This window comes from Xenopus laevis, chromosome 5L (genome assembly GCF_017654675.1).
Source record: "Xenopus laevis strain J_2021 chromosome 5L, Xenopus_laevis_v10.1, whole genome shotgun sequence".
Lineage (NCBI taxonomy): Eukaryota > Metazoa > Chordata > Amphibia > Anura > Pipidae > Xenopus > Xenopus laevis.
In genome coordinates this window covers 60,851,707-60,923,795 of record NC_054379.1, presented here as the reverse complement: position 1 = coordinate 60,923,795, position 72,089 = coordinate 60,851,707, and the positions used below count along the sequence as shown (strand labels likewise).

The following is a 72,089-nucleotide window of genomic DNA, read 5'->3' as shown; positions in this document are numbered from 1 at the left end:
TATACCAAAGTAGTAATAGAAGAGGTATGTGTTGCAACACTAGATTGATGCACCCCGGGGTGTGTAAAGTGAAGATCTCACCAACTCCCAGTGATAATGAAAGAATAAAGATCCTGTGAGGCAGAGCAGATACAGGGAAGCAGTCTGGCAGCTTTAATCCACACTGTGCTTGGAATGCTGGTGTAGGGAAAGGCTTCCTAAATTCCTGAGGACCCACTGCACGTGTCACGGAGGCTGATGGGAAATCCACAGTCCAGATCCGGTGTACACGCTGGCAACTCACTACAGGGCTGAAGTCCTATCTATCCTACAGGGATTACTCCCCTAGCAATAGCTCAGGCAGCTGCACTAGTTCCAGTCACTATGATGGCTGACTGGAAAGGGTTAACTAACTCCCTGTGCTCTGACTATGGGATTCCCTATATGGGTAAATATTCTATAGGTGAAATCCCTAGCTTCCTACTCAGATAAATCAGCAGGAACACTCACAAGAGAGAAGGAGAGATTGCAGGCTGCTCTCAGTGTATTAGTCCATGCTTTCCTCTTCTCTTCTTCCTGGTTAACCTAAGCCTCACTTTCATTTTGGCTCCAAACTTCTTTCAGAGAGGTCACAAGGTCAGAAGCAAATCCTTCTTGCTGATTGGACAGGCTGTGGCTGAAAACTATCTCACTGCAGTGCAAGCAGCAGCCATGCTTTTGGTGGATCCAGATTTAAAGTCACAGGGTTATGCAGTTAGGGAAAGGGCAAATAACACTTCCCTACATTCTCCCCCTGGAAAATCCCTTCTGGCCCAGCAAGGGTACAAACATTGTAAACAAGCAATATGCAATGTGTTATAAACAGTAATAACATCCACTTCTAATAGTCTCTCCTGAGATCTATCAAGTCACAATGGTCGCTGTAAGAGAAATTAAATTAGTAGTATGCAACAGACATCATAGAAGATAATCTACTCATCATTTGGTGCATTTCTCTTAGCAAAGATTGAACATCAGTAACACAGGGCACATTCAAAACATTTTGATAAGGTAAAGCATATCCAACAAAAGGTTGAGAAGTATAGCTAGGTACTCCTAGAGAATCATAGGTGAGGGCACTAGGAGGCCTCCTTATCCTTCCTCCCCTCCGCACATCCCTAGCAGGCAGTCCTGAGGCTGGGTTAACTGAATTTTGAGTTTGATTCAGTACAGACTGGGCAGCAGGAACAAAGTCTGGGGTGTCTGGGCTCAAAGTCCTTGCAGATGGAGGTTGGTCATCATGTGAGTTAGTAGGTGCAACTGTTGGCTGTTCATCATCATCGGCATGAATTGCTGCAGGTGAATCTACTGAAACATCAAAGTCATTTTGTGAATTTTCAGCATCAGAGGGATCATCACTAACAGTAGAGTCTGTTTGATTTTCAGTCTCTGAGTCAGATACCTGAGGTATGGGTAAGAGATGATTTCTGTGCCAGGCCTTTAGATACCCCCTTGGACCTTTGATGCGGTAGACAGGGATACCAGGCAGTTTATCAACTACAACATAAAAGTCTGTACGCCAACGATCAGCTAGTTTATGCTGAGCCTGGTTTCCTAGGTTTCTCAGTAACACTCTATCTCCAGGAACAAGTTCATTGTGGCGTACTTTGGCATCATATCTTCTCTTGTTGCCTTGATTCGTTTTGGAAGCATTATCCTCAGCAAGGCGATAGGCTCTAGACAAGTCTTCCTTTAATTTTGCAACATACTGAGAGTGATTGATACTGTCCATACCATCTACTGACACTCCAAAGTAAAGATCTATTGGTAGTCGTGCTTCTCTGCCAAACATGAGGAAGTAGGGAGAATATCCAGTAGTCTCATGACGAGTGCAGTTGTAAGCATGAACCATGGTACTAACATGGCGACTCCAGAATTTTTTTTCTTTAACAGGAAGTGTACCAAGCATATTTAGCAAGGTGCGATTGAATCTTTCTGGTTGTGCATCTCCTTGAGGATGATATGGTGTAGTTCTGCTTTTGCTAATATTGAGTAGCTGCAGAAGCTCTTTGATCAATTTACTCTCAAAATCACGTCCTTGATCTGAGTGCAGACGGACAGGAAATCCATAGTGGATAAAGAACTTTTCCCAAAGGACTTTAGCAACAGTGGCAGCTTTCTGATCCTTGGTAGGAAATGCTTGAGCATAGCGGGTATAATGATCAGTGACTACCAGGATGTTTCCAACACCTTTAGTATCAGGATCAATGCAGAGAAAGTCCATGCAGACAAGGTCTAAGGGCCCTGAACTTTTCAGGTGCTCCAGAGGTGCAGCTTTTATGGGCAATGTCTTTCTTTGCAAACATCTCAGACATCTTCTGCAATAATCAGTAACAGTGTCTCTCATTTTACGCCAGTAGAACCTATCTTGAATCAAACCATAGGTTTTGTCGATACCTAAATGGCCATGTTTGACATGCAGGTTTCTGAGCACAAACTGCCTATACCTCTTGGGAAGAACTAATTGACGTCGATCAGGATGATCATGGTATAGTAGTACCCTATACAGGAGTCCATTGTCTATCTGAAACTTCTCCCATTCTCTCAAAAGGATAGTGCTATCAGAAGGCAGAGACTTCTTAAGGTACTCCTGGTCTTTTTGCAGGACAGCTTTCCTCAGGGGTCCAATGATAGGATCAGCTTGCTGGGCTCTGATCAAATCCTTTTTCTTCAAAGGGTGCAACTGATCAATCCCTAGCATTGCAGGGCAGCTGAAAGCATCTGGAATACAATTGGGTCTGGCACCCAGTGAATCCACTAATCTTAAGTCTGAGAAGTTGAGTTTCCTTCTGTTTACAGCAGAAGCTAGGCAAAAGGCATTTACTCCTGAGGTTGTAATTTCTTTCCACTCTTCATTATCAGAAGTAGCAGGTAGGCCAGGTCTTCTAGATAGGGCATCGGCTCCTACATTCTTGGGACCTGGTTTATACTTAAGTGTGAACTGATAGTTGGATAAGGCTGCTAACCATCTGTGGCCTGTAGCATCTAGTTTGGCTGTGGTGTGAACATATGTTAGAGGGTTGTTATCAGTTCTTACTTCAAATGGTACTCCATACAGGTATCCATGAAGTTTGTCAACAATGGCCCACTTAAGTGCCAGAAACTCTAACTTGTGCACTGGATAGTTTTTCTCACTTGGAGTCAAACTTCGACTGATATATGCCACTGGACGCAATCCTCCGGGGTACTCTTGATGAAGTACTCCTCCCAAGCCATCATAGCTGGCATCCACATGGAGGATATAGGGCTTTGTAGGATCTGCATAAGCCAACACAGGAGCTTCTGTGAGATATTTCTTCAAAGCAGCAAAGGCTTCAGTACAGGCATCAGTCCACTTATCCCCAAAGGGTAATTTGGAACTTTTGGCAGCCTTTTCATCAGTTGAGGTGAGGGTCAGTAAGGCATGTAAGGGTTTTACCAATTTAGAATATCCCTCCACAAATCTTCTGTAATAGCCACAGAACCCTAGGAATGACCTAAGCTCTGTAATGTTGTTTGGTTGTGGCCAATTCACCACTGCTTCTATTTTAGCAGGATCAGTGGATACGCCTTCAGCAGACACAATATGTCCCACATAGTGTACTGAGGTGCGGCCAAATTTGCATTTGTCAATAGACAGCTTTAGACCTTCTTCTTGAAGTCGGTCAATCACACGAATGAGTCTTTCATGGTGTTCTTCTAGAGTACTTCCGAACACAATGATGTCATCAAGGTATACAAAACTAGGGGAGATTGTGGATGCACACCTAAGGCCAATTTCAAAAAGTTTAAAGCCCTGTCTAAATGATTCAAGTAAATATGCAAGTGCATGTAATTTTGAAACAGGGTTTTTTTGTTACAAAGTTATGATCATAATATTGATAAGCCACCATACCACGTCAAGGTAAAACCCCACATGGTGGTCCCTAACTTATTTATCTTTAGTCATAGTAAAAAAGGAACATTACCTCTCTGTAGTAAAAATTCTTTATGTAAACATCTCCTGTGCTTTGGTTTCAAACTCTGTGCTAAATCTTCCCCCGCCAACTGCTAAGCGGCTTTTAAGTGGGAGAGACTGCCTTAACCAACGCCCATTTTAGAAAAGTAGAAGTCAGGTGTTGTAATTAAAGACAAAGTAGAGTGATATGTGCAGTTGCACAATAGTGTGTTTACATGTGTAAGTGAAATGTGAAGGTGTGTATGGTAGTGGTAAGGGAAAGTGTATGTGTATTTGGGAGTATGTATGAAAGTAAGCATAGAATGAAAGGGTGTAAAAGAGAAATAAATGAAGGACACAATAAGTGTGTGTACATAGAGAAGTGTCTAATGGGACGTTGGTTTTTTCACGGCTAGATCCTCCCATGCCGCTAGCATCTATGGCTTTTAAGGGAGACAGATTGCACAAACCAAGGCACAACAAGTGAGGGGGACCACCAAAAGTAAAAAGGGGTGGGTATGAGGGTGCAATAACCACATGAGCTTAGCCAAAGCTCCTGGCAAATACAAAACTAGGGGAGATTGTGGATGCACACCTTAGGCCAATTTCAAAAAGTTTAAAGCCCTGTCTAAATGATTCAAGTAAATATGCAAGTGCATGTAATTTTGAAACAGGGTTTTTTTGTTACAAAGTTATGATCATAATATTGATAAGCCACCATACCACATCAAGGTAAAACCCCACATGGTGGTCCCTAACTTATTTATCTTTAGTCATAGTAAAAAAGGAACATTACCTCTCTGTAGTAACAATTCTTTATGTAAACATCTCCTGTGCTTTGGTTTCAAACTCTGTGCTAAATCTTCCCCCGCCAACTGCTAAGCGGCTTTTAAGTCCGAGAGACTGCCTTAACCAACGCCCATTTTAGAAAAGTAGAAGTCAGGTGTTGTAATTAAAGACAAAGTAGAGTGATATGTGCAGTTGCACAATAGTGTGTATACATGTGTAAGTGAAATGTGAAGGTGTGTATGGTAGTGGTAAGGGAAAGTGTATGTGTATTTGGGAGTATGTATGAAAGTAAGCATAGAATGAAAGGGTGTAAAAGAGAAATAAATGAAGGACACAATAAGTGTGTGTACATAGAGAAGTGTCTAATGGGACGTTGGTTTTTTCACGGCTAGATCCTCCCATGCCGCTAGCATCTATGGCTTTTAAGGGAGACAGATTGCACAAACCAAGGCACAACAAGTGAGGGGGACCACCAAAAGTAGAAAGGGGTGGGTATGAGGGTGCAATAACCACATGAGCTTAGCCAAAGCAGAGAGAGCACAGAGTTTGAAACCAAAGCACAGGAGATGTTTACATAAAGAATTGTTACTACAGAGAGGTAATATTCCTTTTTTACTATGACTAAAGATAAATAAGTTAGGGACCACCATGTGGGGTTTTACCTTGACGTGGTATGGTGGCTTATCAATATTATGATCATAACTTTGTAACAAAAAACCCTGTTTCAAAATTACATGCACTGGCATATTTACTTGAATTACTTAGACAGGGCTTTATACTTTTTGAAATTGGCCTCAGGTGTGCATCCACAACCCCCTCCATAATCAAGGTATACAAGACACTCTCGGGGGCATAGATCTCCCAATACTTTTTCCATAAGTCTCTGGAATGTGGCGGGGGCCCCGCAAATACCTTGAGGCATTCGTGTAAATTGGTAAAATCCCAGAGGACAAATAAAGGCAGTTTTCTCTTGATCCTCAGGGGACATGGGTACTTGATAGTATCCAGATCTAAGATCCATCACTGTAAACCACTTACTGCCACTTAAAGCTTCCAAGGAATCTTCAATCCTGGGCAAAGTGTATTGGTCAGGTATGGTTCTCCGGTTTAATGTACGGTAGTCCACACACAGACGAACAGATCCATCCTTTTTCCGAACCACCACAATAGGGGAAGCATAAGGACTTCTGGAATCTGTGATTATATTCTGATCTTTCATCTTTTTCAGACATGTACGCACATCTTCAATGTCTCGGGGTGGCAGCTTCCTAGATCTCTCCCTGAAAGGTTTAGAATCTGCTAAGCGAATGGTATGACACTCTTGGCACATCCGACATCCATGTCATCAGTGGAGAACACATCTTTTCTGAAGTTCAGCTCCTTAATTAACAGTTCTTTGGCTTCTTTCGGCATGGGAGAGTCCCCAAAATCAAAATTAAGAGGTGCATCGTTTGGTTCAATATGTGCAGAACATACTTCTGATTCAGATGTAACTTCCTGAACCGAGTAACACACTCCAACTTCATCAAATTCGTTTACTGTAATAGGCAAGGGTTGTGATTTTGCAGAACAACCCAATCAAACTCGGGCATCCCCTCTCGCCAATCTTTTCTTTTTGGAATTAGTTCCCAACCATGCTTTGCCACTTGTTCAGGTGGAGTTTCCAGAAGAAAATAGCTTTGGGTGTCACATTCCATAGGCAGAGATCTGGTAACCTTTATCAGTCGTGCTTGCCCAGCTGGAATTTCCATAGCAGGCCCATTTAGTCTGTACACAGGGCCCTGACAGAATTCGGGTACAAAGGTTTGACACAGTCTCTTTACTGCTGCTGACACAGGGAAGGAAGAAACATCAGTGGTGCCTTGTAATTGCAGAAACTTTAGAAAAGCATCTTCAACTGCTTTCACATTAGATCCCACGATGAGTGGTGCAGATGTCCTATGAGCAGCAGGAGGACAAATATAAGCAACCACTTTGAGAGGTGGTTCATCTTCAGAAGTTATCCCAGGAATTCGGAGATCAACTTCCACTTTTCCATCCATACAAGCAGATTTGGCACCCACACCTACTACCTCTATGTCATCAGCTGGAGTCAAGGGTAGGTGGGATAAATGTTTCTGGTAGAAAGGACGACCAATGATGGTTATCTGTGATCCAGTGTCAAATAATGCAGTAGTCGGAACATCATTCACAGTCAGATGGAAGATGCACTTCCGCCCTACCCCAACAAGTGGTTTTGGGTGGTTAGGCGTCCGTTTCTTATGTCTGATTGAGTTACATTCTCCAGCTTGACTTTGCACAGGAGTAGCTTGTACCTTACGAGGGCATTTAGTGATGTCATGGCCTTGTTTTCAACAATACTCGCAGAAAAATTTCTGGGATTTAGGAAATAATGGTGCTCCAGCTGGCTGGCTCTTTGCAAGCTGTGGAACAGTCTGGGATGGAGCTTTTGAAGGGTTCTCTTTCTGATTTAAATCTGAAGCTTGGGTAGAAGATGCATAATAGAAGTCTATTCTGGCTTCTTCCTCCTCTGCAGTTCTTAAGAGATCCCCTGTTACAGCATCTGGGTTGTATCTCATGTAATCTTGCACAGCAAGATTGACAGGGTGATGGGGGTCTGATCCCCACTTTACTTGCCTGTGATGTTGAGACACTTCCTGAGTTGCAGGAATTATCTTTTTGAATATGAGGTAGTTCAGTTCGTTAGACACTCTGCTAATGAAGACAGATGCTCTCTCACCTTTAAGTTGTCGCATAGCTTGAAACTTAGCAAGACGTTGTTGAAGATCCTCATATTTCTCATAGCGAGTTATCAAAGCTTGTAATAAATCTTTAACAGTACAATCAGGTTGTTTAGTCTTATGGGCTTGTAAGAAAATCAAAGCAGGGGGTCTTACTAGCTCCATTAGTCTGCGTTGCTTCATTTTATCAGTTCCCTCCCATTCCTCTAACAATGGGCGGATGTACTCTATCCAGTCAGTAAACACTTCTTCCCCTTTGGGTACTGGTTCAGTACCAGAAAAATACTTCTTTACACTCCAGACAGTCTCTTGCCATAACCGTAGACTAGCTTCAGTCACTTTCTGTATGCTTTCAGCAAATATAGGTGCAATTGTGTCTAGGCTAGTGAATGGGTGAGGTGCTGGAGGAGGTGATATGTATGAAGTGTCATTTTCAATAAGTATGCTGCAGGAGTCTGGCTGCACAGACATGGGACTGGAAGAGCATTGTGGTTGCATAGCAGGAACAGTAGGAGGATATATAACAGGCCATCCCCTTGGAGAAATACCATTTGGATAGATAATTGCATGTATACTGTCTCTGTTAAGCTCAGACTGAGCTACACACAGCACTTGTTTCAATCCTTGTAAAGGTGAAAGTGATGATGTGACTATAGCAGAACCAGCCAGGCCTGGGTAAGATGACAGTGTCTGTTCCAGCATATTATTTGGTAACTGTAGGGGAATATGATCAAGTGCAAAGGCACAGGGCAAATTAAGTCCTTCCTGCAGAGCCCACATTTTAACTCCTTCTGGGGTAATAGCAGACATTGTGACTGAAATTCTACAAATCGTAATCTCAGCAGTGCCTCCAAAATGTAACCCTTTCTTGGCAGGAATATCCAGGGCCACACTGTGGCGCTAACAGTATAGATCCCAAGCCTCCGCTAAGTGGGAGATTTGCGGGGTTTGGATAAGTTAAGTGCCTCCACCCAGGGCTAAAACCAGATATTGGTGGCATACAACTCCCTGGTAACTGCAATAGCAGTGATTTCGGTACCAATTGTAGCAGACAATAAACCACACAATAGGCAGATATGCAGTAATATGTAATATTAGGAATGCAATATATGCAATGCAATAAGAACAGTAAAATAACAATAATACAATGAATATTAGACAATATAAGTATCACCCTTTTGTATGAAAATGTCTACTGTCACTTTAAGAATGGTGAGTGTGCACACTAGAGGTCTGAGGGTATATACCAAAGTAGTAATAGAAGAGGTATGTGTTGCAACACTAGATTGATGCACCCCGGGGTGTGTAAAGTGAAGATCTCACCAACTCCCAGTGATAATGAAAGAATAAAGATCCTGTGAGGCAGAGCAGATACAGGGAAGCAGTCTGGCAGCTTTAATCCACACTGTGCTTGGAATGCTGGTGTAGGGAAAGGCTTCCTAAATTCCTGAGGACCCACTGCACGTGTCACGGAGGCTGATGGGAAATCCACAGTCCAGATCCGGTGTACACGCTGGCAACTCACTACAGGGCTGAAGTCCTATCTATCCTACAGGGATTACTCCCCTAGCAATAGCTCAGGCAGCTGCACTAGTTCCAGTCACTATGATGGCTGACTGGAAAGGGTTAACTAACTCCCTGTGCTCTGACTATGGGATTCCCTATATGGGTAAATATTCTATAGGTGAAATCCCTAGCTTCCTACTCAGATAAATCAGCAGGAACACTCACAAGAGAGAAGGAGAGATTGCAGGCTGCTCTCAGTGTATTAGTCCATGCTTTCCTCTTCTCTTCTTCCTGGTTAACCTAAGCCTCACTTTCATTTTGGCTCCAAACTTCTTTCAGAGAGGTCACAAGGTCAGAAGCAAATCCTTCTTGCTGATTGGACAGGCTGTGGCTGAAAACTATCTCACTGCAGTGCAAGCAGCAGCCATGCTTTTGGTGGATCCAGATTTAAAGTCACAGGGTTATGCAGTTAGGGAAAGGGCAAATAACACTTCCCTACATGTGTCTGAGAGTGTGACACAAATCTGTGGCCAAGAAGAACACCCTAGACTAGAGTGTGCATAATTTTGACAAAGATGCTGAGGAATGGGTGCCTGACATTGCTGACAAAAGTCTTGCCGGGTTTGACAAAGCGCATGTGAATGAATTTTGTGTGACCACTCTCATAAAGGCACATGTGTTCGATCCCTTTGGTATAGGCAATATGTTTGTCTTAACAGGTTCTTCTAAAAGTGACATGCCTTCTTTAATTGAGGGTAGTCTGGTGAAAAATAAGCCTTGCTATGCAGTTTCAGCCTTAGTGGTAGAATGTGTGGCTGCAGGAAATAAAAGTGATTACCATAATTCAGGTGTGATAACCTTGCCAAGTGAAGTAAAGCACGACTATGAAAGAATGTTGTTAATGCCAGAGAGGGATTCAGGTTTACAGAAAAGCATGTGTGCAAACTCTCAGATCCTGAGAAAAGGATTCTCATTGTGTGGCAAAAGTGGTCCATCCCGCAGATTGAAATAGAGGGGGGATGATATGTGACAGTGTGTTTAGCAAACCCATCTTTATTGCCTGGAAATGTACAAAAAAGCATGCATTTAAGCTATATGATATGGGCTGAAGGGGGATGCCTACTCCAAATATGGTTAATATTCCCTTCCAATCAAGTAATTAGGTGGGAGCTGAAAGCAGAGCTGCTTCTGCAGGTAAAAGGGGTGTGCTTCCATAAGGGCTCTTCCCCGAATGTCACAGTCCTTGGTGTTCCTGGTGTGGGAACAAAAGCCTGAGAGAGGACCAAAGGGCCCGGGGAGCCAGAGACACAGAGAGTGCCTGAGCTTGAGAGAAAGGAATGGTGACTGTGCCTGAAGCAAGGTTGAATGTGTTGATGAAAGTGCAGCAGTGAAGCTGACTTGGAACTGTGAGTAACAGGGTGCTGACCTTGTAGTGGACCAGAGTCTGGGAGAGGCCCTAAGGTAGTAAGAAAGACTACACTTATATATGTCATATGTGAGACTGCTATATTAGCTTACAGATTTTTACAGACCGTGCGTTCAGTTGCATCACCACCAAGTCCTCTAGTGTCTATAGGATCAACCCCATGTCCATGTAGCATTGGTTCACCCTTTGACACGCCACAAGTAACTCAGAGAGGGGGCCCCCAACTCCCAGACGCAGCAATGCACCTCAACAGCCGTTTCGCCACTGATCTTGGCTTTGTCAAGAGACCGGAGATATGGAAATTACTTAGTTTTAAAGAGAGCGTCACATGACTCTGGTGTGAACTCCTATAGTGATGTCTAGTCCAATCAGAATTGTTACAAATGTATGCGTTTCACACTGACCTACTTGATCCCTCCTCCTAATTGAAGTCATTTGTTGTCAATGTCGCCACCCCTTATGTCCCCATGGAGACAATTAATACCTTGAAAGTACGATCCTGCATATTTTCCATTGTGTATGCAGAAAATGTGTTTGGCAATGCTAGACAAGAGATTGCAATTTCTTATATCTAGCATATGTTCATATATACGCCTTTTAAATGGCCTTTTCATTTTGCCAACATACATACTGCCACAATGGCAAGTGAACAAATAAATTACATATGTAGTAATGCAACAGTAATGATACATGTCAAAACCCATGCCATCTTTCCCACAGGTATTGGACATTTTTATATGGTGACATTGTTCTCAAGCACCACATCTGAAACTTACTGGTGTTTTGAAAGTCGTCCTTGAGTTTTTTTGAAAATGACTTTGGGTCAGCAAATCCACAATACTGGTGTTTCTAAGTGAACAATGGCTGGGGAGTAACAAGTTGACTTAAGGTGGGGTCCTTAGATAAAATGTCCCAATATTTATTAATTATGGACCGAACATCTTTGTCATTTTCATTGAAGGTCAAAATGAGTCTGGTCTGGCCCTGATTATTGATTTTTCCCTTCCAGATCTTAGATTTATTAGGTTTGTACAGTAGATCCTCTCTACTTTGGGCCAGAGCACATTGATTTGCCTTGTGAAGGCACCATGTTTTGTAGCCCCGTGTTGTAGGCCTCCTGTTTGAAATTCTCATCCGAAGAGCAAATTCTCCTCAGTCTCAAGTAGTGGCCTTTGGGAATGCCCTCAATACATTTAGGGGGGTGCATGGATCTAGCAAGAAGAAGGCTGTAACTCGCTGTCTTTTTCCGAAATAGATTAGTGGACAATAGGCCCTTGTGGTGCTTTTTGATCTCTTTATCCAAAAATTCCAATCTGAAACTATAATAATTTAACGTAAATATTAAATTGAATGCATTGGTGTTAAGTTTTGTCACAAATTACTTCAATAAATGTTCTGGGCCTGCCAAATTAACATGTCATCGTAGGACATGGCACAGGTACATGTCCTCATCTGCGGAGAAAATGTAGTGTTTCCATTCTCCTAGATATAAATTGGCATAACTGGTGGCACATTTAGTGCCCATGGCCACACCCTGATGATGTAAATAATAAATGCCAATGAACAGAAAAACATTGTGGCGTAAAACAAAATGTAAAGCTTGCAAAATAAAGGTATGTTGTTCAGTGATAGGTTTATGAATATGCTCAAAAGCCAACTTTATGGCTTCTAATTAGTGATGGGCGAATTTATTCGCCAGGCGCGAATTTGCGGCGAATTTGCGCGATTCGCCGCCAGCGAATAAATTCGCGAAACGCCTGCGAAAATTCGCGTAAAAAATTCGCCGGCGTCAAAAAATTTTTTTCCGAAAAAACGGACGACGGCGTCAAAAACGGGCGCCGGCGTCAAAAACTAGACGCCGGCGCCGTTTCGCGAATTTCGCGCCGAAACGGCGCAAATTCGCCCATCACTACTTCTAATCCCAAATAATGTGGTATACTCATGTACAGCGCTTCCACATCTAAACCCACTAATATACAATCTGAGTACAAAGTTAGTCCATTAATTTCCCTCAATAGATGAGATGTGTCTTGTACAAAAGAATCCAGTTGTGTAACTAAAGGTTGTAAAACCATATCAATGAATTCAGTGATAGGTTTAGTGAGTGATCCACAACTGGAAACAATGGGTCTCCCCGGTGGTTCACTGATGCATTTGTGAACCTTCTGAAGAGCATAAAATGTTGGAATTCTTGGGCTTTTGACCTTAAGGAAGTCGTTTGTACTCTGATCAATAACACCAGCCTGGTAGGCATGATCAATTATTTTTTCTGTAGTAAATTCCGAAAGTAATCTCTGTGCACCTCAAAGAAGTTGTTGAGGGGGAAGAAAACAGAAGAAAAATAAAAATAATATAGTGTAGTATTTTTTGGTTAGTATGTCCCACCAAAGCAAAAAAGTGCACCCCACAGATAATTTTTTAAACTGCGATAAGAGGTGAAATAAGCACATCAATCGTGTAGTTTAGGTGATGTAGTAGGATGGGGTATATTAAATACCCACACTATGATCTGTGGTATTCCCGGTGTTCTATTACACTCACAGACAGCAATGGGTTAAGGCACATCTCAAGATATAGGTGTTCTGTTCCTAGTCTCGACTTTCCAAATCCCCTTCGTGGGCAAAAAAAGCACCATGTGCAGAAGCGGAAAATACCCTTTAATAAATAAATAAAATTGCACTCACAAACATGTGGCTTTGAGTCGCATTAAAATCTGGCTAAAAGTAGCAGCTTTGTAGTGGTTCAGTGTCCCTTTTGCGTCTCTCCAGCGTTCATCAGAGTTCACTGCGCATGTCCCTGCTTTGCAAAGGGCACGCCTCCACACTTCCTCGTCACCACTGACCCGTTTCGACGTTCAGGCTTCCTCCAAGAGCGGTCCCTTTTTTCTGTGCCTCATTAGAATTATGTCTATTCAAAATAGATGCAACTGCACTTCATAGCAAATTGGGCACAGTTGAGGTGAATAGTTTCCAAGTCTGCCTGGTGTCTGTTTTGCTGTTCGCTGTGAAAGTGTAATCTTTGCCATTTAGTTTATGTTCAAGTGCACTGCACCTGTTGACGCTGAGCACAAAGGAAACCCTGGAGCTAAGGGCTAGTCAGGAGGTGGAGGGAGCTCCAGGGTTCCTACCACATCAATAGGCACAGCAGCGCCTGATTTGGAATGGAAGGACTTAGCGGTTTTAAGTACAATTATATGGAAATGTGAAGATCACATAGTGATGCATGTACTTTGGTTTTAGGCGAAACTCACTGTGGGGAAAAGTGAGGTAATTTAGATACTTTAAAAGTTTCACTGCTTTTAAAGTCACTTGAAAGTATTTTTTAAGCTAAATCTTGTTTCTATAGGCATATTAGCGCTTTAAAATGCATTTCACTCCATACTGCAAGTCATTAGAAAAACAGGCAGCAAAAAAGATTAATTAGGGCAGCAATGGTGCAACTCATGAAATTGTAGTATAATAATATTGCACTATAATGATGTCTGTTGTATTTTTTCAGATGTATTTTATTTCCGCATACTTTTCAAGATGCTCATCTTTCATTAAAACAAAATGGTCCTTGTGAAAAGTATTGGGATGGGCATATCTTTCTTTGCAGCTGGCAACAGATGTGAAGTATCCTTGCCAGTTGTTCTCTCCTTCACAGATGGCTTTTTGTTCCTTTTTTGTACAGCCACAATTTCCTTTACATGATTAACCGTTTATGATATAGTTTATTATGCCTTTAAGTGTTGTGTAGATCTTGGGGAACATTTTTTACAACTAGGAAAGTTATGTTAGCATAGAAAGAGTGCATTAAATAATTTTATATTTAATTTGAAACTTAATTTGAAATACATTTTCAAATGTATTTATCTTGAAATACATAAAAAATGTAAAAGCAAAATGATTTTCTTTTAGTTCATAAGAACTGTAGGCAGTATGCTTCTGTTGTTTCCTGGGTTTGTGACTTTAATTTAAAAGTGTGCTTTTGGATCTGCATTGCTTAATACTATAATGCACAATAGTCTCAGAATGATATTCTCTAATAAAGTATAACATATAGTACAATTAAGCAAATACACTAAGGGGTATTTATTAAAACTCGAGTTTACCTCTGTTTTTTCCCATCCAAAAACAGAACTAATTTATCAATAATTCTTCTCTAAGAGTTGGTGCTTAAAAAACAGCATAATTCGAATTGTGTGATTGATGTTCTGAAACCTGGACTTTATGGAATTGTCGCCACAAACTTTATTGGATTATCTAGCATGGATCAAGAAACATCTTCAGGGACATCTGCCTTTGACTTCTACATGACCTCTAGAGCTTTTAGCTAGAGTATTTTCAGAATTTGGATTTTTAGCAGTTTTGAGGTATAATATTTTTTTTTTTCTTCTAAAAATTTGAGTTTTTAATAAATGGGCCCCTAAACTTAACAGTAATACAGCACTAAACATTTATAAAAAAAATGCTAAAAAATACATTGTTATAATAAAACTGAATCCATTTAACACTTTATAAAGTCATATATCGTCATATATAACATATTAAGGGGCCTATTTATTGAACCTCAATTTTTTTTTCTGGTTGTGTTTTTAAATGGGAAAACTTGAATTTTTAGAGGAAAAAAAACCCCCAACATTTTTAGAGATTTCGAATTCTAATAGATTTTCTAATTTCTAATACTCTAGCTAAAACCTGTAGGTCAATGGCAGATGACCCTGAAGATGTTTCTTGTGATCTGTGCTGGTTTTCATTCGATAATCCGATAAATTAGAGTTGTTGCTGCGACAATTCCATAAAGTTGCACAATACGAATTGACAATTTTGTTGTAACTTATTTTCGCACCAACTTTTTATAGAATTATTGATATATTAAGCTGATTAGGGTTCGTGAGTTTGGTCAAATGTATTTTTTATTAGAGTGATAAAAAGTCAAGCTTTAGTAAAAAAAAAAAACCTAAATCTCAAATTTTTTGAGATTTTTTTCCTAAAAAAAAAATTAGGTTTAATAAATATGCCCCTACATGTCTAAGGGGGGTATTTACTAAAACTCAAATTTAAGTAAACTTTTTCAAGTCAGAATACAGACAGGGGTTCCTTGCTCTCTATTTCATGAAAAAAGAATTTTGTTTTTCTAAAGAATCTAATAACATTAAGTTGAATGCCCTTTAAAGGGGTTGTTCACCTTTAAAGGAGAAGGAAAGGTTAAAACGAAGTAAGCCTTATCAGAAAGGTCCATCTAAATATACCAGTAAACCCCCAAAGTAGTGCTGCTCTGAGTCCCCTGTCAAAAGAAACACTGCATTTCTTTCCTTCTATTGTGTACACATGGGCTTCTGTATCAGACTTCCTGCCTTCGGCTTAAACCTCATTGCCCTGGGCAAGAGCATGCTCAGTTTGCGCCTCTTCCCCACCCCCCTCCCTTCTCTACTGTAATCTGAGCCCAGAGCAGGGAGAGACTCAGGCAGGAAGTGATGTCACACCATGTTAATACTGCAGCTCCTATCCTAAACAAACAGAGAGCTTCTAGAGCTGTTTACTCAGGTATGGTAAAATGTTCTACAGAATAAATATAGCATTCTAGCTTGCACTATTGCAGCTAATCTATTGGCAATAAAATGCCTCTGTAACTTTCCTTCTCCTTTAAATTTACTTTCAGTATGATGAAGATACAATTTTTAGTTGGTCTTAATTTTTTATTATTTGTAGTTTTTGGGTTATTTAGCTTTTTATTCATCAACTCTCCAGTTTGCAATTTCAGCAATCTAGTTAAAAGGGTCCAAATTGAGTGACCCCCATTTGAAAACTGGAACGAGTCTGAAGAGGAAGGCAAATAATTCAAACACTATACAAAAGAAAAAATAAAGGCCTATTGAAATGCTGCTTAGAATTTTCCATTCTCTAACATACTAAAAGTTAATATACAGGTGAACCACCCATTTAAGATTCAGCATCAATCCATTTCTTCCAGGTACACAAAGCATTATCAGAGACATGCTAAGGTTAGCTAATGTTCAGAACTTCTGTTTCTGGAATAAATTATCCAGGTCCAAACCTGTTTTAGCTGTTCTTTTTCTGCTAATATTCTTTGTATAAGTAGGTTGATATGGAAATGCCTGTAAGATCTGTCAAGTGCTCAATGCTTTACATGTCTGAATTGTTCACTAGATACAGCATCATAAATTGCAATCCTGAGAGCCTCCATGAAATACGAATGAAAAAGCAATAATATACCTGTGGTAAACAAACTCCTCCTTCAAAATCCAAAACTGTAAGTGACAATTACATTGGCGATAAATACCTATAAAGTAATATTGTCATACAGAACTACTATACCCTATACGTTCTTCCTCCTTAAATATTCCACATCACTTAACCACAAAGAAACGGTGTTGCAAATACTGTATACTGTAGATGGTATTTGAGCAATTTGACTCTAGAAAGACTGCATGCTTGCCACCACACCATTCCAAATATATGCTGGGGATGTGGAGAATGTGGCACACCTCTTCCCGTTTGGTGGGACTGTACTTCAGAATCAACAAACCCAGAACCCCATAAAATTTACTTTTTTTTATGTCCCTCTGACTTTTATTTTTTACACATACTTCATATTTGCGTATTTAATGACTACAAAAAAGGTCTTGTTTTCATTGGAAATAAATATTTTGGAATAAAAAACTATAGTACATGTAGGGGATCCGTTATCTGGAAACCCGTTATCGAGAATGCTCCAAATTATGGTAGGTCCATCTCCCCTAGACTATTTTCATCAAATAATCAAAAAAAATTAAAAAAAATTTTTCCTTTTTTTTCTCTGTAATAAAACAATACCTTGCTCTTTATCCCAACTAAGATATAATTAATCTTTATCAAAACAATACTATTAGGTTTATTTAATATTTAAGTGGTTTTTTTTTTTAGCAGAATTAAGGTATGGAGATCCAAATTGAGAAAACACACCTTATCCGCAAAACCTTTTAATCTATAGTTCAGAAACAACCAGCTTTCAAGGAAGTTTGTGTGATTGGGATTGAAGATCTGGCATTTAACAACTACAGTACATACCGAGCTTGTGTATACCTATTACTGATAAAAACGGGTCAAAAGACATTCTTGGCTTTCTCCCTTTAATGGACTAGAACAGTGCTGTTCAACTTCTGTGGTACAGAGGGCCGATACTGGAAGCGAGTGTTAAGCCACTCCCTGTTTTTAAACCACACTTACTTTAAACCACACCCATGCTACCACAAGACCATTTCCACATTAATTGTGGTAGCACACCAAAAAACCAAATGGTTGGTGCTCACTGCGGGGTATCACAGTTGTCATATTAAGACATACTCTTAAATACATATGCCTTCTCCTCCCCTGTGGATAACACAGCACCCCCAGCACATGATTAAACACCTAAGAGGCCCCTAACAATAATTTTCAAATAGCAAAAAATCTTGCACCTTGCGCAATTACAACTGGTTGCGCAACACCAAAGAAAGGGATACCAAGTCCCAAAGAGGAAATATAATTAGGTGTGTGCTTCCTTTTAAAAGACAGTCAAATCACTCCGGTTTCCTTCTCTCTCCCACCAGCTTAAAATTCTCTTTATGCGTTATATCTCTAAAGGGCGATCCACCTTCCAATACTCCTCTATGTCCCTCCAAGAGATATAGAGAAAGAAGAGAGATTTGTGCAGAACCGTAAATCAAGCTGATAAAGCCTTGCTAATGGTTGTACTCACAGGGTCCTCCGGTTAGGCATGTGACTGTTTAAGATATAACTGTCAGGCACTCACGCACGTGGTTCCCTGCCTACTGTTCCACTCGTCTCCCTCAGTTGCGCTCGCTTCCTGGTTGCCTTGTGTAACTACGGGTCCTCCAGAGGGTCACACTGCGCAAAGTTCTGTGGGTTGGAAATTGTTCCAGGTAGACACAAGAAGGAAAAGCTCAGAGGATTCAGTTTGTCTTTTATTAACGATCATATATACCCAGACTTACACTTAAAAAAGGAATATGCAACCTTCTTCAACCTAACGCGTTTCATGAGTCTCTTACAATCTCTGAAGTGAGAGACTCATGAAACGCGTTAGGTTGCGCAAGGTTGAACATTGCTTCCAGCGTCCAGTCCTCTTCTTCCGCTTGCCTACAAGGATTTCGCTGAGGTTTTTGAAAATAAGAACTCTGACCACATCGTTCCTCGATTGTCCAATTTACCTGATTCCTGGTTCCATTCCTCCTAGGGGAAGAACTTGCCCTTTATCTGTACTCCATGCATGAGTATATTTCTGAGAATCTGTTGAAGGGTTTCATCAGAAAGTCTACGTCGCCAGCCGGAGCTGGTTTATTTTTTGTTCAAAAGAAAGATGGTACTCTTAGACCCTGTATTGACCTTGTATTGACTATCATGCTTTGAACAAATTAACGATTAAGAATCGTTATCCTTTGCCTCTAATACCCAAATTGTTTGATACATCAATGATGTAATATGTGCAGACTTGTGTTATAGTTTAACTGTACAATATTTTGGTGTACTCCTCCTCAATGTCTGAGCATATCTCTCTAGTGAAACAAGTTTTAACTAAGTTGAAGGAGAATTCTCTTTATGCCAAGCTTGAAAAATGTGAGTTTCACAAATCCACAATTTCATTTTTGGGGTACATCATTTCTTCTTCCCGTGAAGGTCTCAGCTGTCATAGACTGGCCAATTCATATTGGCTTGAAGGCCATTCAACATTTCTTAGGTTTTGCCAATTTTTATCGGAAATTTAAAAATAACTTTTCCCAGACTGTGGCTCCTATTACGGCACTCACAAAAGAAAGCCTTTTAAGAATTCCTGGACTCCTCAAGCACAGGAGGCTTTTTCAACCCTCAAAAAATTATTTAGCTCAGCTCCCATTCTTCGCCATCTAGATCCTGCCAGGCCATTTATTCTCGAGGTTGAAGCTTCCGAGGTAGGGGTTAGTGCCATTCTGTCTCAACAAACAGGGTTTCAAGGGTCTCTTCATCCTTGTGCCTATTTTTTCTCATAGACTGTCCCCTGCTGAGAGAAACAGTGATGTGGGGAATCGTGAACTGCTGGTCATTAAGCTTGCTTTGGAGGAGTGGCGCCATCTGCTTGAGGGGGCTAAAGAACCGATTACCATTCTTACGGACCACAAGAACCTTGAATATATTTCTTCGGCCAGGAGGCTTAATCCTCATCAGGCCTTCTGGGCTTTGTTCTTTTCCCAATTTAACTTTCTAATTTACTTTTGGCCTGGTTTTAAAAATACGAAGGCGGATGCCTTATACAGATCTAAGAAGTGCTGGGAGATCTGCTCCCTCCCTTACCTCCCGGCGCGTCTCTCTGCAGTTTAGGGTGTGCAGGCACAGACTTCCGAGCTTGGCTTCCCTTGATGCCGGCGTTCGACACCAATCGTCTTCACGCTGAGCACCATGATGTCATCATGGAACGCTAGTTTTGAATCTCTGGTGCCAAATCTTCTTTAAAAGGCTCCTCCACCATTTTGAATATGCCCAAGCTGGTTCCAGTTCTACTGTTCCTGCCTAAGCGTTTGATCTAAATTCCTTTTTGACTCCCACCTGACTTTTGACTCCGATTATTGCCGCCCACCTTGAACCTCTTGTCTGATTCTCGACTATGTCTCTTCTTCATCCTTGCTGGTACCTCGTTTATGGACTTGTTGTGGTCATGCACTCTTTCTTGTGTTTTCCGCCCCAAAAGGGCATCGGTAAACACCGGAATCCGCAGGATTACCCTGTGCATTGAGTGTGTACCCACCACCAAGCAAGGTTTCCGATAACGAGATTGTTACAGTATGGCACACACACAGGCAGAGTGTCATGTCTCCAGCATAAGCTGTCATCATGCTGCTACATTTCATTATTAATCTTTGACAAACTCCCTTGTTGTAATTACACAAGGCCATTTCCTGTATTTATTCTGCACCTCCATAAGGCTTATGGCAGAATTGCATTTGAACTTATTAGGGTACCGTACTTCCACAATGTGACCTAGTGCAATGCCTTGTGGGAGCCAATACTCCATTTTACAACTCATGGTGTGGAAGAAGCACACAGTTTCCATTCCCTCCTCATGGTAGCTTCGCTGGTAAGCAAATAGACTCAAAGTTGCACCAAATCACCTCCACAGCTGCCAGCACTACCAGGGACATTTGTGCCAATATATGTGCTGTACATTGCAGTCTGTACTCATTTATGTTTATATTGCATTGTTCATTGCAATCCATTTATTCTATTTTCTGTTATTTCTTACAGTTTCACTTATTCCCTTTGCCATCCAGTAAAATCTACAGACTTCATTTCTCAGTCTCTTTATTGGAGTGTGGGGAGGTTTAGCTGCATGTCGAACTACACACTGCCCCAGGTTAAAACGTAGGGAGGACAGAACAGTGAAACATTGGCTGCCACATGGGTGGATCAAACTGTAGCTTCACAGCAAGAGCAATAAATAGGCTCAGCAAAGGCAACTACACAAATGTAGGGAAACACCTGCCATTTGCCAGTGCAGTAACCTGCATACAACTGTACAGCCTGTTTCTGCAAGTCAATTACCCAGCAAAGCATAATGTCCCAATGTCACAGACATTAGGGGACATTAGTCATTAGTGACCAGATCCCAAGTTTCGGGCTCCTCTCAATGTTCATCTGTTATTAATGCTGCTGCCATCGCCGATGCAAAAGCTGAAGCAGCATAGACCCGTGCTGCATTTGCAGAAAGGAAAATGGAGACAAAACAGAGAGAGCATGCTTAGAAGTAGAGAGAGCATGTCTAGAAGCATCCCTAGAAAGGCTGGCAATAGAGAGGGAAGCTGCAGCAACCATAGCAGAAGCTGAAGCTCTTTAGAGACAGTCATATACCCTGACAGTGAAAGACAGAGCAAGGCACCAGATCTGGAGATTGAGGCCCAAGACCCACTGCAGCCCGCCTCAGAGTATGTTCACCAACACTCCAAGCAGGGTACAGACTCATCTCTAACACAAGAACTAAACCAAGTTTTGACTAGCAGGCTGAACCAAGGATGCTCTACACTTCTATAAACCAGCAGCAAGTCACAACTGCATCAAAGAGACTATGCTGATCAAAGTGATGTTGCTTACAGCACCTACACCAGCCAAGTGCCCAAGCCCAAGACCAGAGACTGGTCTTAACGAGTGCTATGGCTCAGCAGAGGCAGTAGAAAATGCACTTTTCAAAAGAATTGAAGACTTCCCTAAAATATCTAATAAAGGTTACCAAAAACTTAGGGAACTAAGTGACCTGTTAATGGAACTACAGGTAGCCAAAGCTGAACCGGGACTTGCAACCCTTGACAAAGCAAGGGGTGTTAACCCCATAGTGCAAAAATTACCCTACAACTTACAAGAGCGGTGGATGGCACATGGGTCAAAATTCAAAGAGGTGCACAATGTTACATTTCCTCCCTTCAGTGTATTCATGGACTTTGTATACCAGCAAGCTAAGATGAGAAATGACCCCAGTTTTGATTTCACTCCATCATATGCCAACCCTATCAGTACTTAATACTCGCAAAGCAGCAGTACACAAAAATAATGCATTCTTTATAGATTCCTTTCACAGATCTGCAGAATCCACTCTCGAGGAGACAAGGAACAAAGAGCCTGGTAAGCAGTGTCCCTTACACCGAAAGTCTCACCCTCTTCTGAAATGCAGAGCCTTCAGAGAGAAGTCCATAGAAGACCAAAAAGCCTACCTAGGAAAGCAACATCTGCTACAAGTGCTGCTCATTTAGGACTGTAAGGTCAGTGTAAAAGGCACAGAATATGACAGCACATTCACAACATAGCTTTACACCCTGGGGAAGCCCCATGGATTGTATCTTACACCAAGGGTGTTAGCGAGCATGGCGGGGAGGAAAGTGACACTGCTACAAACATACTAGAGGTCACTTCCCAATGCACAAAAGTCTGCAAAGGAAGCATGGATGGCAGATCCTGCTCCAAAATTTGCCTGGTCAGAGTGTATCGACAGGCCAAACAGATAAAGGCATTAAGCGCTATGCAATCCTGGATGACCAGAGCAACAGATCTTTAGCCTGCCCAGCATTCAAGGGCCCAAGCACTCCTTATTCTCTAAAAACGTGCAGGAGTTGTCGAGACAGCAGGTAGAAGGGCATCCGGCTACCGAGTAGAGTCCATAGATAGAAAGGTATGCCTACCCGTGCCAACTATAATTGAATGCAACCAGATCCCCGATAATAGATATGAAATCCCTACACCGGACATAGCTATGTACACTTGAAACGCATAATCCACTCAATCACAGAACTTGACCCTAAGGCTCAGATAATGCTTTTCCTTGGGAGGGATATCCTACAGGTCCACAAAGTGAGAGGCCAGATAAATGGCCCTCACAATGCACCTTATGCACAAAAGTTAGACCTCGGAAGGGTCAGTAATAGGAGTTGTTTGCCTGGGAAGTGTACACCATGTCACAACCAGTTCCTTATAAAGGAAAAATCTTACAGCACCAGCTTGGCACACACACCCTTAAACACTTCTGATGACAACCACACTTGTGCCAGTGACCAAGATCATCTAGGGTGCACAGTGTTCCAGAGAACAAGAGAGGATAACCATGTAGCAATGTCTATTGAGGATAGACTCTTCTTAGAAATAATGGAACAAGGACTAGTTAAGAATGATACAAACAGTTGGGTCGCACCTCTGCTCTTCAGGCCCCAGAGGCAACTCCTGCCTAACAACAGAGAGGAAGCCCTTAAACGTTTCTCTTCTCTCAGACATAACTTCCAATAGAAAACCTGAAATGAAAGAACACTTCTCCTTCATGGGAAATATATTTGAAAATAGTCATGCAGAGGTTGCTCCCACCCATCCTGACACAGAGGAATGCTGGTACTTAACAATATTCTGAGTATACCACCCAAAGAAACTAGGGCAGAGTAGAGTTGTTCAAGGTGTTGTAACATACCATGGTGGTCTAGTGGAAGGAGGTCTGCAGGGAAGCCTGCAGCCTCCTCGGTTCCTCCAAGCCACAAGCACTCCCTTAGGCGCGTGCAGCACGCTTCTTCCTGGTTTTACTGGTGCATGCGCGCTGGCGTGATGACGTCAGCGCGCAGTGGCGCGAAATTTAAAGGTATTTAAAGCCACAGAATCTATTTTCATATTGCCCATTATAGGAGTTTGTTCCTGGAGCTGTTAGCATTGTGCTATTCTGTATATCTTATCTTGCTCCTGTTTTGACACCTGCCTGGTTATTCGACGATCCTGACCTCTGTAATCCGACCCTTGCCTGTTGTCTGACTCCGATCCTGCTAAATCCCTTCTGATTGATCACCCAGTTTTAACCTTGCCTGTCTGACTACGTTTGCTCTCTGCCTGCCCCGACCCGGCTTGATTTGACTACGATCCTGTCCTAAGTCATGTACTATGACCTTCTGCCCAAAGACTTTGCAAACCGTTGTGCCCCTTGGTCAGAACCCTTTGCCTTGCATTTCTTGTTTTAAGACCTGGCGGCATCTGAGTAGCTGAGGGCTCCTCCCGAAGCCAAAGGACGAGACCAGGGTGCTTGGCATCGGTTCTGACTTTAAGGTGCCAACTGTTACATTATAACGGGCCATGGACGAAGAAGGTCAAGCTGCCGCTGCTCCTTCCACCACAGAAGCGCTACTTACCACTCTACTGCAGCGCCTGGAAGAACATGAGCAGAGGCAAGATTACCTTATGCAAGGTTTTCACAATGTGACCCACCATCTGGATTCTTCTGTACAGTCTTCAGTTCCTGTGGCCGCTCCTGTGGCTTCTCCTTCCATGCTGGGTAATGTACCTAAAACCCATGAACCTAAAATTGTCTTCCCCGAGAAGTTTAATGGGGATAGAACCCAATTTTTTGTGTTTAAAGATGCATGCAAACTCTACCTCAGCTTCTTCCCTCAATCTTTCACCACTGGCGAGTAAAAAGTGAGGTTTGTAATGACCCTGTTACAGGGGTGATCCCCAAATTTGGGCCCTAAGGCTACCCTCCCCTGATCCTGCCCACTATTCCCTAGAGACTTTCTTTAAAACTATAGCAATACTCTACGATGACTTGGATCGTGCTTTTTCAACGATTCCACGATTCGTACTCTGCCTGCCCCGACCCAGCCTGATTTGACTATGATCCTGTCCTACGTCTTGTACTGTGACCTTCTGCCCAAAGACTTTGCAAACCGTTGTGCCCCTTTGGTTGGTCAGAACCCTTTGCCTTGCATCTCTTGTTTTAAGACCTGGCGCATCTGAGTAGCTGAAGGTTCCTCCCGAAGCCAAAGGCGGATGCCACAGGCAGAAGTACGAGCCCGAGACCAGGGTGCTTGGCATCGGTCCTGACTTTAGGGTGCCAACCGTTACAGGTGTCTCCCTAAACGATGTTCTCCTAACAGGCCCTGACCTAAACAACAAACTTTTGGGGGTACTCCTTTGTTTCCGCAAAAACTTTATTGCTGACACACAACAAATGTTCCATGGTTTTCTTGGTTCAGAGATAATGATCCTTCTAAAGACATCGCAGAGTATTGCATGAGGGTGCACATCTTTGGTAACAGTCCTTCACCTGCAGTCGAAATCTACAGGCTCAGAAGCTCTGCTCAGGAATGTGAGGTAGAGTAAGGGTCAGATGTCGCACAATTGGTAGAAAGAGACTTCTATGTGGATGACTACTTAAAATCCTTACCCTCAAGTGAAGCTGCAATCCGTATTCTCAAAAGGGCACAGGAAGCACTTGCCTGATCCAACCTCAGGCTTCACAAATAGCTTCTAACAGAAAAGCAGTGATGGAAGCCTTCTCTTCCCAAGACCATTCAAATGATCTAAGAGACCTAGACTTAGGGGCTGACCCTTTACCAGTGCAACTGATCCTTGGGCTTCTGTGGTATTTCTGATGCTTCTGTCAAAGCCATAGCTGCCGTTGCATACCTTAAGACTGTGGATATCTATGGACAATGTCACAATGGGTTTGTTATGGGCAAGGCAAAACTGGCACCAATTCCTGAACACACTATAACCAGACTAGAACTATGTGCTGTGGTTCTAGCTGTAGAGCTAGCTGAGCTTATCATAACTAGGCCAGGAAAGGTAGTCTTGGGTTATATCTATAATGAAACCAGTCGGTTTTATGTTTATGTCAGAGTACTCAGAATCAGGAGAGCTACATGTCCAGAACAGTGGCACTATGTACCCATGGCCTACAACCCTGCAGACCACGCAACCAGAGCTGTTGCTGCAAGTCAGCTCAAAGACACAACTTGGCTCACAGGACCTGCCTTTTTGCATATAACAGAACAAACTGTTTCTGAGACTGAAGCATTCGAGCTAGTGGATGCTAATTCAGATGCTGAAATTCGTCCTCAAGTGTCAACGTGACTGCTGATAACCAACTCAAATCCAGCAGATTTAAAAAGTTCTCAACTTGGAAATCACTTGTTAGAGCTATCACCTGTCTAGCCGACATAGCTCACTCTTTTAAACATATTTCGTCGAAAGATGTAAGTACTTGCAAAGGATGGCATCACTGTAAGAATGCCTACATAGTGGCAGAACTTCAGCAATCAAAAAAGTCATCATCCGCACTGTGCAATATGAAGTCTATCCTAGAGAGATCAATTGCATCACAAAAAAACAAACTTGTCCCTAAAGACAGTCCTTTGAGGAAGCCTTACCCATTCCTTGACCAAACTGGCCTATTGAGAGTAGGAGGCGATCTTGCAAACACCTTCTCGGACAGATGGAGAAAGCAATATATCTCCACTTTGCAACCACAAAACAAATGGCAAACTACAAAACCAAACCTCAAATCTGGTGATGTTGTTCTCGTGAAAGACTGTCAATCACAGAGAAATGAATGGCCCTTAGGTCTTGTCACCAAAACATTTCCAAGGGACGATGGAAGAGTCCGCAAAGTCTAGGCCAAAACCTCCAAACAAGGGAAAACAAAATTTTTCCAGTTTCTGAACTGACTTTACTTATCTCCTGAAGAATAAAGTGGTGGCATCTATAGATACCAGAAGTGTCATGTCTCCAGCATAAGCTGTCATCATGCTGCTACATTTCATTATTCATCTTTGACGAACTCCCTCCGCTGGATGCTTGTTGTAACTACGCAAGGCCACTTCCTGTATTTATTCTGCACCTCCATAAGGCTTATGGCAGAATTGCATTTGAACTAATTGGGTTGCTGTACTTCCACCACGTGACCTAGTTCAATGCCTTGTGGGAGCCAAGATTCAATTTTACAACTCATGGTGTGGAATAAGCACACCGTTTCCACCCCCTCCTAATTGTAGCATTGCTGGTAAGCAAATAGACTCAAAGTTGCACCAAATCACTTCCACAGCTGCCAGCACTTCCAGGGACATTTGTGACAACATATGTGCTTTACATTGCAGTTTGTACTCATATATGTTTATATTGCATTGTTCATTGCAATCCATTTATTCTATTATTTATATATATTTATATTATTGTTACAGTTTCACCTATTCCCCTTGCCATCAAGTAAAATCTACAGACTTCAGTTGTTCATTTTGATGGCCTGGACTCTACCCAACCACGAGAGCTGTAACTTTCCCCACTTCTCTAGTAGTTTTTGAAGTGAATTCAGTAGTGGGAGATAGTTATCCTTATATGTTTTCCCAAGGTTAGCTTGGATGCTGACAAATAGGTATTTGATACTTGGGTTGGCCCATTTGAATGAAAAGCTTTGTCTTAGTGTTCTGGCTGAGGTTTCTGCAATATTGATGTTTAGAATTTAAGATTTTGAAAGGTTTACTGTAAAACTTGATAATTTTCCAAATATTTTCATTAGATCAAGTATGTTTGGTAAAGATATAGTGGGTTTGTTGACACACATCAGTAAGCCATCAACAAAGGTTGCACATTTGTATTCTGTCCCAGCCACTAAGGGGCCTGATACATTGGGGTTGTTTCTAATATGATCTAGAAGGGTCTCCATAACTAGGACGAAGAGAATTGGGGATAAAGGGTACCCCTGTCTGGTCCCGTTTAGTATCCTAACTCTTGGGGAGAGAGTACCATTTATTTTTATTCTTGCAGTCGGGTTGTTATATAGTGCCATAATCCTCTGATTTTTTCTCCTACACCAAAACCTTTTAACGTCCTATCCAGATACGACCAGGACACCCTGTCAAAGGCCTTTTCGGCGTCTGTGGTGAGGAATGGTGGGAATACCTTTGTCTTGTACATGTCGGATCAGGTAGTATTATCTTTTCCTTCTCTTCCAGGGAACAAAACCCGCTTGGTCTGGATGGATCAGATAAGGTAAGTGTTGTTTTATTATATTTCCCAGAATTTTAGCATACATTTTTATATCAATGTTAATTAGGGATATGGGCCTATAACTGGGGCATAGTTGGGGGTCTTTTCCTGGTTTGGTGATAATTGTAATATGGGCTTCTTGCGCTTGTGGTTGAAAGCTGCTTATTTCAGAAATACAATTGTAATATTCTTACAGAAGTGGAACCAGATCCTTTTTAAATGTTTTATAAAAAGGAAGCTGTATAAACGCCTGATCCTGGGCTTTTCTCGTTCTTTAGGGACATAATGCATTCTTGAAAGTACTGTAAATGGAGCATCCAGTAGAAGGGTTTGTTCAGGAGTTATTTTCGGTATTCCTGCCTGTGCTATAAAGTTATCTGTCTCCTCCATAAGTTCAGCTGAGGGGGGGGAGGACTTCAATTATAAATAAATATAAAGACTGGTAATAATTCTGAAAAGCTTCTGCTATGCCCTTCATGTTATGTTGTATTAAATTATTTTTTTTTATCAACTGTTTTTTTATTAAAGATCACATAAAGAAAAAGAAGAAATACATTGGTACATATCCATTTTGGGGAGTGCACAGCATTATCATACAATATATACCAGAATATGGACCGACAGTATTTGTGATAAACATAGAATAGACATAAGAAATTAAATAAATAATAAAAAATTTAAAAATTAACACCTAAAAAAAGGAAAAAGAAAAAAACATCATGTGGTACAATGCGCTCCAGTTCGCCCCAGGGAACCGGTATAGCCTCCCAATATTTCCACTTTTGGCTTCATGATGTGGCAACTTTACCAGATGCGAGGTAAGTAAGAAAAAAGGGAAATTATTACCAATGTACCCAGTCCCTGTTTCACTATTTACCCTCGCCATGCAACTCCTTGTAATAGGAGTTCCACATGAACCAGTCTTCCTCTGCTGCTAGCGAGGTGCTATGTAATATGGCAGTGAGGTGTTCCATACGTCTCACATGCTTGATTCTATTAATTAGGTCCCAAAAAGATGGCGGTGAAGGGTCCTTCCACCGTGCTGCTATCAAACACCTTGCCGCAGTAAATATACAGTTTAACACCTTCCGTGTCCTTTTCCCTACTTCCAGAACTGGGTGGCCTAATAAATGAGTCAAAGGGTCACTCGGAAGTACCAAACAAGTAGCTTTTTTCACCAAGACTTGTACCGTGGACCACAGAATAGTTACTTGGGGGCATGTCCAGAACATATGAAAGAGTGTTGCTGGTATGGTACCACATCTCCAACAGCTCGGTATAACAGCAGGAAAAAGTCTATGCAATAGGGCTGGGGTATGATACCACCTAAACAGAACCTTATAAATATTTTCTTTAATAGTCGTACAGATAGAGGTCTTAGTGGCATTAATCCAAATGCATTCCCACTGATCTATTGTAAGAGGAGTCCCCAAATCTCTCTCCCATTGCTGCATGTATGAGTGGGGGTGACCATCCACATCATGTGCCACTAGTTCCTTATATATGAAGGATATATGACCCTTCCTCTCCCCTGCTTTAATACATAAACGCATAGGGTCAGCTCAGGAAGTTTCATTGTCCCACATATCGATTTCACATAATGCCTCAATTGAAGCTCACATAGCTCATACCTGTCTATCAGTTGTTGCTTGTCTAAAAAATTCTTGGTTCGCATATCAAATAGATGGACAAGATGATATGCTACCGTATGTTGCCAAAGCTGAACAAAGTGCTTCTCCAACCATAAGGGAAAAGCGTCATGGAAAAGAAAGGGGGTAAGGAAACTTGCCTTATCCGCTGGGACTAGTTTGTTTTTGCATTTAGACCAAATTTGTTTTGTGAATAGTATAGTCCGGGGGGCTAATTTCCCCAGTTTGACAGTCTGTTTGGTCCAAAGCAATGTCCTCGGATGTATAGGGGCAAGAGCTAGCTTCTCTATTTCCATCCACTTGGTATATGCAAATTTAAAGGACCACTGTATGGCTTGCCTAACCTGCGCAGCCAGGTAGTATGCGTAAAAGTCTGGGACATCTAGACCTCCTTGTGTCCTTCGGCGCTGTAGAATAGTTCTACGTATTCTCTGTCTCTTGCCTACCCAGATATATCTATAGCATAGATTTTGAAAGTGCTGTAGGGCTGACCTAGGTACTGCCACTGGGAGGGTTTCAAAATAATATAACAATCGGGGCAAGATAGTCATTTTAAGGTGGCAATCCTGCCAAACCAATTGGGGCAATCCCCAATTTTGTATATCTTTTGCCATGGATTTCCATAGTGCTTCAAAATTTGCTTTATATAGTGAATGATAATTGGTAGTGATCAAAATGCCCAAGTACTTGAGGCTACATGTTTTTTTATAGTCGAAATTCAATTTCAACAGCTTCAGAGTAGCTAGGGGCATATTTATTGGCAATACATCTGTCTTATCGTTATTAAGTTTATACTCAGAATACATTCCATATAAATTCAGTTCCTGGTGCAGATTGGGAAGAGAGGTAAGAGGTTGGGTTAGGGTAAAAAGCACATCATCGGCATAGAGGCAGATTTTAAACGACTGTCCCTTCACAGAAACTCCCTTTATGTCCGGACAAAGTCTTATTCTATTAGCTAAGGGCTCTATGCTTAGCACAAACAAGAGGCGCAACCCTGCCTCGTTCCATTATGAATCTGGAAAGTGGTAGAGTGTAAGCCTGCTGACTTCACTTGAGCCACTGGGTTTGAATATAACCCTTTAAGAGAAGTGATAAATGACCCAGAAAAGCCCATCACCCCTAGGCTGGCAAACATAAATTCCCAGTTGAGACGGTCGAACACCTTCTCTGCATCGACACTTAGTACTAGAGCCCCCTTCCTCTCTGTATTAAGTATATCTATCAGATCAATAACTCTACGGGTATTATCTCCTGACTGCCTGAATCGTACAAAACCTACTTGGTCCTTATGAATTAAGATAGGCAGAATCTCGTTTAATCTATTTGCCAAGAGTTTGGTAAATTATTTTTAAATCTGCATTCAGGAGAGATATCGGCCTGTAGCTAGAACATTTAGTATGGTCCCGTCCTTCCTTTGGGATTACAGTTATAAATGATCTCAGGGTATCCCTATGTATGGGGCTACCTTGTAAATACCCGTTATACAAGTCACACATCCTACTGTATAGTTGCTTAGGGAAGCATTTATAGTACTTATATGTTAGGCCATCTGGTCCTGGCGACTTTTTGGCTGGGAGATCTTTTAACATCGAGGTCAATTCCTCCACTGTTACCTGGGCATTGAGCATGTCTGAGTCAGTTTTAGTGAGAGTGGGAAGTCCGGATTGTTGCAAAGAATTTTATAGGGCCTGCTGATGTTGTGTCAAATTCTTATTTGGGGTGGGTAAATTGTACAATTTTTCATAGTAGCTTCTAAAACAATCCAGAATAGTATTAGGATTAGATTCTATTCAATCTCACCATCTAATTATCAATAGTCTCTGGAGTATTTTACGATCCCTTAATTTGTTGGCCAACATGGTGTGTGCTCTATTACCAAATTCATAGTACCTTTGCCTGGACCATTGTATTGATTTTTCTGCCTCGTGAGTTTGTGCATCTTTAATTTTAACTCTGGCTAACTGTTGCGTTGTGGGTCTGCTGGAAAACTGTTGTTCCAAGGCCTGTAGGGAGCTTTGAAGGGCTTTCAATGTGGCTTGTTTGTTACGTTTCAATTGACTAGCCAAAGTTATCAGTTTGCCTCGAATAAAGGCCTTGTGCGCTTCCCAAACAGTGGAGAAATGTTGTACCGAACCCAGATTAATTTTAAAAAATTCTTCTAATTTAGTCTCAAGCAATTTAATATGCTCAGACGAGGTAAGCAATGATTCATTCAGCCTCCATTGACACGATTTTGACCTATGGAGGTGTTCTAAATTTATCTTAACCATTATCGGAGCATGGTCTGACCAGGTGATTTGCCCTATTTCTGCTTTAAAATCGGGATGGCTCAATTGGGGCGAGATTAGTATGTAATCTATTCGGCTATGCGTGCTATGGGGATGGGAGTAGAAAGTAAATTGCTTCTGTCTAGGATGTTTAATCCTCCAAATATCCAAAACTGGCAAAGTCCGTATTAATTGGCGAAAGTTTTGCGAGGAGATCTCCAATTCCCTCTGGGGTGCCATTGTTTTGACTCTCAGTACATCATGCATTTGAGAAAGTGCTAAATTAAAGTCACCCCCTAAGACTATAGGGTTCCCTGGGTGTTTCTTTAATTTCGCTCTCAGTTTATTTAAAAATCGAATCTGACCCCTATTCAGTGCATATACGTTAAGGAGTACAATTCGAATCCCTTCCAAAACACCATGTAACAATAAATAGTGACCTTCTGTGTCCACCTCTTTATGTTCAAGGGAGAAATTAATTTTGTTACTGAACAGGATGGCCACTCCCGCCTTTTTTAAAGGGTTGGAAGAGAAATAGCATTTGGAATATTTAGTATGCTTCAACCTCCAAATCTCGTTTTTTTTATGATGCGTCTCTTGAAGAAAGGCGACATCAGCTTTTACATTTTGTAATTCTTTAAATATCAATTTTCTCTTCTGGGGGGAGTTTGCACCCTTTAGATTCAGGGACACAAAATTAGCCATTACAAATTACACTCCGCACTCTCTTGACATCCACTAAAAATGGACGCTGGATGTATTGTAATGCTGGATCTGTCATGCTCTCTAATACTAGATGAAACTGGGCCCAGCTGCACATAGTTAAGTACCACATTTTGAACAACAAATAAAAATCAAACCATAATGTTAAACTAAAAACATTACCAAACATTTGTAATGTAACATTTGTAAATAACCAAAAAAATTGGAACATGAAGGATGCGTGGAAAATTTGCGTACTCATTTACCTGGTAAACCAACTGGCCACGGTATGAGTCCCGATCCACTAGTTATTGTCCTTCGGTGTAACTGAGTAATTGTACACCAAAAGTTAGATATAACTGAGGAAGTTGGTGAATAGTCCTCAGAATCTTTCTCGGGGTGTGTGCCCGGATCAGTCGTCGGAGCACGCAAAGTGACAATGTATGTCTTGCAAGTGAATCCGAATTTTCGCCGAGTCCGTCTCAGCAGTGTGATGAGAAACTTATATGTCAGCAGCGACATCTCACATCTGGGGGTCCCTCGAAGTAGTTGTAGCTCTATCTCTGTCTCTCTGCGGGAGGGGTTGCCCCATTCCTTCGTTGGTGAACCTTTGTCGATGTGCTATTGGAGCTTTATCCCACAAGGGTTGCATCCTGCCGGGAGTCAGTCTTCTTGGCTGTTGAGCAGGTATCTCCATAAGTGGTAGTTCCAGGGCCAATAAAAATTGTTTAGATTGCGAAACATCCTGTAGAACATATGTTCTGCCATTTTTGACAGCAATCAATTTGAAAGGATATCCCCACCTATAAGGGATATTATTGTCCCTTAGCTGTTGGGTGAGCGGTTTCAAGGTTATCCTCTTCGCTAGAGTAATAGCTGACACATCATTAAAGACTTGTAGAATCGCTCCCTGGTGTATGATAGACTGATGATTCCTAGTCGTTTGGATGATCAAGTCCTTGCTCTCAAAAAAATGGAGACATAAAATAACATCTTTTGGCAGCTTGGCATCTGGTGGTCTGGCCCCTAAAGCCCTATGGGCTCTGTCCATGCGCCATAAATAAGAAGGGTGGTCTGGCACCAATGTAGTAAAGAAATTACGCAGATAGGCCTTAAGATCAGATTGCTTGACTGCGTCCGGTATGCCCCTGATGCGTAGGTTATTTCTGCGATTACGATTCTCTAGGTCTTCGCAAAGCAGTTTTAGTTGAGCACACTCTGATTGCAGGGCAGTATGTTCTTCAGTCAAAGTATTATATGAGTCTATCATTTCATCCACAGTATTCTCAACTTTGTCTGCACGATTTCCTAGCTGAACAATGTCAGCTTTTACTGTGGTGAGCGCTTGGGCTACAGTGTCAGCTATTGTATGGATAAGGGAGTCTTTTAAGCTGTTCAGATGCTGCAACAAAATCTCTTCCGTTACTGGGAGAGTGTCTGGGAGCGTATTCATTAAGTCCTGAGTGGTTACATGCTGTGGACTTGGGCTCCGTGAGCCTGTCATGGCTGAGGTAGAAGGAGAGTGTGGGGTAAGTGAATGCCATGGTAGGCCTTCTTGCTCGGCGCCATCTTGTTGCGCACGCTGAGAGGACAAGCTGGAGTATTTATTTATGTAAGGAGACATCGTACCTGCCCCTTCTTTAGTTTTCTTTCGCCCCATTGTGTTCTGCCACCACTGCTCTGGTCTCCGGTGCTGTTGAAAGCTTTATTGCAGCTAATAAACCAGCTTTAACACCGCGAGGTCACGGAGCTCGGCGAATTTGCGTCCTCCTCACTCTAAGCCGCGCATGCGCCCCCGTATTAAATTATTTTTATCTTTAATTGACATAATATGCGTTTGGGGCTGGAGTTTCTTAAGTATTCCTGCAAAATGCTTTGTGCATTTATCGTTAAGTTCATAATACTTTTGTTTGCAGCATAAGTATGCTCTATGCACCTTAGTGTCTAGTATTGATTTTAATTGCAGCCTTTTACTGTCCAAAGTATCTAAGACATCATCAGTGAAGCTTTGTGCTAATAATGCTATATCTTTAAGTAGATTGCTAATTTCTTTTTTCTTTTCTTTTTTTTTAGGTTGCTACCCATTGCTATCAAGTTACCCCTAAGCATGCATTTTAATGTCTCCCACAAGGAGGCGGGGGAAATCTCTGTAGACCTGTTTAGCTGAACTGTTTCTTTAACCCAGCCCTGGATCTCCCTTCTTCTATCCTCAGAGTATAATAAAAAGTCATTAAATGTCAGTTGGACTCCTGTTTTGATGTTTGTGGGATTTTAAATGTTGTTGTTATTGGGGAGTGGTCTGAAATGAAGGATGTTCTGATTTCAGCCTGGGAAAATAAATAAAGCCAATGCTGTTATACAAAAATAAAATCAATTTGAATAAACATTGTGTTTTGGGAAAATGTGTGAAGTCTCTTTCTGAGGGGTTTATTACCTTCCATATATCTACTAGGTGTAAGTCTCTTGAAAGTTGTTTCAGATCCTTAAGGCCATTATGAGATATGTTACTTTTACTTGAGGAAGAATCTGTTGATGGGTTTAATGTCAGGTTAAAATCACCTCCTAAGGGGCGCATGCGCGCACGCATCCAAGATGGCCGCTTAAGGTGTTAGCTCCGCACCACTCTAACAGTTCTCCCTGCTATTAGCCAACAAAAGCTTCACAAGAACTTCTCCGGGGACTCCTGCAAGCAGTTAATACTTGGCTGGACATGAGCAGGCGCCAAAATCTGCAGCAGAAGGACTCCATGGACCGTTACACGGTGAAGGCCACTCCTAACCGCATGGCCGGCGAGCCCGAGGCCGCCATGACACCAACCGCACAAGGGCCTATGCCACAGCGGGAAGGCATGCCTCAGCAGACCCCGGTCCCAGCGGAAGTTTTAGGAGCACAGCTGGCACAATTGCACGAGAGGCTCAAGGTCACAATTCGAGACTCCATTGCAGACGCCACAAAGGAGCTATGGGACCGGATTCGGAACATAGATGACTGAACGGAGCATCTAGAGTACGCAACAGAGGACATTACGCTACACATTTCCTACTTGGAGGAGGACAATAAGTCTTTAAGGCAAGAGATTCAACACCTCCAATACCAGCAGGAGGATGCTGAAAAAAGGGATCGGAGACAAAATCTCAGAATCAGGGGGATTCCGGAAGGCGTAGGGCAGCCCAAAACTGAGTGAGTACCTAATAGCCCTCTTCCAATCTCTGGTCCCTAACCTCCCACTGGAGGATAGGCACCTAGACAGAGCGCATTGGGCCCTAACTAGCAGGCCCCAGCAGCCCGAGCAACCTCGGGATGTTATTCTGAGGCTGCATTACTATACCTCCAAAGAAAAAATAATTCTGGCAACCTATTGTTTTTGATCCAAGCTCGGGGGCCCCATGCAAATTGTCTAAGATATGTTGTATTTTCTGCAAGCGTTTTATTTCCCAGGGTTATGGCTAAGGTAGTTACTTTAAATGCAAAGGGTTTGAATAGTACTTTGAAAAGATATCTGCTTTTTAGGGAGGCGCGCAAACTCAAAGCCGACATATTAATGATTCAGGAGACCCATTTCTCCCCTAGGTTGCACTCCATTCACTACCCAACGGTTTTTCTGGCCTCAGCCCCGGTTAAGAGGGCGGGCGTGGCAATCCTGATTCACAAAAATCTTCCACTACAAGTTACAAGGACACAGGTAGATCCGAAAGGAATGTAATTCTGGAAGGCCAACTTAACAATCGGAAAGTTGTTTTGTCCTGCATCTATACCCCTAATAAAAAGCAGATATCTTTCCTAAATGCTACTCTCAAGAAAATATCAGTTTTGCCTAATACACTGTCAATCATTGGAGGAGACTATAACCTACTTTTCTCTCCGATGATGGATCGCTCGGGGAGGCCGGTGGGAGATGAGAGGGAAAGGTGCTTCAAACAATTTAGACAATTCGTACGCTCTCACTGCTTATACGAAGCATGGTGAATTTGCCATCCTACGGAAAAGACTTACACCTTTGCCTCTCACCCCCACGGCTCTCAACAGCGACTAGATTATTTTTTACTTAACCATGACGCCCTAGTATCTCTAAAAAGCTCTACTATACATCCGATCACCTGGTCGGACCATGTCCCTGTCGAAATGGTTCTTGACATCTTGCCACTTTCACGGAAACCATTCCAATGGCGACTTAATGAAACCCTACTAGCCCACTTGACTGTTACGTCCCAACTGACAACAGGTCTTATGGAATATTTTCAGAGAAATAAGGAATCAGTCCCCTCCCCGTTCACAGTCTGGGAAGCCCACAAAGCGTGGGTGAGGGGGGAATTAATTGCCATAGCATCCAACCTCAAAAAATCTGCGACACATCATAGACTACAAATAGTACAGCAGCTTAAAATTATGGAGAGGAGATACAATCGCAAACCCTCTATCCCCACACTAGCACGCATAACCTCACTAAGAGCCCAACTCAGAGATTTAGCTATTACACAAGCAGAAAAAGCCATTTCTTATACACGACAGCGATATTACGAATATGGCAATAAGGCCCACACACTCTTGGCACGAAAGCTTCGGGATCAGAAAGTGCAAAAGGCTATATTAGCGATCCGCACAAAGCAAGGCCACTTAGTTCACACCAGAGAGCAAATTCTATAGCTACGACAATTCCCTATATAATTTGCCGCCTCTGCCATCGAGAATAGATAGAGACTTGGGGAGACATATACAGGATATGCTATCACCCTCCAAATTGCCCACTCTAACTACTGAGGAAAATGATCGATTAAATGAACCCATCACAATGGAAGAATTAGTGGAAACCCTTAAATTAGCCCCAACGAAAAAATTCCCTGGCCCTGACGGTTTGACCTACCCTGTACTACAAAACCTTTCAGGAACCTCTAGGCCCCCAATTGCTACAGGTCTTTAATGAGATCCTGAAAGGCTCTAGACCACCACCGTCTATGCTCTACTCCCATATTTCTCTTCTCCCTAAGGAAGGAAAGGACCCCCAATCCTGTAAAAACTATCGCCCTATAACATTGTTGAACACAGATATAAAAATCTTCAGCAAAATTCTCGCAAACCGCCTAATGCTACTAATGCCATTGCTAATTAACCAGGACCAGGTGGGGTTTATCATGGGCAGGCAAGCAGGGGATAGTACCAGGAAAACTATTGATCTCATAGATTTGGCTAATTCGGCTAGGACCCCCCTCCTGGTCCTGGGGTTAGACGCGGAAAAGGCCTTTGATCGCCTGAACTGGGCATTTATGAACAAAGTCTTGGACATGATGGGGTTTAGGGGTCCCTTCCGGAACACTGTATCTGCTTTATATTCTTGCCCATCGGCTGCAGTTAGGATAGAGGGCTACCTGTCTTCTACATTGAGATTTCTAATAGAACTAGACGGGGTGTCCCCTTTGCCCCTGATCTATGCACTTTCGATAGAACCCCTTGCTGTCGCAATAAGGAACTCCCAAAATATCATGGGTATCACTCATAAGGGCGAAACAAAATATCGTTGTTTGCTGACCATGTACTTCTTACTCTAACCCAACCAATGACATCTCTCCCTAATCTGCATGTTATTTTAGATACGTATGGTAAACTCTCCAATCACAAGGTCAATCAGGACAAATCTGAAGCTCTTCCTATAAACATCCCCCATGTGCAACTCAAGGTCCTGCAGTTAAATTTCAATTACAACTGGAAAACAGACTATATTAAATACCTGGGGATCCGCCTGACCCCAAATTATGCTACCTTATACAAAGAAAATTATACGCCACTCTTTGCTAAGACCTGTGAAGATTTAGACAAATGGACCTCTCAATCACTTTCCTGGTTGGGCAGAATTGCAACGGTGAAAATGGTTACTCTCCCCAGACTGTTATATCACTTCGAGACCTTACCTGTCCGAATCCCATTTACAGTATTGAAACTGATCCAGGCCAAATTAGTCAAATTTATATGGGCTGCTAAATCACATAGAATTTCTAAGAGGGTACTTACATCCCCGAGGGAGTGGGGAGCCTTGGGGGCCCCAGATATTATCAAGTACTATCTGGCTGCACATTTGAGGCAAGCAATGGCATTGTCGGCCAGGGTACACTGTGGGAAGTGGGTATCCCTGGAAAGCGACACGGTTTCCCCATATACTATTTCCTCTTTTCTATGGGACCCAAAACAATTGCTGAAAATCAAAGATTGCCCACTGAACTCAGTAAAACTAACTCTATCATTATGGAACTATGCTAAGGTGCAGTTCAACATAACTCAAGAGCCGTATAGACTAAGCCCTCTCTGGAGCAACCCATACTTTCCCCCAGGGCTTAAGGACTCATATGCACAGCCATGGCGACAGGCAAACTTAGTCCAGCTAAAGGATCTTTACCACCCGCTCACTCATAAACTGTATTCTTTTCAGGAATTTCAAGCCAAATATGAGCTCAGTAACTCGATGTTCTACCAGTACATTCAAATTAAACACTTTGCCTTGACAATGGTGGGCTCTCAGGCCCCCTCAGAGCTCAAACCCTTAGATTCGATCATGGCAACCAGAGGATCCAGGAAGGGACTTATATCTGATATTTATGGCATACTTAATAACTATTCTGAACCGACTTTCCCTAAACATGGGTATATGTTGGCTTGGGAACAAGTGCTTGGAGAAGTGATACCCCTCACAAAATGGTCGCTAATTTGGGAGAATCTCAAGAAGGCTTCAATATGCGTAACCCACAAAGAAACCCACTATAAGATCCTCATGCAATGGTACTTGACACCGAGCAAGACCCAACAGTGTCACCAGAGTGCTGGAGACAATGTGGAGGTGTGGGGACTCTTTACCACATTTTTTGGACATGCCCTCTCATGGAAAACTACTGGCAAGCGGTACTGGACCTGTTAGAATCACTGTTTGGCATCGATATACAGCAAAGCCCACTCACCTTTCTGCTAGGATCCCCACTCCTAAGGCTTAAAAAGCATGGTCGGAAATTGGCCAATCTGATTTTGACTGCAGCTAGACGGGTAATAGTCTGCAACTGGAAGAAACAACAACCTCCCACAGCTACCGAACTAAAAACAGCAATCCAGGATATACGATGAATGGAATATATGGCTGCCCTGCATGACTCCCATTTATCAAACTATGAGAAAGTTTGGTCTCCTTGGGACATATTCAACCCCCGACGACATGATCATTTGCTCCCGGATAGGGAACCTTTTATTTTTTCAAACAACCCCCGAGCTCGGACACTTTTGATGTTTTTATTATGTTCCTTTATTTTCCTCCTCTTTTTCTTCCTCTACTCTCCCTTTTCCTCCACCTACTTTTTCTGTTCTCCTTTTCCTCTCTGCAAACATCTACAGAATGCTGAAACCGTTGGCGACTACTCAGAAGGGCTTCCCCTTTGTCGGGGATAGGTTAACCTTAGATGCATATGACCTCTTTTTATAAAAGATACCATGTTCCTTTATTTTTCTGTATAAAGTGAAACAATATGTTGACACGATGTACACAATGTCATTGCATAGATGTTGTAAAGATGAAAATGAAAACTCTATGTTAAATAAAGAGTTAAAAAAAAAATAGCCCTTCGCTAAATTCTTCCAGTACCTTCATAAAGTTTCCGATGTAGGAGACCTGGCCGGAGTTAGGTACATATACATTTGCTAGCGTACACATTTGGTTGGCTAATTTGTCCTTAATTAACACATATCTCCCCATCCACCAATGTATCTATATGTTGACATGATAAATCTTTGTGGATTAATATAATCACCCCGAGGGATTTCTTAATAGGATTGTTACTAATGAAAATATGTGGATATGATTTAACATTCATCTTCGACAAATGGTTTTCCTTGAAGTGAGACTCTTGTATCATTAATATCTTAGCATTACTTCTTCTGCATTCTCCAAAAATCTGGGCACTCTTTACTGGTTCATTCAGGCCATTAAAGTTTAGCCAAACACTTAGGCAGGTGTAGCAGGGAAATCCCCTGCAATTTTATTAGTCAAGTGATGTAACGTTTTGGGGGCTTACCCCTTCGTCAGACATGCAGATACACAAATAGTGACGTGTTTTAAACCTAGGTAATTAACATATGCACCCTTTATCAATTACAACCTTAATCATAGCAGCCCTCATTAACCTGTTAACCACCCCATAACAATATATACTGTAAATACTGATAATATCATATCAGTGTCCATGAATAAATATAGTTTTGTATTAAAGTTCCTTTGTGATATTCCAGTCCAATAAAAATGCATAAAAATCATTAGAAAAATATTGTGTTAACAAATTCCATAAATTCAATATTATATAGTTACTATCTTACCCTATCCGAAAAATGTCCCTGGGTAGATAGTAGTTCAATGAAACAATCTATAAAAGAATAATGGGAATTAGTAAACATATTGCAACATTGTATTGTAGGTTTGTATAAAAGGTATTGGTTACATTGTGTTAAAATTTAAATACACTCTTTTTGTTATAAATAGCAACTCATAATAAACTCCTCATTGTAATTCCCCAGACCTGTGTGCAGCAGTTCCCAGCTTTTACTCTCCCTATTTATTAAGACCTCTTTAGGGGAGAACATTTGCTGGGGTGAGCATTTACAAGGGTGCTTCATTTCGAAGTGATTCATTTACAAGTGATCTGGAAGAGTTTAACAAGGAGTTATGAAACTTCTCTCTTCTTCTTCTGTTTATTACAGGTAACTCTGCTAAAACTGCTATTGCATTCCATACCATCTCTGCTGTGGCCCTGTTGTCTGCATTTTTGCACCTTTATTGGTAAATCTGCTAAAACTGCTATTGCATTCCATACCATCTCTGCTGTGGCCCTGTTGTCTGCATTTTTGCACCTTTATTGGTAAATCTGCTAAAACTGCTATTGTATTTCATCTGCATTACACCTACCACTGTTTAATGAGTTATATGTATGCATTGTTCATTTGCCACTTCTAAACTAGTAACATAATATTGATTATAAGTTCTTCATGTAGTCTTGTAACTTGTTCATTTTACAACCCCCTATAAACTCCTCTCCAAACAAACTTTGTAAGTCAGGTCATCTCTGTATTCATCCTGAGCCTCGCTCTGCTCTCACTCTCTGTCACAGCTGGGTGATCAGTTTGGTGTTTGATTAATTAGAATCAGTTGTAATTCGCCAGACCTGTGTGCAGCAGCTCCCAGCTTTTACTCACCCTATTTATAAAGACCTCTTTAGGGGAAAGCATTTGCTGGGGTGCTTAATTTCGAAGTGATTCATTTACAAGTGATCTGGAAGAGTTTAACAAGGAGTTCAACAAGGAAAGCTACAAGGAGAGACAACACAGAGGACTCCATTAAGGACATAACACTGCTACCTGCTAGAAACTGCAATGGCAAAATTAATCATTTTTGCACTGTTTGCATGCATGGTGCTCCCTAAGGTAGTTACTTCCTTTAACCATCCTATTGTCTGTCAATATTCTATTTACATATCTTCTTCTCTACTCCCTTCCACATAATCCAGCTCTTATATACTTTACAACTACTTGCAACACCTTTGTCCTCCAGTTACTAACAAGACCCGTATATGTCTTCACTTCAAATCCTCTTCCCACATCTTTTCCCTCTTTTACCTACTTTTGCTAACTGCAGGGGATATCTCTCCAAACCCTGGACCCTGCTCCATACCAACATATATTCGACCTCGTTTTCCTGACAACTTGCGCAAATCATCTCGTTCCTCTACTTTCTCTAACCTTATTCAGATTCCGACAATTCCTTCTTCCTGTTTTCCCTTTTCTTGTGCGTTTCTTAACACCCACTCTTTAACTTACAAATCCACAGTAACCCTGATCATTTTTGCTCTAATTCACTTAGTCTTCTTGCACTAACAGAAACTTGGCTCTCACAGAATGATACCGCCATTGAGGCTGCACTCTCTCATGGCAGTCTATCTTTCTCTCACACCCTCGAACCATTGGACGTGGTGGGGGAGTTGGAATTCTCCTCTCGCTGTCGGTTCAAACCTATTCCTATTTCTCCAGCCTTCTCATTTAACTCTTTTGAGGTGCATGCCATTCACATTTTCCACCCTCTCTCTGTGCGTGTAGCTGTCATTTACAGACCCCCATCAGCATCCTCCTCTGCTGCCTTCTTTTCCGACTGTGACACCTGGCTTTCTTTCTTCCTCTGCACTGACAGTCCTGCAATCATTCTTTGGGATTTTAACTTCCACACTGATGATGCTTAACAACCCTGGCCCTCATATTTTCTCCGCCTAACCTCCTCATTTTAGCTCCAGCAGTGAACAAACACCCCTACTCATAAGGATGGCCACTTTCTGGATCTAGTGTTTACAAAAAAACTCTCTCTCTCTGGTTTTAACAGTGAACCCTTCCCCCTTTCCGATCACAATTTGGTCACGTTTACCATCTCTCTCTCTTCGTGACATTGACCTTCCAGCCTTAGCTCAGTCTTTCAGGTCCAGTCTCATTTCCCTTAATGTGATACTGACACTAAAAAATGAATTTTAGCATATGAATGTACATTAAATGTTACCTATAGGTAATGTTGATCATTTTTTGCTGAGAGGTTTGTTTTTGTAGATAATTGTTAGTTGAAGTTCCTAAGCCTGACTCTCTGACACTCAGACACTCTGACTTTGCCAACCTGACTGTCCCATCTCAGCCTGTTAGTTACAGTTTCTAATGCTAACGGACTCCTGCTGCACAAATATGGCAGCCCCCTCATACAGGAACATGGGGGATCAGACAGGTAATGTAAAAGCATCATGCAAATACTTTATGGCAAAGTTAGAAGTAGCTTGCAAAGCCAATGTTATAATAGATGTAAAAAAAAGTTTAATTTCAGGTGTCAGTATCTCTTTAAGGAAACGTCTGATCCTGATACCCTGGTAAGTGAGTATAATCACGTACTATCCTCAACCATTGGCTCATTTGCCCCTTTACAGGCTAAGATCTGCTGAACGTATGTGGAAGAAATCCCGTACGCAAGCAGACTTTATTCACTATAAATTTCTATTGTCCTGCCTCAATTGTGCCTTGTCAAAAGCAAAGCAAGATTACTACAGTACCCTTAAAAACAATCACAAATCCAACCCACAACGCCTGTTTTCTCTATGCAATACTCTTCTCCATCCCTCATCAACAATATCAGTCAACCAGACACTCTCCTCAGGACTTTCTGATTTCTTTAAAGACAAAGTAGAGTCCATCCGCAATCAGATCCATACCTCTACTAATGTAAACCAGCTCCTTCTTCCTAAGCCCCCTTCTGCATGTCTTAATTCCTTCCCTCCGGTAACAATGTCTGAAGTCTCCAAGCTTATTTTGTCCTCCCCACTTACAACTTGCCCCCTTGACCCTATGCCCTCTTCTCTGCTCAAACACAGTATTGCAGAGCATACACCACTACTTACTCACATCTTCAATTCTTTTCTAGCTTCCCTTCTCCTTTCAAACAGGCCTGTGTAAAGCCTATTCTTAAAAAGACCACGCTTGACCCATCCTGTCTATCAAATTACCGTCCTGTCTCCCTTCTACCACTCGCCTCTAAACTCTTAGAGCGTATTGTATTGTCCCATATTACTTTCTACACACCCATGATCTGTTGGACTCTCTGCAATCTGGTTTCCGGCTTGGTCACTCTACTGAGACTGCTTGTGCAGAGTTACAAATGATCTTCAGGTTGCTAAAGGGCACTTCTCCATCCTTCTCCACCTTGACCTATCATCTGCATTTGATACAGTTGATGCAGATTCTGTATTCACTTGGCATCCATAACCAGGCTGCATCTTGGCTCTCTTTTACCTTTCTAACCGATCATTCACTGTCTCCTATGATAACAAAACCTCATCTCCAGTTCCACTTAATGTGGGGGTGCCGCAAAGCTCAGTGCTTGCTCCGCTGTGGTTCTCCCTGTACACTCTGTCTTTGGGAGATCTCATCCATTCATTTGGCTTTAATTATCATCTGTATGCTGATAATACCCAAATATATTTATCCACCCCTTCACTAACAGCTGAAACAGAGGCTCAAATCTCTAACTTCCTCCTGGCTATCTCAAATTGGATGAACCAGCGCCACCTCAAACTCAACCTAACAAAAACTGAACTTATCAACTTTCCACCTAAGCCTGGTCCTACTCCCCTATTCTGAGCCTGCCATCTCTATTGATGGCAGGCTCATTAATCCTGTCAACTCAGCACACTGTCTGGGGGTAATCTTTGACTTCATCCCTTCCTTTCACCTGATACATCCAAGACGCTCATGCATGCTCTCATCCTATCCAGACTAGATTACTGTAACCTTCTACTAACTGGCCTCTAACTCCCATCTCTCCCCTCTACAGTCTGTATTAAACACTGCTGCCAGAATTATCCTCCTCTCATCCAAAAGGGTACAGGCCCCTCCGATGCTGAAGTCCTTATCATGGCTTCCTATAAAACAAAGAATAACTTATAAACTCCTCCTTATAACCTTCAAAGCCCTTCATTTCTCTGCAACTAGCTACATCTCATCTCTTGTTTCTCTATATGTTCCTGCCTGAAACCTCCGCTCCTCTCAGAGCAACCACTTGGTTGTACCCCCCACTACTACTGCAGTTTCCCGTATCCAACCCTTCTCTCTTGCGACTCCTTACATTTGGAATGCCATTCCTGAATCTCTCAGGAGAGAATCCTCCGTTAGTGTTTTTAAAACAAAACTCAAAGACTACCTCTGGGAGCACCTGGATAACACATGAACTGGCACTTATATAACAGTGTAACAAACTGTAACCCACAGCACCTTAATACCACTCTGAATTGCGTCTGTATGTTACCCTCCCATTTAGACTGTAAGCCCTACAGGGTAGGGTCCTCTAGCCTTATGTTTCCTTGACACAGAGCACTTAATCTGTATTATAATTATATTTTTTATATTTATGTGAATTGTATTTCTAATAATGCACTTATTGTTTCTTTTTATTCCAATGACCCCTTGTTTGTTACTACTAATTTATTGTTTTACTGTACAGTGCTTTGTTCTCGAGGAGCACTTTACAAATAAAAATATACATACATACGTTTAGGCCCCGGGGTTGTTTTGTTTGCAATTGCCATATCCAGAAACACTCCCTTTGTAGCAACCTTTGTTTTGTTTCTATTTTATTTTTTGTGTGAACTTTTTCTAAGAATTGCCACCTTAGCTGTGCTACTCCATGATCTTGTTCAAAGAAATGGCGTGCCAGTGTAGTTTCTTTTTTCCATTACCCGGTTTTGCCCCACTGTCCTCTTCTTTCGGGGGTTTATACTTACGAATTAATGATTTGTGCTCATTGAGCCTCACCTTCATATTTCTACTCGTTTGGCCTATATATGCCAAACCACATGGGCATTTTATGCAATAGATTATATTATTGCTGTCACACGTGTGTAGTCCTTTTATGGTATGTTTTTTTCCCTTTAAAGGTTGTTGTACTCCATCCCCTTTAATAATTCCGTTACACTGGCTACAGTTCCTGCAAGGGAAGGTGCCATTTACTTCATTGTGTGTACTGTACTTACTTAGGTTTTCCTTTTGTTTAGGTTTTATATGATCACCCACAGATTTCCCTCTTTTTTTATAAGGAAAAAGCAGAGGTTGATGGAACAGTTTTCCATACTTAGGATCAGTTTTTAAGATACCCCAATATTTCAAAATTATTTTACAAGATGCTTGTGCATTGGTATTCTACTCTGTGTTGTGACTCTTTTGTCCCGTTTTTGTAATGTAGATTGTCTAGAATTTTTAAAGACTTCATTGCTTTACAAATTTTCTCTCTTGTACCCCTATCCACAAATTTTTGTATCATATGTGTTGATTCCTCTGCAAATAATTTATTATTAGATGTTATTCTACGTACTCTAGTCAGCTGGCTACGTGGTAGTCCTTTAATTAAAGCTGGGAGGTTAAAAGCTATCTGCCTTTAGTATGTTATTCTTGTCAGTGGGTTTTTTATATAGCGTTGTGGTAAACTTCCCTTCTGTATACATTATATTTAAATACAAGAAATGCAAGATACTAGGATGACACTCCACAGTGAATTTTATAGAACCATGTACCTTATTTAAATGGTTAACAAACTCCATGAGCTTGTCCTCTGAATTCTTCCAAATAAAGAAGGTGTCATCCACATATCTTACATAGTCCTGAATGTACCCACTGTATTCCATATTGGATAATATATAGGTGGTTTCAAAGAAGTCCATGAAGACATTAGCATATGCGGGAGCCATAATGGCCCCCATTGTGCAACCTTGCAACTGTAAGAAAAAAATCTTCAAATTTGAAATCATTTTTGTATAATACCCTTTCAAGTAATGTACACACAAAATTTATTTTGTAATTTGGGTAGTTAGTATCCTATATAATAAAGTTGAAGTGTCTCTGCGTCCAGTCCCTGTGTCCGTGGGATTGCGCTACTGCGTATGTGCCCCACGGGACCGTCTCTGGCGAACTACTGCGCATGTGCCCATACTGTAACCCCAACTCATACTTATCCCCAAACTGTACCCCCTTATTTCTTTCCCACTACTTCTTCCTGTACCCCATCTCAGGTTTATCCCTGACCCCCTCACTGTATCCCTCCCAATTGCCCTCAAGCTGTAGCACCGCCGGTGTGTGACTTTATATCCCGCCCTGGCTGGGACCGTCTCACCTTCTCTCCAGTTGCAGCGCCCGCCATTAGCAGCTTCTCTGTCACTTAGTAAACAACTGCGAGTCTCCCGGGGCAACAGTGCGCAGATTTCGGCCTTCTTTCGTCACCACGTTAGACCGTCATTGTGTGCCGGCTTGAAATCAATGAGGCCATCTGGAAATGTCGCCAGTAGGAAGCAGTCTGCCATATTAACGGTAGGCTGGAGGCGTTCGCGCGTGGCATTCTGGGAAACTGACTGTTTTCAGTTTAGTACGGCACTAATTACCCATAATGCCCAGGTGTTTTGCCTTCTAGGGCTCTGTAAATGTGACCAACTGCACATGATACACAAACAGCAGCATTAATTAGACTTCAGATGTTGGTTTGAGTGGGAGCAGATTGGGGGCACATTATGTGCAAAATAAATAGAAGGTGGACTGAAAACCCAATGTAATTAAATATACAATTTATTATATAATCACAATTCGTGCCTCAAGCTAAGTGACGTTTCGAGCTTTTCCAGCCCCTTATCAATCCTGGGGAGAAAATTCAAATGACCGTTCCTTGGTGTTTCGATATGCTTCTAATTTAAAAAAGAAGATGGTCGTGAGTTGAAGCTCAACAAGACAGAAAAATTATTTTCCTAATTTGGAAAACCGGGCAGGCAGTTTTGACTCAGGCAGCCCTTCAATTTACTGGGCAGTCCAGGTAAAATACCGGCCAGGTGACAACCCTAATTGGGAGACTGAGTACCTGGTACTTTAGGTCCTGATGATGTTTCGTAATCCTATATAATAAAGTTGATGTGTCTCTGCGTCCAGTCCCTGTGTCCATGGGATTGCGCTACTGCGCATGTGCCCCATGGACCGTCTCTGGCAAATTTTCTACATATGTTCTAGCGCCCGTTAATTTAACGGACTTAATGTCTAGTGAGTTAATAAAGATCTTATACATTCCACACCCTCCTCATGCGGAATAGATGTATAAAGGTCTTTAACATCTAGAGAACAGAGGAGGAATTCACCTTGAGGTAGAGTTATGTTCTCTAATATGTTAAGAAATTCCGTTGTATCCATCAGACATTGTTTTAACAATGGTTTGATTTCTTGCAATTGTGTATCAACATAAATAGCAAGTGGCTGTAATATAGAACCAAAGTTAGAAACTATTGGTCTGCCTGGTGGATTTTGTAAATATACTGAATTTTAGGAAATTCCGGACCCAACAAATTTGCCATTTCCTCAGTGATAATACCCTCCACTACTGCGTTATTGAGGAATATTTTTATTTCCTTAAGAAATATATCCATGGGGTCTGATTTTAACTTTTTGTAGTGTGTTGTATTGCCCAACTGTCTATATGCCTCACCAATATAATCTGATTTATTTAGAATAACTGTGGCCCCACCTTTTTTTAGTATTTTCTTTTTTTGTAACTTTCTCATAATGTTGTTCCATTTCCAGCAAAACCAGAGTCTCAAAGGTTTCTATAGTGGGAAAGGTTCCCAGAGGCAAGAAACTACTCTTTTTCCACAATTTATTCTTTAAACTTAGCATGGTTTCATCCTTCTTGGGAAGTGTCCCTTTTTCCGAAAAAAATGCCTTTAATTTAAGAGAACGTACAAATTTAAACATAACTTTCGTAAATTCAAAAAATTAGTTTGTGCACACTGGAACATAGTTCAATCCTTTGTTCAGCACTGACTTCTCCTCTTTACCTCTGGCGCCTTTGTCCTCTGTAGTTCACAGTATGTGTAGTTGCTGGTGGATGTACTTGGCCTTTTCTTTTTGCTCAGGCCGTTAACATTAAATGATAGGACTGTACAGTCCATGTTCATTGGTTCAGGCATGTTGGTCCAAGATATAGGGGATGACAAACATCCTCATTTTGCTGAAACTTGTTGCCAGTTTGGGGATAGGGGTAAGGTACTAGTAGTGTAGAAAGAATACAAAGGGGATTTAGGGGAAATATGCAAAGCCGCAGCAGACTTACGGGGGGGGGTACCCCATGGCTGGACGATTATCACTCAACCATTCACCTCTAACTTGGGGGTGAATGGTTGAGTGGATGCTTTAAGTTCCTTCATCCACCAGTTCTTTTTTAGAGGACCTTTCAGGAGCTGGGCTCTGGACTTGACCTCATAGTAGACCGTTGGTGTTTTATGTCTGCTAGAGGACTGCAAAGCCCTTTATTTAATAATTTTAAAATGCAGTGTGGAAGTTGAATCTGTTCCTACGTCTGTTGTATACTACCAACTTGGTTGTGGTCTGAAAGTTTTTTTCCATCATAGTAGTCTTGCAGTTCTAATGCATATGCATAATCATGCAAGCGCATAAATAAGTGTGTGTATAACACTTGACTGGTACTACATCACTTTATTTCTTTTGGAACCTATCAACCATCCAGTGTTTAAAACAGCAGACTGCAAGTTGACTAGAAAGGGCCTGACATAAACTCCAATATGAATTCAGCTGCCTATAACACTACAATGTTCAACATCACATGTTAATATATTTTATCTTCTGGGTTATTGGTCACATTCTAAAGCTATGAAGACAAACCTTCAAAAATATATTAGATAAACAGGAAAAAACACCTTCATGTAGGGGGAGTCTGGTTTACCACTCCACACAGGGCAATAGAAGTTCCAGGTTCCAAGGCACTCTAAGATAATTACTCGAAAAAAGTATCCTGAAAGCCTATTGATGGTATCCGCAGATGAGGCTCTGCAGAAACTGCTCAATGGAGAGGGCCTTTGGTGAACAGGGTCTAGACATGCAAAGGAGATTTCTTGAAAGGGGTTATAAGCAGAAAACAGTACAAACAGCTTTTCAAAAGGCAACAAAAACATATAGACAGACTATTAAAAAGTGAAAAAAATAAGAAAGGAAAACAGGATTGGACAATGAAGGTGGCTTTTACCACCATTAATATAGTAAACAATTTTCCGAAGTATCCAGAGTAGTGTATGGAGATGATGACTTCTTTAAAGTATTGAGTCCAGGTATAAACATCATTCCCAAACAAGCCCACACATTAAGAGATATGCTGTTGCCAAGTTTGTTTAGGAGACATCTAGGAGAAACTTAGGACCATTGGGGACATCAGGTAATTGCAGATATGGCAGTCGTAGATGCATAAATTGTGGACACATGAAAGTGTCTAAGAACTTTAGATCAACAGTGACAGGTAAGGCATTTGAGATTAAAGGATATGTGAACTGCAACAGTCCACTTGTGATCTATTTGATTACATGTTTAAAGTGTAGCAAGCAATATGTATGTTGTACAAGTAGAAAACGAAAAGAGAGTGAGAGAACACTTGAGCCAAATTAGAAATCCACAAACAGCTTTGAAAAGCAATGTAAGCAGACACTTCACACAAAGTAATGGTGGGGATACAGCCTCTTTATCTGTCCAACGGATAGAAAGGGTAAGGCTAGGAATTAAAGGAGGTGATCCCATGAGGCTTTTGGCAAAAAGGGAGGTGTTCTGGATTTTCAATCTACAAACACGCTTGCCATTAGGACTTAATTATGAGTTTGATGTTACATGCTATATTCAAAATAGTAGGTTTGTGCCTTTCAAAATGTAGTAATCTAAACGGGATACTTGGGGCACATTGGCAGCAGTGGAGGTGATCATATTGGAGAAGAGAGGTTAAGTGCTTTTAATTAAACAAATACATCTGTGATGGTTTTAACAATATTAACTATTTACCTGTTTAATTACATTTGTATAATATTAGGCTGATCATATATATGGGAGTGATTACAACTTTAGTGATTGAAAATACACTGGATACATTGGACTGTCATTTTAGCACATTGTCTGTTACTACAAAAACTATAGATTAGCTAATATTATATTAGTATATATGGTATAATTAATGGTATGAATACTAGTACCCTCAAAGGTGTAACCTAAATGATACAAGGAGGTGTGGTTAATCCCATTGGTTTAAGCAGGATAGGGTGGGACTACCCTGGTTTTAATGTTTGTGATACTGCCAAAGAAACTTATGGCTAAGAACCAGAGGGTACGAAATGCGTAGAGTGGACTATTTGAGGGTCAGTATGTACCTGTCAGGGAGCCAGGAGCTCCCAACAGGGAGGTAGTCAGGATCGAGGAGGAAGCCCTGGCGACGCACTGGCATCATTGCGCGGGCGCCGCTACCCACGTGGCGGCCATGGGGGCTCGCCATTTTGGGAGTGACACCGGCAGGGGAGGACGCGCCGCCCGGAGCTCCTGGGACTGCTCCGGGCGGCAATCGTGACAGTACCCCCCCCCCACGGGGGGCCTCTGGACCACCAGGACTTGGCTTGTGGGGAAATTTGGAGTGGAAATCCCTCACAAGACGAGGAGCATGAACATCAGAGTGTCCTTCCCAGGAGCATTCTTCAGGACCAAAGCCTTTCCACTTGATGAGGTACTGAAGAGAACCCCTGGAGATTCTGAAGTCAAGGATCTTTTCCACCTCATATTCTAGTTGACCATCCACGGAGATAGTAGGAGGGGGAGGCTGGACAACAGAAAAGCAGTTGGAGGTAGCGGGTTTCACCAAGGAGACATGAAACATGTTGGGAATTTGCATCTCAGGGGGAAGTTGAAGTCTGACAGCCACAGGATTGATAACCTCTGAGATGGAGAATGGACCCACAAACTTTGGACCCAACTTGGGAGATGGTACCTTCAACAGAATGTTCCAGGAAGACAACCAGACTTTATCACCAACCTTGTAAGGAGGAGAGGATCTATGTCTTCGATCTGCAAACGTCTTGTGAACCAAAGCGATCTTCTCCAAGTTCGACTTGGTTGCAGCCCAGATAGCAGACATGTGGGCTGCATGGTCATCTGCAGCCGGGACGTCAGATAACACAAAGTCCTGTGGGAAGACTTGAGGATGCTGACCATACACCGACATGAATGGAGACCTTCTAGTGGAAGTGTGGCAGGCATTGTTATGAGCGAATTCCGCCCACGGGAGGAGGTCAGACCAGTCATCTTGACAAAGGGACACGTGGTTCCTCTAGAACTGTTCCAAAGCTTGGTTCACACGTTCAGCTGCTCCATTTGTCTGGGGATGATAAGCGGAGGAGAACTGGAGAGAAATACCCAGATCTTTGCACAGGGAACGCCAAAACTTAGCTGCAAACTGGGAACCTCTGTCGGAGATAACTTCCACAGGAAAACCTTGCAGACGGAAAATATACTGGATGAAGAGCTGAGACAACTCCACAGCAGAGGGAAGCTTCCGCAGGGGAATGAAATGGGCCATCTTGCTAAAGCGGTCAATCACAACCCAGATCACAGTGTTTCCACTAGAGGGGGAAGTTCAACAATAAAGTCCATTGCTAAATGAGACCATGGACGAGAGGGAATAGGCAATGGTTGCAATAACCCACTGGGGCGAGAATGGCTAGGCTTGGATGTTGCACAAACGGTACAAGCAGCAACAAAGTCTTTGACATCTTTTCGGATAGTCGGCCACCAGACTAAACGTCGAAAGAGTTAAAGAGTCCTTTCAGGACCAGGATGTCCTGCTTGCTTGGAACAGTGGGTCTGTTGAAGAATAGGGAGACGTATCTCGGAGGGAACAAAAGCCATTCCAATGGGGGTATCCAGAGGAGCAGAAGACTGTCCAGCTAAGATTTGTTCAGCAAATTGGGGAAACAGGGATGCAATAATCTTGGCGGGAGGAATAATTGGTTCAAGCCTTTGTGGAAGACGATCCACCGGAGTGAAACTTCGGAAAAGCGCATCGGCTTTCCAGTTCTTGGAGCCAGGACGATAGGTCAGAACAAAATTGAAATGGGAGAAGAATAGAGCCCACCTGGCCTGACGAGGATTCAGTCTCTTGAGAGAGTGTATGAACTCCAAGTTCTTATGATCAGTATAAATCGTGACTGGAATTGAAGAACCCTCAAGGAGGTGACGCCACTCTTCAAGAGCAAGCTTGACTGCCAGAAGTTCTCGATTTCCTACATCGTAATTTTGTTCTGCAGGAGAAAACTTTCTAGAGAAAAAGGCACAAGGGTGCAACTTCCCATCGGCAGAATGTCTTTGGGATAGGATAGCCCCAGCACCCACTTCAGATGCATCCACCTCAATGCAAAAGGGTAACTTTGGATCCGGATGACGGAGGACTGGAGCAGAAGAAAACGCATCCTTCAGAGACTGAAAAGCTTCAACAGCAACTGGAGGCCAAGAACTAGATTTACCCCCTTTACCTGCCCTGTGGACCAATCAATAGTGGGATTATGCAGGCGCAGCCAAGGAAGACCCAAAACAACTGGAACAGATGGGCAGGAAATAATTAGGAATGATAATCTTTCTTTATGCAAAGTCCCAACCTGCACAGGCAATTCCCTAGTTGTCAAGGAAATAAACTCAGACTCCAGGGGTCTGTCGTCAATGGCTGTGACACGAAGGGGAGTAGACAATGGGAATAAGGGAACTTCCATATATTACTGTCACGATCGCTGCCTGGAGCAGTTCCAGGAGCTCCGGGCAGCGCGTCCTCCTCTGCCGGCGTCGCTCCCAAAATGGCAGCGCCCATGGCCGCCACGTGGGTAGCGGCGCTGGTGCAATGACGCCAGCGCGTCAACGTCGGCATAAGGACGCCAGTGACGTCACTTTGGCGCCAAATTCAAATATATAAACGCTACCAAGACGCCAGAATGGGGCCCAAGTATAATGGCAGGGAGCCAGAAGCTCCCACCACAATCTTCAATTGTTTCACATTACTGTTAACCCTTCAAGCAAGCTTTGTGCTAAAGTAATTTTCAATGTTGTTGTTTTGCTATATCTGGGTGTGGTGTTTTACTAATAATCTTTGATTGGTTGGGATGAGCCAATAGCAGATGTTGAATGTATTATGGTTATTTTCAATGTTGCTTTGAGGACCCAGATCTGAAAGTGTTAATGCTAAATTTGGCCACGGCAAACAGAATTATAAAAACCCTTCACTTCTTGGCCTACGTAATGGAGAATGTTGGGGCTCCCATGAGGCTCAGATGTGTCTGGAACACTGAGAAGAGAAAACAACTTAGAAGAGGAGACTTTGGTTAAGATTGCAGGTTATAATGGATGTTGCTTCCCCTGCTGCATCACACCGCTCAGCAGAGGATCCACTAGTAGTTGCTGCAGCATCTCTGCCTGTCGCCCCTGAGCGACCCCAGGGCTATATAGAGCCAGGGTCTTGCTGTCTGAATAAGGGGAGGCTAAAGTTGTTGACAGACAAATTTAGCATTAACACTTTCAGATCTGGGTCCTCTAAGCAACATTGAAAATCTCCAATTGTTTCACGACTGTTAACCCTTCAAGCAAGCTGTGTGCTAAAGTCATTTTTAAAGCTGTTGTTTTTTTTGGGGTTTTTTTTTTTTGACAAATTCATTTATTGTTTCAAATCACATTAAGTACATAACTTTTAATACAACATGTTTACTAAATTTTATATAATTCAGGGATGATCGTGCCATATGATTCATGTCTCTACCAGAAACGTGTCACCAACATTACTATTGGCTTAAAATACATGCATTTAATAACAAGACTACAAGCCAGTAAGCACCAATGTGTCCAGTCTACTTGTATCTCTTTAGAATCCAAAGCAGTGTATAATATATTGCATACAGTTGTGTCCCATGGTATGAGATGTGTGGGTTCTGATTTTAAGTTTTTTTTTTTTTTTTATTTATTGTATTTTTCCAACATATACATACATTGTATCTTCATATACTTCTTTAAGGAGTAAGATGTAAAATAAACTATAAATCTAACCAAAAAAAAAAAAAAAGGCCCACAAAAAAATAATTTAAGCAAAGATTTTATACCTCCCAGGGTAGTTACTACTAAAGACAGTCCAAGACAATATAGGCTTTATGTTTTGGTCCTAGATAGCCAAAGTTTATATGCTTCCTGTATTATTCTTTTCTCTCTCAGACCTCTTGGCTTTTCACAGCTTTTTTCATATTCTACGGTATTTCCGGTAGTAACTTCTTGTTGTATTTGGTGGATATTTGGAATCTCCTTTTTTTCCAGTTCCTAGCTATCAGGAGTTTACAGTTATTTAATACTTGGTAGGTCAGCCTTTCTAGGCTCTTATTTGGAAGATTGTCATGTAGGTTTAAAAGCATTGCTTCAGGAGATAATGGAATATCTTGCTGAGTGACCTTTGTAATCAATGATCTTGCAGCTAGCCAGAAACTTTGTATAGAATCCCAATTCCACCAGATGTGTAGCATATCTCCTATATCTTTGTTGCATCTCCAGCATAGATTTGAAGATTATGGATGCATTTTTGCTATCCTTGAAGGTGTTAGATACCAATTACCGTATATACTCGAGTATAAGCCGAGTTTTCCAGCATCCAAAATGTGCTAAAAAAGTGTACCTTTGGCTTATACTCGAGTCAGTGGGCAGTAGCTGAGATTGCAGTCACTTTTAATCATTCCTATACCAACAGTTCGCTTGGGGAGAGACTGCGATATCACACAGCGCCCTCTGTTGGTTATATAAAAGAATAACAGTGCGCCCTCTGTTGGTTATATGAAAGAATAACAGTGACTGCAATATCACACAGCGCCATCTGTTGGTTATATGAAAGATTAACAGTGACTGCAATATCACACAGCGCCCTCTGTTGGTTATATGAAAGAATAACAGTGACTGCAATATCACACAGCGCCCTCTGTTGGTTATATGAAAGAATAACAGTGACTGCAATATCACACAGCGCCCTCTGTTGGTTATATGAAAGAATAACAGTGACTGCAATATCACACAGCGCCCTCTGTTGGTTATATGAAGGATTAACAGTGATGGCAATATCACACAGCGCCTTCTGTTGGTTATACGAAAGATTAACAGTGATGGCAATATCACACAGCACCCTCTGCACATAGTTTGGCAATTCTCTGTCACAATTAACTTTGCAAAGAAGTCCGGTTTTTCGCTGGGGGGTCGCTTTGGCGGAATGTGCGCTGCTGGGAGACAGGGCTGTAGTTGTGTCTAGGCTTATACTTGAGTCAATAAGTTTTCCCAGTTTTCGTAAGTAAAATTAGGTACCTCAGCTTATACTCGGGTCGGCTTATACTCGAGTATATACGGTATATAGGATTTTGTAATAATTCTCCTGATGAGTGACACATTTAGTAAACAATTGTGGTTTGATAATAGCCATTTGCCATTCCTTTATTGTGAAAGTTTTCTTTAGTCTTTGTTCCCATTTAATCATGTGAGATATTTTTAATGTTTATTTTGGTTCACTTAGTAGGTTGTATATCTTTGTTATACCTTTTTTATGCTTGTACCATATTGAAAATAGATTTCAAAATGTGAGAGCAGTCTGAGTCTCCCTTGTGTCAATGTTTCTAAGTAGTTTTGTCCAAGTTTAGTTCTTTCTTTAGACAGGTGAAAGTCTTAAGCTGATCTAGACAGAACAATTTCATTAGTTTTAATGGGGTCTTTCTTTTCTATGTTGATAGATCAATATTTAATAACTTTTCGAATACAGAAATAGGTGCCAGTGGAGAAAGGAAAGAACACCAAGGGCCAGATTTACATTAATTAACCCTCGATATTCGACTGCCGAAGGTAAGTCCTTTCGACTTCGAATATCGAAGTCGAAGGATTTACCGCAATTAGTTTGATCGAACGATCGAACGATTAAATCCTTCAATCGAAAGATTCGAAGCATTTTAATCAATCGATCGAACGATTTTTCTACGACCAAAAAAACCTTAGAAAGCCTATGGGGACCTTCCCCATAGGCTAACATTGAGGTTCAGTAGGTTTTAGGTGGCGAAGTAGGGGGTCGAAGTTTTTTTTAAAGAGACAGTACTTTGACTATCGAATGGTCGAATATTCGAACGACTTTTAGTTCGAATAGTTTGAGTCAAAGTTGTAGTCGAAGTAGCCAATTCGATGGTCGAAGTAGCCAAAAAATAAAATTCTACGTTTTTTTTATTCTACTCTTTCACTCGAGCAAAGTAAATGTGCCCCCAAGCATTATCTCAGTTATCCCTCCAGCTGTTTATTGCCGTCTTTAGAGTTGCAGGTAAATTCATTGTTATCCTTTTGTTACATTTTTCCATTGTCCAAAATATAGACTTCAGAGGTGCTGACTTTAGAAGAGTCATCTGTATATCAGACCATTTTGTCTGTGGTTATAGGGAAAGTAGAATTGTGACTTTATCAATGCTATCATTCCCAGCCCTGAAATAAATAAAGATTTTAAATCCAATAAACCTTGCTTGAGTTTTGGGAGAGTTTTTGTAGGATGTGATAAAGCTATGATAATATCATCTGCATATAAGCCTAAACGATGTTCTGTACATCCAATTTGGATCCCTGATAATTCCTTGGAGGCTCTAATTTTTTGTGCTAATATTTTCTATAGTTAGATTAATGGAGAAAGAGGGCATCCCTGTCGTGTACCATTTGTTATCTCACATTTTTGAGAGAACATTTATTACTCTGGCTGAAGGATTTTGATATAGTACTGAAATTGCATGTAGAAATGTATTATTACATTCAAGTTTACATAAGACCTTTTTTATCAGTTCATGGTAAATTCTATGAAATGCTTTCTCTGCATTGAGAGATAGTATCAGAGTAAGAACTTTTGATTGTCGAATGACATATATTATACCTATAAAACGCCTAGTATTATCTGACACTTGCCACCCTTTAGTAAATCCTACCTGATCTAGAATATTACAAACAATATCATGTAGTCTGTTTGACAAAACTTTTGCATTAAACTTTAGGTCACAGTTCAACAAAGAGATAGGTCTATAGTTAGATACATTTGATTGATCTTTACCTTCTTTGTGAATTACCATGATTGTGGCTTGTAAAATTTCATCTGGAAAGTATTCTCCTAATAGTATGCTATTATATACTGTAACTCTGTGAATTTTGGTACTATTATCTGTGAAAATTTTTATAATATATTACCACTAATCCATCTGGATCTGGTGTTTTTCTTATAGGTGATGTATTTATTGCATATTCTACTTCTTGATGAGTGATTGGGAATTTCAGAAGGTCTTTTTGATCATTATTTAAACAAGGTAAGTCAATACTTGCTAAATATTCATCTATATATTGGTTAGGTTGTGTAACATTGTCATCTGTTTGTTATAGAGATCAGAGTAATATCTTGCAAATTCTTCAGTAATTGCTAATGGATTAGAGATAATTCTACCATTTTCTGCTTTAATATTTTTTATTTTAGATTTTAGTTGCTTTGTTTAAGTATTGTGCCATATAGTCCATTGCCTTATTACCTTTATAGACTTGTAAAGTATTTATTTTCCTTAGATTAAACTCAAAGTGAGAAAGGTCTAGTTTAAGTAGTTTATCTCTAATTTGCTGTATCTCCGTAGTTTTTGTTTTGGAGGGGTTTATTTTATTTTGTTACTCTAGATGGGCCAGGTTAATTCAGTCCTTTCTAACCTATTTTTCTTTTTATAATAGGCTGCTTTTTGAAAGAAGATTCCACGAACAGAATCTTTGTGAGCACACCATTGTGTCTGCAATGAAGTCTCATTTGAACTGTTAATCTCAAAATAGTCTCTCAAGCTATTATTGTAAAAATCTCTGTCATTTATTTTATTAAATAAAGATTAATTTAGCCTCCATGTGTTCATTGGAATTTTATTTAAAGGCTCATTTATAGAAATACTTATTGGGGTGTGATCTGACCATATGATGGGGCCAATTTTGGCTTTTTCACATGTTGTAAAAGTATTTTATCTACTAGGAGGTGATCTATTCTTGAATAAGTGCCACGTGGGTGTGAGAAAAATGTATAATCTCTAGTTTTTGGGGTTAAGTATCCTCCATGGGTCATAAAAATTTAATTGGTTTATAAGTTGAGCCAATGGGGAATCCATTTCTTTTGAGTGTTAGATTGATGGTATTTGATTGAGGTGGTATATATTTTTGGATCTATAATATTATTAAAGTCTCCTCCTATTATATTAAACCCCTGTCTTTGCATATTCAGTTTGTTGAATACAGATATTCGGAGCATATACATTACATAAGGTGAATACTTCACTTAATTGACATATCAAAAATAAATACCTCCCATCAGGGAGATTTTGGTATTCTGTGAACTCGGTCAAAGGTAGACAAGTGGTCAGAAACTTGTGGTAGCACAGCTAAGGTTATAGCTTTGAGGAAGCCTATTAGATCCTGACCTTTAATCTCTTCAGAGATTCCACTATAACGCACATTATTTCTGTGTGAGCGGTCTTCCAGATCAACAACTTTTTTCTTTAATAAGGATATTTCCTCCTCTTAGTTGGTACATATATCTACCACTTTGTTATGTGCAGAAACAGTTTCCTCAGCTTTATTTTCTAAGTGATCAATTCTGTCACCTAGTCCCCTTATTTCTGTCTTTAGTTCTGACAGGGTCTGCTTAATATCAGTTTGAAGAGTAATGCACAATGTGTTCAGTAGCTATTTTAATTTACCTTCTGTGACAGACTGGTTAGCTTCTCCACATTGTTCCGTTATGTGAGGAAAGGCCACTTGTGACTGAGAGGTAAATGCTGCGGACCCATCTTGTGCAGGCTCTGTGTGAATTCCCTGTGAGGTGCATTTCAGCACTGTTAATTTCAACGGAGAGCTGGCATTTTTTACTCTGCCCATCTCTCTGATGTTGTTTGAGCCCGTCTCTTGCCTTTGCTCTTTTCGGTCCTCTGTTCAGAACGGGCTAGCCTGTTTAATTGGAGAGACTGATATGGAGCTCTCAGGCTATGAGTCCATCTTACACGGCGCCAAGCTACGCCCTTCAATGTTGTTTTTAATATATAATATAGCATTGCTATGTCTGGGTGTGGTGTTTAACTAATAATCTTTAATTGGCTGGGATGAGCCAATAGAAGATGTTGAATGTATTATGGTTATTTTCAATGTTGTTTTAAGGACACAGATCTGAAAGTGTTAATGCTAATTTTGGCCACGGCAAACAGGACTATAAAAGCCCTTGACTCATTGGCTTCTTGGCCTACGTCATGGAGAATGTTGGGGCTCCCATGTGGCTCAGATGTGTCTGAAACACTGAGAAGCGAAAACAACTTTGAAGAGCGAGGAGACTTTGGTTAACATTGCAGGTTATAATGGATTTTGCTTCCCTTGCTGCATCACACCGCTCAGCAGAGGATCCACTAGTAGTTGCTGCGGCATCGCTGCCTGTTGCCCCTGAGTGTACCCCAGGGCTATATAGAACCAGGGTCTTGCTGTCTGAATGAGGGAAGGCTAAAGTCATTGACAGATATTGACTTGATAGCCAGTGCCTCATGGATCTCTATGAGCTTATCAAAAATGATATTGATCTTCTGGCACCTACAAAAAGGACAGTTCCAGGCTTCACCAATTTATTGGCAACCTGTCATTTTCTGGCAGCTTTCAGTAATCTGGTCTTATTAGGGCATGTGTCAATCCACTTTCTTTTGGTCACTGACTCAAGTTCTACAAGTTCTTAAAAAAAGATGTCATCTATTTATCAACAAACATCTAAATATGCATTTGGTGAATGTTTTTGTCATCTTCCCTAGAAGCACAAACAGCTACAGGCATTTTGAATGTGGTCAATTAAGTGGTGGTTGGCTTGTAGGTAAGAATTGTTTTCAACTTGTTTATTAATGACCTGGAGGTGGGCATTGAAAGTACTATTTCTATTTTTGCAGATGATACTAAATTGTACAGAACTATAGGTTTCATGCGGGATGCTGCCACTTTGCAGAGTGATTTGTCTAAGTTGGAAAACTGGGCAGCAAACTGGAAAATGAAGTTCAATGTTGATAAATGCAAGTTTATGCACTTTGGCAAAAATAATATAAATGCAAGTTATACACTAAATGGCAGTGTGTTGCGAGTTTCCTTAAATGAGAAGGATCAAGAGGTTTTTGTAGATAACAAGTAGTCTAATTCTGGGCAGTGTCATTCTGTGGCTACTAAATCAAATAAAGTTCAGTTCTTTCTTGCATAAAAAAGGGCATTAACTCAAGGGATGAAAACATAATTATGCCTCTATATAGGTCCCTGGTAAGGCCTCATCTGGATTATGCAGTGCAGTTTTGGACTCCAGTCCTTAAGAGGGATATAAATGAGCTGGAGAGAGTGCAGAGACATGCAACTAAATTGGTTAGAGGTGTGAAAGACTTAAATTATGAGGGTAGATTGTCAAGGTTGGGGTTGTTTTCTCTGGAAAAAAGGCGCTTGCGAGGGGACATGATTACACTTTACAAGTACATTAGAGGACATTATAGACAAATAGCAGGGGACCTTTTTACCCATAAAGTGGATCACCGTACCAGATGCCACCCCTTTAGACTTGAAGAAAAGAACTTTAATTTGAAGCAACGTAGGGGGTTCTTCACAGTCAGGACAGTGAGGTTGCGGAATGCACTGCCGGGTGATGTTGTGATGGCTGATTCAGTTAATGCCTTTAAGAATGGCTTGGATGATTTTTTGGACAGATATAATATCAAAGGCTATTGTGATACTAAGCTCTATAGTTAGTATAGGTATGGGTATATAGAATTTAATTAAAAGTAGAGAGGGGTGTGTGTATGGATGCTGGGTTTTCATTTGGAGGGGTTGAACTTGATGGACTTTGTCTTTTTTCAACCCAATTTAACTATGTAACTATGTATAACTATGTAACTTTCTATACAATACTAAATACATTGGCATAGTTCATAACTTTATATACTCATGTTGTTTAAAGAATACCAAACAATTGTTAAGTAACATGAACTATAACAGGTCAATCTTAGTCAAAATCTATCCTTAGTGTGTAGTCCCTTGACATATATATGTCTTTCAATGAGGTTCATTAGGAACAAATGTGCAAATGTGCTTTTGGCTTACTCAAGATGCGCTTCCATTGTTTGGACCATTAAGGGGTTGTCCTGCAGTATTCACCTAGTAAAGTGTGATATCATTTTAGTAGCCTGCATTTTACATTGCAGTGGACAATGATCTATTGGGGAATCTTTAATTACCTGAAGCAACATGAAGATCTTCCTGTTCACCCCTCAGATGCAGGCTGGGGTGGGAACCAGGTGTGGCAGAAAATTATTTAGACAAGTATAATGTGCATATTACACTCAACATTTATTACTGTCCTAACCACACAAAAGAGCCTTTTTTATGTGAGGGTACTCTTTGCTGTTTACTGAAATATTATCAACATCTTCCTTCAATAACACCCTCTACAATTCAGATTACACTCTCTCATTTAAACAGTCCGGTTGCAATAGTAAAATATACCATGTCTAGCAACCAGACATCTCCGTAGGATATCAACAGTGTAGGTGTTATAACCAAAGCTATATGTTTGATGCTCAATTAGAAACCAATATTTTACGTGTGTGTGTGTGAATGTAATTTTCCCTTAATCTACACATTTCTATAGCATTGTAATTAAACCTTGACTATATGTAAATTAATTTAAGATAGGTTTAGAGTACATGAGTGAGACTGTAGCCTTTGTTCTTCTGTTTTAGTTGAAACTGTCACCTAATAAATGATGCCCCTGAATTGATCAATAAAAAAGCAACAAATCTTTGCCATAATTTTTATTAAAAAAAACATGATGCTTTTTGTTGTTACTTGTGTGGCAAAAAATACAATTATAGCCACTTTCAAACACCTGACCATTGGTGTCAAAAATAAAACGCACTTTGCTGCAAATGTTACACAACCAAAATACAGTATACACATATACAATTATACATATCAGGACAATAAGAAAGTCTTATACCAAAATAAATATGTTTTATACTGTGTTTAACAATTATTTGTTATGCTTTTTTTGAATAGTGGGACATGCTATAACACTTTGTTGTCTCAGCCAGTCGCGTAACACAGGCAATCTTGTTGACACAACTTGTTTTTTGTTGGTGTGTTGTTGACACTAGATATGGAAATAATGTCAGGGCATTTTTGAGTGTTTACTACAAGCTTACACATTGATGAAGAGATATCTGCAAATGAATGACTGATTGTGTTATTGTGTAGTCAAATTTTGCTTGAGGAGTTCAGTTTGATTGTGCTCCATTCTTTTAAGTGTTTTACATTCTTAGTAGCTACAAATGTCATTTAAAAATGTCTCTATTTCTCTTACGATGCAAATTCACAATATCATTATGGCATCTTATTTGTGTTTCCACATAGGGATAGTTAAAAGATTGGAATACCTTATAGTAGGGAAAAGCTTCCTGAATTCCTGAGGAGATCCACTGCACGTGTCACGGAGGCTGATGGGAAATCAACACTCCAGATCCGTTGTACAAGCTGGCAACTCACTACAGGGCTGAAGTCCTATCTATCCTACAGAGAATACTTCCCTAGAAATAGCTCAGGCAGCTGCACTAGTTCCAGTCACTATGATGGCTGACTGGAAAGGGTTAACTAGCTCCCTGTGCTCTGAAATCCCTAGCTTTTACGCAAACAAATCAGAAGTAATACTCACAACTGAGAGGAGAAATCTCAGGCTGGCTCTCAGTAGTTCTGTGCAGAGATCATGCTTTCTTCTTCCTGTTTAACCTCAGCCTCGCTTTCATTAAGGCTCCAAACTTCTTTTAGAGAGGTCACAAGGTCAGAAGCAAATCCTTCTTGCTGATTGGCCAGGCTGTGGCTGAAAACTGTCTCACTGCAGTGCAAGCAGCAGCCATGTTTTTGGTGGCTCCAGATTTAAAGTTACAGGGTAATGCAGTTAGGGAAAGGGCAAATAACACTTCCCTACATATATGTTGGGTATTGTTGCACCATAAACACTTGTATGTTATTGGCAAGCTAGGGAAAGATGGTTGGTGCATGACAACATGATCCTTTCTTACATTTTCTGGGATGATGGACAATTAGCATTTCTTTTTCTGTTGGATTAGGAGTGTCACTTGAAATAGCATCCGTTGTTAAAGTCTTTAAAGATGTGCTATTTATTTTATTATTCAAGTTGCTTTTAGTCCCGTGGATGGTGGTTGTTTTTTTGATTTTTAGTCTGTAAGAATGTGTTAATCATCCATAACCAAATAGCAGAATGTTAAAATTGTGCTGCTATTCCTTATGCATTTGCAGAGTTTTCTATTTAGTGTAACTTTACCTTCAAAAACATCTTGCTCTCTTTCTCTCTTTATCCTCCCCATCCCTCCCTTAACATATAAATTAGACACTATTTAGGTATATAAAATGGATAGATTACAGTACATTTGATTAGATTGAAAGATTATATAGTTACTGAGATTATGTAGAGAGAGGCACATACTGTAAACAGACAGACTATTACACCTCTTCAATGGTTGATTGACCTTTAAGCCATTTTTTTATTTTTGGTTAAGAATCTTAAAATATGACTCATTAGAAATGTTCATATAATTTCTCACTCTTCCCAATATTTGGACTTTTTAAATGGGGATGACTGCAACTCCAGAATTTGTGTATGAAGGTCAAATTTCAATGTTATTACAATGTTTTCACACTCTATGTAGGACATCCTCTAGCCATATTTGTGTTTCTGTTTTCAAACATTGGCTGGTTGTTATGCTCCATTTGACCATAACATCCAGATACATGCTAACAGTAAAAATATGAGTTGTGATGCAAAACATTTTTATCCAAATATAGAAAGAACAGCAAAACCAGTTGCAAAGTGTCAATGAGAGACAATCTTTTAATCAGAATAAATGTTACAGTTAAAGTCAAGTACTACTTTAAAAAATCAATCATTAGCAAGTTTTGGTTGTACTTTCTGGCAAAAAAAGGGATTTTAAAACAACATACCAGGTGTTTGATGTGTCAGGGCCACCGTGTTAGGGTTCATTACAAGACAATTTCTCATCTAAAGGGAAAAAATTATGTTTAGGCCTTTGAAACAAAATAATAGACACAGTGACATTAATATCAAATAATGAAATTGGATATACATAGAAGATTATATGTAATATAAGTTTCCAAGACAGACTTTTTCGCAAATTCAGTAAAGTGTGAATTTTACTGAACGTTATCCCTTTCGCCAGAGTTGACTTTGCCACCTCAGACCAGGTGAACTGGTAAAATGAAGCTAGATTTTACTCAATGTCAGTTACATCATATCTTATCTGCCGAAAATGCATTAAAGTTGTAAAAACGCGTGGCGTGGCTACCTGGTCTATGTGAGCGGACGTGCTTTAGAGGGGCTCCGGTGCCCGGACCGTTTTGCCCATGATTTTTGCCTAAATACCTGTTGAACAGGGGACTTTTGGCTGTCTTTAGTCGTCAAGATGGGACCAAAAAAAGCCACAGACACTGCTACTAAATTTGAAAAGTTCGCCAGAGAGGAACGGCCCACGCAAGATGGCGCAGCTTCGCTCCGCGCCCTTTCCTCAGACTTGTCACCTCCTGAGGGCCCTGCCGGTAATCCGGAACCTTCCTTGGCGGATTTGCTAATGGAAATAAAGGCCAACAGGGATATTTCGACAACTCTTATTACGGCGAAAACAAAGGGGTTGAAGGTAGTGTTCTCTATATTAAAGCAAGACATGCAACGGGCTGCGTAAACGCACTGTGGAAGCTGAGCAGCGTATTAACGTGCTGGAGAATGTCTGCAACCCCCTTCCACAGCAGCTACAGGATTTGCAGCGTACAGTTAAACAGTGGCAGTCTAAGGCTGACAACCTAGAGAACCGCCTAAGGCATAATAATGTGCGACTCGTTGGAGTGCAGAGCGCTTTGTGGAGGAATGGCTGCGAGACACTTTTGCGGTAAATAATCTTTCCTCTACTCTCATTGTATTCCAATGAAGGCCCCTACTCCGGGGGCCCCTCCTAGAGCCTTGTTAGCCCGTATTCTGAATGCTAAGGATAGGGATACAATTCAATGGCCAGAGTTAAGGGGCAACTATTATATGAAAACATGAAAATTGCAATTTATCCTGATTTCTCGCTTGAAGTGCAAAAACAACGGGCCAGGTTCCAGGAAGTCAAGAGAAAGCTTCGGGACCAAAAAATTGTTTATTCTATGCTCTATCCAGCGCGCCTTAGGGTCCAGGCGAATGGAACTACGCATTTTTTTACTACGCCACAAGATGCCTCTACGTGGCTTGATGCTGTAAATGTTTAAAGTATTTCTCTGTCGGCAGGATGGATGGAGGGATGCCCACTTGTTACATGGCTGCATAAATAATTTTGGAAAGCTGAAATTGCTCAATTGGATCGCCACAATTGCCCTTTGCAAGTTTTTATAATTATGCCAGTTAATGATTCGTTCTCTGCATGTGTTATCCTGGGGGCAGAAGTCTACACAGAACTGCTGAACTCTTCTCTACGCACATGGGAGTTTCTCTATGATAAAGGCTGCAAATTGTTACATCGAGCTGTGCTTATTTTGCCAGCACTTTCTAAGTCATACTTGCCTCACGAGTTATTGGGTTCCCTGTTTTTCTATGTCCACGCTTGACTGTTCTTCTGGATGTGGAACCTCTGTTGTATATGTGGACTTATTTGAACTACTCAGTGAGCTGGGAAAGGCAGCCTTTTTTTTTTTATTATTATCCTTTAACTGTTGCTATATATAATTGTGTTGGGTCCAATGAGTATCCTTTATGCTGTCATTGTATGTATTTATTGGGCGAGGCATATATGTATATGTTGCTTTTCTTGTAGCGGCTTCAGAGCAGCGGAGCCCCACCCCTCACAATTTTACCTTCTCGACACCTTCTACGGTGTCCCTACCAAGGTTAGCCCCTCCCATTGGTTCTTAAAGCATTATTTTTGCCCTTGTTGGGTTCTTGGGTTTAATTCTGCTCAAAGTTGGGTCTGAGCGGAAAGGGTGGTAATGTTCACCATCATGTTGGCGGTTAACATGGGCTGGGCTCTAAATAGTTTAGTGATTTTTGCTTCAGGTAGCTCAGGCAGCAGACACGAAATGGTCCTTACACTTCTGATAAGCAGTTTAACTCATGGGAACAACATAGATTATGGCTAAACCCCTTTCAATTTTAACATGGAATGTTCAGGGCCTTAATGACTGTGTGAAAGCTAGTATTAGATTTTGTCAAAAAAAAGTCATCAGAGGTAATCATGTTACAAGAAACTCACCTGACAGGGAGTAAAGTGTTAACTCTAAAAAGACCATGGGTTGGTTGGGCCTTTCATTCCTCCTTTTCTACATATACAGGAGGAGTAACTACACTTATCAGAAAGTCAACGAATTTTCGACTCATTTCTGTACGTTCAGATCCAAAAGGGCGTTTTGTTTTGATTCACTGCTATCTCAACATGAAAGAAACCATTTTGGCTAATATCTATCTCCCACCACCCTATTCTGATAAATGTGTTATTCAACTAATGTCTTATGTAGCCAATTATCCAAGGGCCCAGATAATAGCCTCAGGTGATTTCAATGCTGTATTGGATGATTGTATGGATAGACAGCGTATGCGGGGCACAACTCAGGAGATTAGATCCACTAACCTCTCTATGTTAATGTCTACTATGGGCCCTCAGGACGCGTGGAGGCATATGCACCCTCAAGAATGGGGTTTTTCATGTTTTTCAGCTTCTCATATGTCCCTATCTAGGATTGACCTGGCTTTTGTCTCTAAAGATTTACTACCTAACATTCGCACGGCCATCTACCTCAGACCATGCCCCATTGCAAGTGATTTGGGATAATGGGATCCCTTTCCACCCTCAGTCACAGCCATGGTCCTTTAATCCTATTTGGTTGGACATTATAAATAATGATGAGGGATTAGAATTTAAAATAGAGGAATTTTCCATAATCTAACCACGGAAAACATTGAAATAGCTTGGGATACATTTAAGGCCTATTTTGGAGGCATACTACACTCTGAAATCACTGCAATTAAAAAAGCTTCTGCACGTGATGAAACTGCTCTAGAGCAGCGAGTGTGTCAATTGACTGTACAGAGTCATATGGATCCTAGCCCGCAGAATCTCCAACTTTTAAGATAGGCTGAAGCTGAATATAATTCCCTGTTGCAACATAAGGCCAAGAGAAGTTTATTGTTTAATAGAGCAAATTATTTTGAACATAGTGAAAGAGCAGGCAAGTTACTTGCTTATCTTTCTAAAACACATGACACTCCTCCCATAATATCTGAACTTTATGATGAACATGGCCAGCTCATTACACAGACCAGTCTAATTAAAGAAACCTTTGCTAAATTCTATAAAACATTATATATGTCCAAGTTGCAAAATAGTGTACAGGAAATTTCACAATTTCTGAACGAAGCCCAGCTCCCGCAGCTCTCACAGGAATTAAATCTTTCTCTAGGTCAGGATATATCTGAACTGGAAGTCTATGAGGCCCTTAAACTTTTCCCCTCGCATAAGGCGTCCGGCCCTGATGGTCTTCCAGTGGAAATATATCAAAGGTTTCATAAAGCCCTAGTTCCCCATTTAACGAAACTTTTCAATAAAGCCATGGATACAGATCTTTTACTACCTTCCTTATATAATGCTACAATAGCGCTGCTCACTAAACCTGGCAAGGATAAAAAATAAAGTGATGCCTATCGACCCATTTTCCTGGTGACGGCAGATATAAAAATCCTTGCCAAGTTATTAGCGCTCAGGTTAGGGCGGGTCATTTTGAATCTGTTACATAAAGATCAAACAGGGTTTATGCCGGGTAAATCTACTGCTTTCAATATCAGACGTTTATATGTGAATCTGTTGCATATGCATGATAATCCTGGTCAACGTACAGTAGTAGCTTTGGATATTGCTAAGGCCTTTGATACGGTCGAATGGCCATATCTTTGGTTGGTTAGAAAAGTTTGGACTAGACAGGAAATTTATCTGTATGGTACAGCTGCTGTATAAAGCCCGTAAAGCTTCTCTTAGAATTAATGGTGAACTCACAGACCTCTTTCCCTTGGGACAGGGCACTAGGCAGGGATGTCCCCTCTCTCCGCTTCTGTTTGCGTTGGCTATAGACCCGCTGGCACAACATGTTAGATTACATTCAGATATAGTGGGTTTTAAGTTTGGTCACTTGGAAGAGCCCATTCAGATGTATGCTGATGATACCCTACTATATGTGGGAGATAGAGGTGCCACGATAGGGATGATAGAGGAGCTGCTACATCGATTTGGACAAAATTCTGGGCTAATCACAAACAATTCAAAATCTATGGCCCTTCTAGTGGACCCGCCAGTCCCTGATGAGGATCTGTCCCTATTTCCCTATAAAATAGTACCTAGAATGTCCTATCTGGGCATAGTTATAGCACTGCCTGTTAATGACTTTGTAAATTTAAATATCAGGCCTCTGCTAGATTGGCTTCAGCGCAAAGTGAGTTATTGGGCAGTACTTCCCTTGGGACCAATGGGACGGGTACATCTAGCCAAAATGTTAATACTTCCTCAACTTTTATACACTCTGCAACAAGCCCCTGTTTGGGTACCGAAAGCCATTTTTACACAAATCAACTCCAAATTCAGACACTTGATATGGGCTAATTCTAGGTGTAGGTTGAAATTACCGTATATACTCGAGTATAAGCCAAGTTTTTCAGCATCCAAAATGTGCTGAAAAAGTCTACCTCATCTTATACTGGAGTCAGCGGGCAGTAGCTGAGATTGCTGTTGGTTATATGAAAGAATAACAGTAACTGCAATATCACACAGCACCATCTGTTGGTTATATATGAAAGAATAACAGTGACTGCAATATCACACAGCACCCTCTGCTGGTTATATGAAGGATTAACAGTGATGGCCTCACACAGCGCCCTCTGTTGGTTATACGAAAGATTAACAGTGATGGCAATATCACACAGCGCCATCTGTTGGTTATATGAAGGATTAACAGTGACTGCAATATCACACAGCGCCCTCTGCTGGTTATATGAAGGATTAACAGTGATGGCATCACACAGCGCCCTCTGTTGGTTATACGAAAGATTAACAGTGATGGCAATATCACACAGCGCCATCTGTTGGTTATATGAAAGAATAATAGTGCGCCCTCTGTTGGTTATATGAAAGAATAACAGTGACTGCAATATCATATAGTGCCCTCTATTGGTTATATGTAAGAATAACAGTGACTGCAATATCACACAGTGCCCTCTGCTGGTTATATGAAGGATTAACAGTGATGGCATCACACAGCGCCCTCTGTTGGTTATACGAAAGATTAACAGTGATGGCAATATCACACAGCGCCATCTGTTGGTTATATGAAGGATTAACAGTGACTGCAATATCACACAGCGCCATCTGTTGGTTATATGAAGGATTAACAGTGACTGCAATATCACACAGCGCCCTCTGTTGGTTATATGAAGGATTAACAGTGATGGCAATATCACACAGCGCCCTCTGTTGGTTATACGAAAGATTAACAGTGATGGTAATTTCACACAGCACCCTCTGCACATGGTAGTGGGACAGTGGGACAATGCACATAGTAATCCGTTTGGCAATTCTCTGTCACCATCAACTTTGCAAAGAAGTCCGGTTGATCGCTGGGGGTCGCTTTGGCGGAATGTGCGCTGCTGGGAGACAGGGCTGTAGTTGTGTCTAAGCTTATACTTGAGTCAATAAGTTTTCCCAGTTTTCGTAGGTAAAATTAGGTACCTCCGCTTATACTTGGGTCGGCTTATACTCGAGTATATACGGTAGTAACTTTAATGAGATCTAAGACCAATGCCGGATTATCCTTTCCTGATCTATTCTTATATTATTTGTCGGCCCAACTCATTTTAGTACTTGGCTTGATAATACACACCACTAAACTCTAAAAGATATATGGGAACTATTAACTGGCAAAGAGTACCAGCCTATAGGTTGTATGTTATAAAAAATGGCCAAAAATGTGAAACAGTCACATGTTCATCCTATACTTCGTTATATGTCTCAAATATGGTTAATAATGGCAATGCAAATTAAAAAAGAGCAACATACAGACCCTCGCACACCGTTATGGAATAAATTATATTTTTGCAAATTGGCCCAAATGGGTAACATGACAGTCTGGTCGGATAAAGGCATTGTTACAATAGGGGACATTTGGTCTGCACGGGGCATCCTTACATTTCGAAACTTGCAACAGTCTACCGGATTACCAGGTAATCAGTGGCTTCAATATATCGGTGTGTGCCAAGCACTTATGGCTACACATCACTTAAAAGCTATACAGGTGCATGAGAATAAGCTGCTTACTTATTTAAATAGATCATCCACTAGGGGCTTAATTTCCAGTTTATACGCAGTGTTATCGCAGGCTAGTAATGATGCTCCACTGGAAACTCTTCGGGTTAAATGGGAAACAGCAGTAGATATTATTCTAGATAAGGAATGGCAAGAGGCCCTTGAGTCTCCTCAAATAGTCTCTATATGTTATAAATTGAGAATGATTCAGTTATATGTATTACATCTTACCCCAGTAAGATTGCATTTGATAAGCCCTGCTATACCTGAGGTCTGTAATAGATGTGTTGTGGAGAAAGGCACGTTAGTACATATACTATGGGAATGTAATGTCATTAAACCTTATTGGGCTGAAGTTTTGAATATTTCAGGGGCTGCTATTCCTAGAACATCTAAGGTCTGCCTATTAGATATCCTGGGACGTACGATCTCTAATCAGTATATCAGAATATTCATTCAAGAATCTCTTTTCTTGGCTAAAAACGTATAACTCAAAACTGGAAAAGTAGAACTCCACCGGAAATCCGAGTTTGGATAAGTACTGTGCAGGATACTATGCATGATGGATTGATACATTTCCTCAAATCTATACTGTTACTACCTAGTGAATACTTGGCTGTTTTATTAGTTCCTTATCATTTTATGAATGGAATGCTCGTGGTGGGTACTCTGTTGGGTGTGCAGTGTATTGTTCTTAACAACAAAAGATGTGCTATATGTGCATAATTGATAATGAATATAATCCTGCCTTTTGTATGATTGTAATCATCTGTACTACTAATTACAAAACATTTTCTTTTATTGTTTTTGTGATTGTTGTGCAATCTAAAATGTCATTTGTGTCACTGTCTATTTTGGAATTTGCCAATAAAAGCTACCTGAATTTCAAAAAACAAGTTATAAAAACGCTGGTG

At 41.0% G+C, this 72,089-nt stretch overlaps 1 long non-coding RNA gene across 1 annotated transcript; it reads left to right on the top strand.

Moving 5' to 3' along the window:
- Positions 1-18,495: 18,495 nt before the first annotated feature.
- LOC108716748 lies at positions 18,496-34,794 on the top strand. Its single transcript, XR_005961250.1, has 3 exons — positions 18,496-27,690; positions 28,216-28,505; positions 34,382-34,794. It is a non-coding gene; the product is annotated as an uncharacterized LOC108716748 (long non-coding RNA).
- Positions 34,795-72,089: the final 37,295 nt, after the last annotated feature.